This window comes from Phoca vitulina, unplaced genomic scaffold (genome assembly GCF_004348235.1).
Source record: "Phoca vitulina isolate PV1807 unplaced genomic scaffold, GSC_HSeal_1.0 scaffold2, whole genome shotgun sequence".
Lineage (NCBI taxonomy): Eukaryota > Metazoa > Chordata > Mammalia > Carnivora > Phocidae > Phoca > Phoca vitulina.
In genome coordinates, this window is record NW_022589705.1 from 58,970,335 (window position 1) to 59,041,607 (window position 71,273).

At 48.5% G+C, this 71,273-nt stretch overlaps 2 protein-coding genes across 2 annotated transcripts; one reads left to right on the forward strand and one right to left on the reverse strand.

Moving 5' to 3' along the window:
- Positions 1-19,980: 19,980 nt before the first annotated feature.
- DMRTB1 (DMRT like family B with proline rich C-terminal 1) lies at positions 19,981-28,141 on the reverse strand. Its single transcript, XM_032414469.1, has 4 exons — positions 27,562-28,141; positions 25,751-25,956; positions 22,234-22,438; positions 19,981-21,030 (listed from the first exon to the last, which is right to left on the reverse strand). Exons 1-4 carry the CDS (start codon positions 28,139-28,141, stop codon positions 20,942-20,944), a joined length of 1,080 nt encoding a protein of 359 aa, XP_032270360.1. The 3' UTR covers positions 19,981-20,941.
- Positions 28,142-40,523: 12,382 nt separating this feature from the next.
- On the forward strand, positions 40,524-41,527 carry LOC116638478 (phosphate carrier protein, mitochondrial-like). Its single transcript, XM_032414483.1, is given in 2 exon segments — positions 40,524-40,698; positions 40,701-41,527. Coding segments are annotated over 2 exon segments (1,002 nt in total).
- The last annotated feature ends 29,746 nt before the right edge of the window (positions 41,528-71,273 follow it).

Below are 71,273 nucleotides of genomic sequence, written 5' to 3' on the forward strand. Positions count from 1 at the left end.
ATTGCTCCAAAGAAGATTTACAAATGGCCAACAAGCACATGAAAAGATGCTCAACATCATTAGCTGCCAGGGAAATGCAAATCCAAACCACACCGGGATACCACTGCCCACCCACTAGGATGGCTATCGTCAAAAAGTCGGACAATAACAAGGGTCGGCGAGGTTGTGGAGAACTCGGAACCCTCAGACATTGCACGTGGGAATGCAAGAGCACGGCTGCCGTGGAAAACAGTTCGGCAGCTCCTTCAAAAGTGAAACATAGACTTCACATATGACCTAGTCATTCCACTCTCAGGTGGAATAAAAACCCAAGAGAAATGAAAACACATGTCCACACAAAATCTTGTACATGAATGTTCATAGCAGCATGATGCGTGATAGCCAAAGAGTGGAAACAACTCAAATGTTCATCATAAACAAAATGTGGTGTGTCCATACAATGGAATATTATCGAGCAGTGAAAAAATGAGGTATTAATATTGCCGTGAGATGGGCAAACCTTGAGAACATTATGCTAAATGAAATGGAGCTGGTAACAAAAGATCACATATTGTATGATTCCATTTATATGCAATGTCCCAAGTAGGCAAATGTAGAGTGATAGAAAATAGATTCATGTTTGTCCAGGATGGGAGCTTGAGAGGGAATGGGGAGTAACCGCGAATGAGTGTGGGGTTTCTTTTGGGGGCGTTGAAAATGCAAAATTGATTGTAATGATGGTTGCTCAACTGTGAGTATGCTAAAAATCGTTGAATTGTACACTTTAAATGCGTGAATTGTATGGTATGTAAATTATATCTCAATAAAGCCATTATTTTTTTAAAAAGAGAGTCTGTGTGCTAAATTTCTTATAAACCTCTTAATGATGACAAAATCCATGCATTTTAATAAGTGACTGTCTGGGTAGCAGCACCAAATGACTAATTATTATTTTTCCCACTGGCACTGTGTTTCTCACCAGTATGAAACCCTGTCCCTTGCTTGGTCAGCTCAGAGACAGAAAAGAATTAACACGAGGAACACAGAAAACCAGACACACAAGAAAACAAGGCAGTTCTTAATTCTGGAAAATCATAAAAGTACGAGAAAAAGAAAGTAATCAGAGTCCAGTGCTCAGAGGAACTGAGAACAGTTACGCAGCCGTGATAACAGAAATCCAGGATATCTGCTTAATGACACTGTGTGTGCCACAACTCCTGGGAGCCTGGGGAGGAGGGAAGAGCAAAGATCCTCACTGCCCTCCCCAGGAAGCCAACAGCAGTGTCTCCAAGTGAGGAGTCAGGAACGAGCGGTTAACATACTGCACTGAAGTTAGGAAAGTGACCAAGAAGAAACGGCTTCAGGATTCGAATGGAGCTGCCTCTGGAAAGTGGTGCTGGGAGTGGGGCTGGGTGAGAGGGAAAATGTGGGACTGGCGGTTTTTGTTCGAAGTCCATAGTATACTATTTGGTTCTTTGAAACAATGTGTTTGCATTACTTTGAGAAAAATTAAAACGAACGAGCAGTAGGTATAATTAATCCCTCTTGGGGTAGAAGACAATGAAGCTCAGAAGACACTGATGCTTGGCTAAGTATTTGCGTGGCTAAGTGAGGACAGGAGCTGGGTCCCCTACTGCCGGGCAGCTCTCGGGGGCCCATGACTGCAAGTGATGGTCACGGGAAAGATGAGAACGGGAACACATTGAATCTGGGGAGGAGAGTCTGCTTGACCCTCCAATGCCGGAAGGATGGTTGGAACAAAGTTCAATCCATTAATGTTATGGCTGGTGAAGCCAGTTGAGTTCAGAAGAAATGTATTTGCATTTATTTGATCCAAAAGCTTTACTTTCAAAGAGGGGGAAATATGGGACCAGGGGAAATTCTTCTCAATGACCGTGAATTCCCAGGCCACAAAGCGGAGGAGACAATTTCCATAATATTCCACCTTATTCTGTACACGTTTCCAAGCAGCCTTTGATGCTGCAGTTTAGAAAAGCAGCCCAGAGCCCCTTGCTCTAAAACAAATCAGCTGCTCCCCACCCGCCTTCCTCACTGCCCCCTCCACCCCCACCTCGCTGCCTATTTTTGCAGCCTCAGCTCCCACCCACCCAGTTCCACCGCCCCCTCCCAGCCTGCAATCCAGTGGGGGCAGCTCAACACTAGGGGGCGGTGTTTTGGGGGACACCAGGGGTGGGCTCACACAGTTAGCAATGGGAGGCCCCGGGCTGGTGGGAGACTTTCAGGTGAAAGGACACTTGCAGACCAGTGTGAGAGACATCCAAGCTCCCCTAGCCCCAGTTGAAAGTTCAAAGGTCTTAGTGAGGCTGCAGGTCCCCCAGATCAGAGCCTTGGCCTTCTTCCCATCATACGCTCCCCTCCCATTCTTTCAGTTCTGCCTCTTGCTTCCAGACATTTGTTCATGCTGTTCCCTCTGTCTGGAACACTTCCCTGAACTTCCCAGGTCACAATGCATGGTCTGCAGTAGGCGGGCGGCTCCCCCCTAGGCTGGACGGGCAGTGGCTGCTGCCGGAGTGAGCTGGCACAGGGGGGTCTCAGCAGGAGGGGGGAGTCAATTACTGCTCCTGGAATGAAAGAAGAAAGGAGCCGAAGTGTGACTGCTGAGCTTGGAGGCGCGTCCAGCCTGGGGCAGCCTCCACAGAGGTACGAGCACCTTCTCATACAGCGGTCTTTGGTCCCCTGGTTCAGAGCCACTTAGGGCAAGTGCTACAGCGGCAGATCCCCAGCCCTTCTGAGGCCCTCTAAGGTTGGCGGCCACGCTCCAGGGCTGTGTCTAGGCTCAGTGCCCTTCCTCCAGGCAGACTTCTACTGGGCTCATGAGGATCTCTGTGGCCCCTAACCCTGGTCCCTAGGGATTTCTGCCTCCTGGGTGCTCCATGCAAGTAGGGAAGAAACAGAGCCCACCCTGGCCCCCAGGGTCAGAGTGCAGAGCTGTGGGCATTTTCAGGCATTCGCTTCCCTGGGCCTCAGTTTCCACACCAGCGGAGTCAGGGCTCCTGCCCTGATTTCCCAGAGAACGTGAGAGTTGGGCCAGTGTGGAAACATCTCGACAAACTCCAGAGCCCTCTAGAGCCTGGGGGCAGCCTGAGGACGAGGAGGACTGCCGGAGGTCCCCACAGGCAGTGGGTGGGTAGGGGCAGGCACAAGATCACTGCAGTGTGGGGTCGGGGGCACAGGCTGTTCTGGGCCCTCAGCCACCCAAGGGAGTAAGACACCATCACAGACCAAGGGGAAACAGGCCCAGAGAACACTGGCAGGACTGGCACGAAGCCTCTGGCAGATCCGGGAACCGAGCTGGACCTCCTGCCTCCTCGCAAGGACAGGAGAAACCCTACACCATGATAAACTTAAGAATTCTCATTGCAGCTAACAGCCCCTTAGAAATACATAACAAATAAAGACCGCTGAGCACTCTGGCTAGGAGTAGCTGGTTGGCTTGGGTCATGGCGCCCCCTAGTGGCTGTCTCTTCAGCTTTTCCCCACAGGCGCTTTTCCTACTTGAAGTGCTGGGGGCAGTAGACTGGGGGGCCCAGAGACTGCAGGGGGCTGTCCCCAGTGGAGGAAGGGGCCAAAGACCTGGATCCCCCTTGCACTCACTGTAAAACCTTGGACAAGCTCTTGAACACCAATTCATCAGAAGGGACTTTGGAGATTAGTAACTCAGGACTCAGAGAACAGCTTAGGGATGCCAGGCAGGTGTGACATGTGCCCAGGGAGCAGGCGCAGGGGTGCTGGGGAGGGTGCACCATCCTGCATGGGCTGGTCCTGGAGAGAGGGTTTCCAGAGCCAGGGAGACCAGATGAGAAGCCAGAGCCCCCCCTACCCCTGCCCAGGCCCCAGAGTCCTCTGGTCAGCCACCCCCTTCTCCCCCCACCGCTGCCACTGTCCTCCCTCCCCACAGCCTGACTCTCAGCTGCTCCTCTTGCCCCAGACCCCCAGCACCACCGGGACGCTCACTGAGGCTGAGGGCGAGTTGGAGTTCTCATCCCAGCCTCTGGGCTGCCCTAGCCTTGGGGCCTGGGGCCCCTCTCCCAGCTCCGCACCCCTCCACTCATTCAATGCTCACACACCGGAGACCCCCCAGGGGCCGGCCCTGTCCAGGTGCTGGCGACAGACTCTCCTGGAGCTCACAGCAAGCCTTCTCCCATCTATCTCCCTTCTCTCCTACCTCCCAGAGCCCCACCGCAGGCCTTCCCTCCTGCTCCCCCCAGACCCACATCTGATGGCCCTCTTGTGACCACTGGCCGCAGACCCACAGCCCTCCCCATCCTCCACGCCCCATCCCCTGCCCCCTCCATCTGCAGCCTTTCTTCTGCTGTTTTCTCAGCGGCACTAAGAGATGCTCTCAGCTCAGCTTCACACACGCACGGCCCCCCCGCCCTCACCAGCCACTTCCCATTTCTGTCCTGCCTTCAGAGCCCGAGTGTTCTCTCACTAGCCCTTCCTGCCTCACATTCACTCCATCACCCCTTGTTCCCGAGCCCAACAGACATTTTTTCATCCCACTCTCAGCCCATTCACCCAACGAGCTGGCCAGGTTCACCCCACACCATGCCCTGTGCCCTTGGGTCTCTGGGCCTTTGCACCTGCTGTTCCCGCTGCCTATAACACCTCCCTTCCTCACAAACTAATGCCTTCTCGTTCTTCAACACCAAGCCTGAGTGTCACTTCCTTTAGGATCACTTCTGGGATGCCCCAGGCTGGTTTGGGCATCCTCTAAGCACAGCCCATGATCCATGTGACCCGGCCCCTGGATCTCTCAGCCCCGGAGAATTTCTTTTAGTTTCTCAAATATGAAAATTTCTTTAAAAAAAAAATTTATTTATTTATTTGACAGAGAGGGAACACAAGCAGGGGGAGTGGGAGAGGGAGAAGCAGGCTTCCCGCTGAGCTGGGAGCCCGACACAGGGCCCGATCCCAGGACCCCGGGACCATGACCTGAGCCGAAGGCAGACGCTTAACAACCGAGCCACCCAGGCGCCCCTCAAATATGAAAACTTCTTTCCAGCCTCAGAGCCTTTACACGTGCTGCTTATCTGCCAGGACGCATCTGTGTCCACCCTGTCCCCAATTTATGTTGGGAAAACCAGTGTCCCCTCCTGCAGGAAACCTCTGTCTCTTCAAGCTGGCCAGGCGCCTCCCCAGGTCCCAGCGGTCCCAGGCTTCCTCCACCCAGCGCTGATCCCTCTGGGCATTACAGAACACGTACACGTGCGTCTCCTGTAAGAGTAAGCGCTCATCCTTCCTGGGTACTTTCTAAGCACTCTGCATGTATTAATCCTATAGTGTATAGAGTAATCCTCCGTTGTCCCTGCTGCGCAGATGGAGAAAGTGAGGCCTGTGTCCTTCATCCAGGGCCAGAGCCAAGCACGCAGTCTGTACCGGGCAGGGCTTCCCAGACCCAGAGCTCTGCAAGAACAGATGCCTCCAAATCTGGTTTAAATGGAAACCAGCCTCCGAACTGCTCCCCTCCCCACCATCAGCCCTGGATGAAGGCTCTGCACCCCCTTTCATGCTGTTTATTCTTTTGAACAAATTGTGAGTTTTACAAGACAGTCAGGGTCTGTGGAGGCAAACACATGCTTCCACGGCAATAGCTCTCGGACCGGCTGGGCCCCCAGCCCCGCTCCTGCCCGTGCTTTGCCATGCGCTGCAGGCACCCTCCAGCAGGCTCCCACCCTGCTTTTTGGCCTCCAAGGAATGAGGGCCTCCCCATTCTGCAGCAGCTGGACCCTCACGACATCCTAGGACAGGGCACTGCCATGATGTCCGCTCAGGAAGGGAGGAAGCCGAGGCCCCGAGAGGAGAGGCAAGGTGCCCACAGTCACGCGGCTGGTTAGGGGAGGAAGCTGGGAATTCGAACTCAGGTCTCCTGGCTTCATTCCTGCCTACAAGGCCAAGAAAGCAGAGAGGTTTTGTGTGCCTTGTGACTGGCCTGCTGTCCTCCATTCATACTGTCCTGCAAAAGCCTGAAGGCCTAGCAAGCAGGGACATTGTATTCTAGGTCTGGGTCTGCACGCTAGGAAGTCACGCACCTCCCCAGGCCTCAGTTTCCCCTTCGGAAGAACGTCAGATCACACCCCTCTGAATGGTGACTGCCAGTGATAAGGTTCTCCATCTCTCTTTTCTACCAATTTTCGGGTAACTCTCAGAACTGTCCAAAACACTGGAGCTTGTTTAGTCCAATATGCATTTCCCAACTAAAACTTTCTCAAAATAAAGTAATTGAACAAGTGCCCCATAAGTGTGAAACTATGTAAAGATTCAACTATGAGGCAACACCCTCTCTTCTGAGAGATAAACTGGGGGGGAAACTTGCCTTGTTTTCAAGCATATGTGGGAGCTGCCCGTCCTCAGAGGCCTGGAGGAGGACCCTGGCGGCACTAGGCTTCTTTCGGGGGCACTGATCCTAACACACTGTGGAGGACAAAGATGTGCACAGCCTCGTTGCCATGGCATTCAAGGCCTTCCTGCATCTGCTCTCGAACAGCTTCTCTGGCCCACCTCTTACCCCAACCTTGTGTGCCTGTGCTCCAGCCATCCTTCTCTGAGCTGCCCAAGACTTCAGACCCATGGGGACAGTTCCTGGGAGGGGAGGGTTGTAGACCCAGGTAGGCCAGGGCAGGCATCTGAAAGGTAACATTGCCCTGAAATCAGAAAGACAAACAAGAGCCAGACCGGCAAAAACATTCCAGGAAGAGGAAACAGCAGGTGCAAAGGCCCTGGGGCAGGGATGAGCTCGGAGTGTTTACAAAGAGGCCAAACTGCTGGCATGTGGCGGGTGAGAGGAAGAGTGGTAGAAGGTGAAGAGAGAGGTGGGCCAGTAGGGGCCTGGGCAGTGATGTCCTCAGCAGCACTGGCCCACAGCGGAACCCTCACACCCGAGTGCTAGCAGGAGGGAGAGTGTGAGAAGCCTGGGTCGTCATGCAGGAGCATCACGTGGGGGGTAAAACAAATGGGCTACAGAGGCTCACAGCAACATGGATGAGTGTGAGCAATATAATATTCAGTGAAAAAAGTTTGCTCCAAAGACAATAGCCTAAAATAACTTTAAAAAACCAACCATTTAGGAATACACATGGATGTGATGAAATTAAAAAAAAAAAAAAGGAAAGCAAGCAAATGAGGCACTGGGATTCGGGATGCTGGTGACCGCAGGTGGGGGAGGTGAGAGCAGGATTGGGGACCAGATGGCTGGGTGGAGGACTTTTGTCGTGGGTGCTTATCACATTATTAAAAACAAACAAACAAGCAAACCAGAGCAGCTCATGCATGGACCCATGGTGAATTTGTCTCATGGACCAGCCTAGGGAGGAGCCATGTGATCCAGAACCTCAGAGACCAGGCCCGGGGCTTGGGGTTTTACTTGAAGAACAATAGGAGCCCCTGCAGGCTTTGGGGCAGGAGAGTGACTTGATTTGATTCCTATTTTATAAGGACCACCCTGTTTATGGAGAACAGAGTGAGGGGTGGAGAGGAGAGGGAGGCAAACCCACCAGTTAGGAGGCCCCTGCCATTGCCCAGGCAAGGGGCGATGTGGGGGTGCAGGGGGCCAGCAGGGGCTGTTAAAGTGAGGGCTCTGGTTTGCCCCTCAGGCTGGAGATGTGGGCTGCTTACTCTCCCTTTGCGTCTCACAGATGGATCTCCTCTCTTCTCCACACCGCTTTGTGTCCAGAGGGGCTGTGACCCCTGCAGACAGCATCCCCCGGGCTCCCTGTCTCTGGCTTCCCGAGGGAGACCAGATGGCAGGAGGAGCTAGAATCTGGAATATCGCTGCTACCATGAAAGACGCATGGCTACACCTCGTACCAACTACTACTGCATAAGAAGCTCGTACTGAAGGGGTCTCTTTGGATTTGGGAAGTTGTCTACACCTGGGGGCCATTTATTCCTCTTCTGGGGGCCTGGCATGCCTGCCAGCCTGGGATGGGACTGAAGTAAGAGAGGGCTCTGCATTCTGCCCGCCGCCCTGCCACGCAGGCCCAGTGCCCCAGCAGACCCAGCAGAGCGTGAGTGTCTGGGGCAGACTGGGGTGGGGCAGGGTGCGATCGCCCGCATGCGGCACAGAGTCCGCGCAGGCCGCTGAGGTTCTGGAGCCCAGCCGGCTCTCCTCGGCTGGCAGCTCTCCTGTGGTAGGAAAGAAGCCTGGCCAGGCCGTGGGCTCTGGGAGAGGCCAGACCCCACAGCCACGGGACACCCCAGGGCTGTGTGACCTGAGCTGCTGGCCAGATGTCCTCCGGCTGCCTCCACTCCCCTGCCCCCTGTCCTCCCCCCTGCTCTGGGCCCCAGGAGGCCGACCTGTGGGGACTGTATTAAGGGCCTCCTTTGCCCTCTGGCTTCTGGCTGAGCTCAGCGTCCAGGAGCCCTGGCAGGAGACTGGAAGGGGTGGGGGTGGGGAGGTCACAGCCGTTGTTCTCCCAGCTCCCTTCCTCCAAGGTGTCCTTGGGAGAGGTCATTGCTCTGTCATAGCAGATTCTCCACGTGACTGTCTCCTTTCAGGTCCCACTAGCTGCTCTGTCCTCTCACTTCTTCAGCCCTAGGGACACTAAGGAACTCTCTAGTTACTGCACTAACCTACTGTAATTTCCTACTGCCTACCGAATCTTTTTATGAGTTCCCTTATCGACACCCCTCCTTAAATTATCCCAATCTGAGCATGCTGTTTCCTGCTGGGACCCTATAAGATGATAGGTGTACAGGCAGAATTCTATTTAAAAAAATTTTTTTTTTTTAGAGAGAGAGCTGTAGTGAGGGAGAGGGAGAATCTCAAGCAGACTCCCCTCCGAGTGTGGAGCCGGACCCCGACATGGGGCTCGATCCCAAGACCCTGAGATCATGACCTGAGCCAGAATCAAGAGTCAGACACTTAACTGACGGAGCCGCCCTGGCGCCCCATGCAGGCAGAATTCTAAAATGACTGCAAGGGCCCTGCCCCCGGTGTATGGGCACTGTATAATCCCCCTGCTTCAGTCTCTCAAGCGTCACTCCTGTGATCATGTTATGGAAGACCCTATCCTAGCTGACCGGAGAGAGAATCTCCTGCCGGCCTTGAAGAAGAAACTAGCATGCTGAGAGAGACCCATGTGGTTAGGACCGGAGGATGGCCTGTAGGGACTGAGAGTGATTCCCAATCAACAGCCAGCAGGAAGAGGGGAACCCCAGTCCTGCAACTGCCAGCAACCAAATTCTGCCAACAAGCTGGATGAGTCTGGATGAGGACCCTACGCCTCTGATGACCTTGCAGTCCTGGCCGTCCTGCTGATTTCTGCCTGGTGAGACACCGAGCAGAGAACCCAGGTGTGCAGTTACCCAGTTTCTGAACTACAGACACTGTGAGATGAGAAGTGGGTGTTGTTTGAAGCCACTAAGTCCATAGTAATCTGTCACGCACGCAGCAAAAGAAATGAATACCCTGGATTGGATCCGCTGCCCCAAATCGTAAAGCTGGGTGTGAGCAGCCGCACTTCCCCGTTCAGCACACACGCATGCACAAAACTGGGCTGGAACAGGTCCAGAAGGCACAAGCAAATCAAATGGACACATGGCATAGATGCCATGGGACCTGCTGCTGGGATTCTGCCATCCCTTTGGGGGAATTCCCTGTGACCAGATAGCAGAAGAGAAACCACTAGAAGCCCCAGGTTTACAAATGAGTGTGCACTGGAGCGGATGGAGGCACATTACGGCCCCACTCAGGGCTGCCCTGAAAGAGAGTCGTGAAGGGAGGTTCTCCCATGGGTGCCTGACCGCCCCCTTCAGTGCAAGAAGCGATAGCCTGAGGTATGCATTTCCACTGATCCATGGGCAGAGGTTCCTGGGTTAGCCGGCGGCTCGGTGACTTGAAAAGAACAAGATTGGAAAGCTGGGGACCAGGAGATAGGTATGTGGCCCAGCGTCTCAAGATAGACAAGGGGCAAAGACCTTCCTCTCCCATGTAAATGCACACCAGAGGGTAGCCACTGTAGAAGAGGCTTTCGTGAACTAGAAGGACAAGATGACCCACCCTCTGGACGTGAGTGCAGCTCTCTCCCCAGCCAGGCCTGTCCTCGCTCCATGGGCTCGTGAACAAAGTGCCCAACGGCAGCAGGTGTATTAGTCTGAGTGGGCTGCCATAACAGAGTGGGTGGCTTAAACAACGGAATTTCACTCCTCATGGTTCTGGAGGCTGGGAAGTGCAAGGTCAAGGTGCCAGCAGGGTGGGTTTCATTCTGAGGCCTCTTCTCTTGGCTTGGAGGTGGTGCCATCTTACCGTGTGCTTCCATGACCTGTCTTTGTGTGCATGGAAAGGAAGAGAGGGGGAGCTCTCAGGTGTCTCTTCTTATAAAGACACTAATCCTGTGGGATCAGGGCCCCTCCTCTAGAGCGTCATTTAACCGTAATTACCTCAGTAGAGGCCCCATCTCCAAATACAGTCACACGGGCAGGTTGGACCTTCAACATATGAATACCAGCCGGGGTGGAGGCTTCTCACAGGCTCAACAGCATGGACCTCCCCCTACCAAAGCTGATTTGGCTACTGCCACTGTTGAGGGCCCAGTCTGCCTGTAACACAGGCCAGTGCTGCCCAGTTTGGGCACCACTCCCCAGGAAACCATGATGATGGCAAGTTGATCACATAGGAGTGCATCAATTAATCCTCCTGGAATCTGGGTATAGATTTGCCTTCTCTGCTGGATGCTTCTGCCAGTAGAACCATCTGTGGCCATGCAGAATGCTTTCTCCACCACCAGGCTATGCCGCGCTGTATTGCCTCCAACCCAGGAATGCAATAAACGGGGACAGCAGTGTGGCCGCGGGCTTGCACCTAGCAGCTAGCCTGTGGGGACGGCGGGGCAGCCTTCAGAAGGTTTAGTGACAGTGCCAGCCGGAAGCTAGCACCGTGGGAGGTAACAGAGCTGTCCCGTAGGATGGGATGTGTGCCCTAACTAGTGACCAGTGGATGGTGCTGTCTCCCACCAGGAGCATCCCCACTCATGTTTTTATTTCAGTAACAGCCTGCTTGCATGGGATTCGCATGTCACACCATTCACTCGTTTCAAGTGTACAATTCAATGGTTTTTAGCGTCTTCACATTGTGCAACCATCACCAGAGCCCGCTCACGCTTACACCTCCCTAACTCTCTTACAGAACTTTCGTTTCCCATCTCTGCAACACAGCAGATCATGTTGAGCTCTGCCCAGATCCCCTTGGATTTCTTTTTTCCATATTTGGGCCCCTCCTGGGTTCAGCATGTTTTTGCATCCAACAGGTGCATCTGAGGCTCATTTTGAAGAACATCCCTTGGACCCCCAGAACCTGCTTGGCCCACAGGCTCAGACAGCTTGAGGTGCCTGGGCGTGTACATCACCCCCGGGCAGCCCTTAACCAGTGACTGAGAGTTGAGGGGCGTGGAAGTCCAACTCTCTGGCCTCGTGTGCAGATAACTTGGAGGCATGACGTCCACTCCAGAGCTGTCGCACTGAGGCTGAGAGCTGACCTGAAACGGCATCATTCTGGCATTCCCCCCTTCCCTGTCCTGCCCCCTACTCCCCTTTCCTGGCCTCCCTCAAGAGTACTTCTTTCATAAATCACTTCTCCACCAAACCTCACGCTGGAGGTCTGTTTCTGAGAAATCCACACCATGACAGCGGGCTTTGGCTCAGCAGGCTTGGGGGCACTCCTTCCCCGTAGCCCTTCTCAAGGGGCTTCGGCCCGGAAACACAGCCGTGATTCCACTCGATTAGCAGCTGGGCTTCCTCTGAGCCACTCTGAGCTCCTCGAGCCACTGAACTGATAGGCAGAGTCGCCGTGCTGGCCTGGGTGGGTGATCCTGATTACCAACAGGCAAGTGGGCTCTGCTGCACATGGGGAATGGGGCGTCCCCCAGGGAGCCACTGAGGTCGGGGACAGACGCTTCCAGTTGGTGGGAAGCTGCGGCACGCACCAAAGGCAGGATGACGAGGACTCAGGCCCCGGGAGGGTAAAGAACTGGGTCATCCCCCGCCCCCAGTACGGAACTCCCCCCAGCCGTGGTGCTTCCAGAGCATGAGGGGAACATAGAATGGGTGCTAGAAAACAGCAGGAATGACTGACTTCTGCCTCTCGATACGAACAGTCATGGGGACCGCCGCCACCGTCTACACCATATGTTGACGGATTACTTTCCTTCCCCTTCTCTGCCATCTAGCTCACGTCCTAGCTCGGGCTTCAGGTGGGAGCATGACTGCCGGAGAGCACTCACGGCAAGGCAGCAGCTGGGGGCTTCATTTCTCTCCCCCCATTTTTAAGATGAACCTTTCTTGCTCTGAGAGAAGAGCAAAGATCAGGAGTGTGGCACAGGGGACTGCAAGAGTGACTCTCCGTGTGCCCCTCCCCATCCCATTCTCGGCCCTTCTCTGCCCCCTTCTGTGCCCCGGGACCAAACCAGAACACTATGAACAGCATCACCCAGGCTCCTTGGCCCTCCGGCCTCTGGTTGGGTTTGGCCAATGGAAGGCACTAGAAGGAGATCAGAGAGTGGGAGGAGAGCAAGGTAGGGCTGTTTCCACCCGGTTTCCTCTATGGTCTGGGCTACTTTGGGGGGCTGCAGTTCTATTCCTTTGTGACCACAGCCCCTGTATGACAGACCCACCTCCACAGCCTCCAGCCCGCTCAGGGAGCACTATTTGTGAATCTCTTGAACCTTCCAAGTTGACTTCTGTTTCCTACCAGAACCCTCATGGCCAGGATACCTACCGGACAGGCAGTTGGAGAGGTCGCATAGACAAAGGTGACACATGTCCAGAGCCCAGGTTAGCCCTTACCATGTACTAGATGGAGGGTAAGGGATAGACCTGCATGAGCCACTCGAGAGAAAGAGCCCTGAGAAGCAGAAAGGAGAGCCCAGGCCCCACCGGGGAGTGCTGACATGCAGAAGGCAGGCAGAGAAGTGGGGGAAGCGCAACGGATGGAGGTGCAGCAGCCGTGAGACAGGAAGGAGAGAGGAGTGTCCCGGAAGTCTAGACAAATGCGTGAAAATGGGTTAGGAGGTCGAGGGAGCAGAAGACAGAGAACTGACCACTGGATTTGGCCCCAAGGTCATCACTGGGGACCACAATGAGGGAGTTAGATGTCATCCTTACCTGCGATGAACCCAAAGAAGAGGCAAGTGAGTGCCACGAAGTCTTGGAGGGAGACCTGCAGGGCACAGCTGGCCTCAAGGGCAAGCAAGGCCGGACTTGCTCACGAGGCTCTGAGCAGGCTCCTCGGAGGTGCCGATGAGGCCCGAGGGAGGGCTGGCCTCGGCAGAGAACACCGCACCAGCAAGGCCTAGAGGCATTTGGGGAAATTCCTGTGCAATGAGGACTGAAGGCATAGAAGACTCTGGAACAATCAGTTGAGTTGCAGGTTTTGAAGGCCTTGCAGGCCAGCCTGGGGAGCTGGGCCTTGGTCCCGGAGCAGTGGGGAGCCAGAGAAGAGTTTAGGTGGGGGAGTGGTCAGATTGGGGTGTTAGGATGCCCAGATCAGGATCTGAGAGGGAAGCCCCCACCTCATTGTGGGAGCAGCACAAGGCCGGGCCCACTGTCGGTGCCTGATAAGCGCTCACTGACTCTGGGAACAGAACACGGGCTGTTGCGGACGTTGGAGGTGGTGGCTGGCATCACCCCATGACTGATGTGAATATACTGTGGTAGTAAAAAAATTTACTCCAAATTGGAAAAAAAAAATCTAAAAGCCAGATGTTCAAAAGCACTGGCTTAATTACAGACTGACCGTGAAATGGCCAGGGTTTCAAAACCAGGTATGTTTCACACATTTCAGACCGAGGTGTTATCGCTCATTCTTCCCAAGTGGGGCGAAGGGGGGGGCAATTGTTTTGGCAAATGGCTAACGACGTCAGAAGGCAACTCAGTGTTTGCTGGGGAACTGGCTTAGAGCTGGGAATTAATTGCCCATGAATGTGGAAAAACAGCCAAGTCCCCACAGAATGTTCCATGGACCGCGTCTACTACCCAGAAGAAAGAAAGAAAGAAAAAAGATGTTCTGATTCCAATTATAAAAAGAAAAAAGATGAAGAAAAGACACCACCCAGCAGCTAATTACTGACAGGCCCATGCCTGTGCTAGCTCAAATGCAAGAGCTGACATGATAGAATGTTAGCATCTTACTCTCTGCTGTTAATAAAATGTAGCACAAAGGCTCAGAGGAGCTGTACATCTGCTCACAGGATGCTGCCCAGCTTGGGGAACCCTCCCCGGCCTGCCTGCCTGTTGGCTTGCCACGGCTACAGTGGGATCCCTAGCCTGCGCGTGCAGGGCAGGGGGGGGAAGGATGTCCCGGTGTGGGGAGTGGACAGCCCCAGAAGGAGGGAGACGGCGCGGGCTGGAGCCTGCTGGCCAGGATGCCCTCCGCAGATCAGCTGTGTGCGTGTCACCGGCTGAGGGTCTCTGAACGCTGAGGGGTCAGCTGGATGGCCCCACTTGAGAAGAAAATTCCAGCAGGAGAAAAACATGTATAAAATTAACAGTCACAGCAAACGATTGGAAACCACCTCAAAGTCTCATAGCAGGGCACTGGTTAAGTAAAGGACGAGGCATCCCTTCAACGAAATACTACACAGGGGCTAACAAGAACGAGACAGCCAGGAGGCTCTCCAAACTTGAATGCGGAAGTTCACGACTGGGGTCAGGGAGTGAATTAAGGGCTCTGTGAACTTGGCTGGGGAAGAATTACATCTTAATTTTCGCTAACCTCTAACTGTAATTCAGTGTTTCCTTCAATTATGAATTTAGGCCGCAAACCCTGGAAGAATTATCAGTGACTTGGTCACCAGAGAAGTCACCGATTTTCTCATACGGCTTTACAGTTGCTGCAGGTACCTCAGAAATATCAATTACATCACGACTCTGAAACTATTAATAATGATTACACCCACCGCTCGATCTTGTTATTTAATGCATTAGTAAAGAAATGCATGTATTACTAAACCACAAATGTATTTCTCTATTTTGACAAGTATATTAAACATAATTGGTTTCCTCTGTAACCTTATGTGTTTTATTTTATCCATTTAAAACACTACTCTGTGAAGGGGTCAGAGGCTTTCCCAGACTGACAAAGGGGTCCATGGCTCAAAAAAAGCTCAGAAGCCCCGATCTGGTGTTAATGAAAAGAGAAATGTGCAGAACAGCATGGATCATATGCTACCATTTGTGTGGCTTTTTTTTTTTTTTTTAAGCAGATCAATGGAACAGATTAAAAACCTCAGAAATAGACCCACACAAGTAGGCTCAATTGATGTTTGACAAAGGTGTAAAAACAATTCAATGGAGGAAGGACGGTCTTTTCAATATATGGTGCTGGGGCACTGGGACATCCATGGGCCAAAAAAAAAAAAAGGAGACTTCAACCTAAACTTCACACCTTATACAAAAATTAACTCAAATGTAACAGGTAAAAGTGAATCTGAATAAATGGGTGGGCTGTACCAATGTCAATGTTCTAGCTGTGATCTTATACTATAGTTTTGCATCATGTAACCATTGGGGTAAACTGGGTCAAGCGTCCATGAGATTTCTCTGTATTATTTCCGACAAGTGCATGTGAATATATAATTATCTCAAAATTAAAGATTAGTTCAACAAAATAAAGCTTGTACAAACTGTCTCTGGGAGGAGACACACACAGAAAGGGGGACATTGCTGAGGAGAGAAACAAGAGGGGACAAGGGAAGTGGGGGAAAATCTGTTTCTGGCTTATACTAATAAATTGTGTACGATTTCCATGCATTCCTTATATTCACAATTAATTATTTTTAAAGAAAAACAAACAAACATCTCCCGGGGAGAGATGAAGAAATGAGCATGAGAAGAAATTATCCCAGTCAAAGTCAAAACTATTTCCTAGGTTATACTTGAATTGCAAGCATTATTATTGATAAATTTCCCAGCAACCCTGTGAAAGGATTTCAATTAAAATATTAATATGTTATTAATACTCATTTCCTTAAAAACTGACTTCATGCTTCTTTGTTCCAATTTTCAAAATGAAATTACAGGGCTTGGGGGAAAAAAATTTAAATGATTTCATTCCTTGTGTGAGAACTGAGCCGAGTTGCTGTGTGTACGCAGCCTGTCCACATCTTGAAGAGCAGCTGGGCTGGGCAGCACATCCCAGGGGGCTCCACAACCTCCCAAGACTCATACCTCTCCCTTGTGGGGGAGCAAGAGAGCATAAGATGGCTAGGACCTCAGCTCTAGACTCGGGTGGAACTGGGATTTAGCCCCAGCTCTGCCACTTATAGACAGTAGAGCCAAGCACAAGAACCTGACCTCTGTAGGCGTCGATCTTGCCCTCTGCAGACGGGGGTATTATGGTGCCTGCCTGGGGGGTGGGGGTCACTGGGAGAATTCACAGAGAGAATTTGTGGAAAGTGCTCAGTACAGTGCCTGGTACATGGGGAGCACCAGGAAGTCAAGAGCCACAGCTACTGGGCTTTGCAAGTCTTCACCACCGGACACAGTTTTAAAGAAGAGGCTGCTGACAGTCATCCGACGATACAGGTACCACAGACACCCTACGCCGAGGTGGCATCCGAGGTGGTATTCCATGCAAGAGCTCCCTGCGTTCTCAGCACGCCCCTGAACCAATGTTACGGGGGGCAAAGGGAGGCCAGAGAGGATATGGATTGTGCCCAAGAACACACAGCTAGGGACAGGCAAGGAGGAAGAGCAGGGCCTGAAGACCCTGAGCCTTGGCCAATGAGAAGAGGCCATGACTCATCCAGGGTCTCTGAGCAGCTCCCCAGTAAGAGGAACGTAGGCCCAGGTCCACCAAGACTACAGCACCCAGGAGTGGAAGGAGATGTGAGGATCCCCAGAGCTGCAGAGAGAGAGGATCTCGTCCCCTGCCCCGGGCCCCAAGGGGTGTGTTTTGTCTACAAGAAGGTACAGAACACCCCCACTCTCCAGGAAGACTGGAGGGGGGGGTGTCATGGTGGAAGAGCTCTCCAGGAGGGTTTTGGGGACCAAACCTATTAGTGCAGCCTTAGAAGACACACCTCCTTGCTCCACACGAACCCCAAGAACAAGCATTCTGTCAGTCCTGGCTCACACAGTGGTGCTTACGGTGAACCCCAGGCCACGATCGGAGCTCAGGCACCAGCAGGTGCTGACCGCCTTCAGGCCCAGAGATCCCAAGAGCCCTTGCCACACCGGTCACCACGATGCCTACTTTAGCATTGCCTCAGGGGGCCCTGGGTGCTGTGGTCAGAAGGTGGCAGTGGTTTCGAGAGGCCAATGTCCTTAGGCCACTCTCCCTATGCTATGTTAGAACCTGCTCAGAAACTAGGGTGCATTCACCTGGTTTAAAAACAAATCTGAAGATAGTAACTCAGGGAGAAATGGATATTACAAACTCTGTAACTGTGCTCAGGGATGTATGTGGCCCTCTGCACCCCCTTGGTCACTTAGAAGCTATATGACTTTGGGCAAATCCCTATCCCTCTCTTTGCCTCACTTTCCTTCATCAAATAGGGATAATACACCTCTTCCCTGGCTTGTTGTGAGGATTCAGTGAGGGAAGGAGTGTGGTGCTTGGCACACAGTGTAGTCTCAGCAAATGCTCACTCCCTGTTCCTCTGCCCCGTGTGGACTCCCAGCAGACAGAGCACAAACATTAAGGCAAAAGATGCTGCGGTGGGTGGCCAGAGGCAGGGCAACTCAACTCTCCACCCCAAATGCCCAAGGTGACCCTGAGATTCAGCTTTTCGTTCTGTAACAGGCACTCGATAGTACTTGCCTCACCAATGCTGAGCCCACACTGGGAGCTGGGGACACAGGGACAAACGACACCTTGTCTCTGCCTCCAGGAAGCTTGAAGACTTGTGGGAGGAGGGACATCTACTCAGTGGGGTCCGGGTGAGAAAGGGCGACAGAGGGCCTGGACAGGCCCTGCAGAAGCCTCCTAACCCAAGCTGAGGTGGCCTGGAGGAGGCGGCAGCGGAGCTAAGATGAGTAGGCGAAGCTGGAAGGAGTCTAGGTAGAGGACTCCGCATGTGTGAAAGTGCAGAAAGGAGAGAAAGGAGAGGAACAAGCCAAGGGACGGGGGTTGGGGTTGGGACTGGTGTCTGAAGACGGATAGAAGGGCACCTATTTCACAGGCAGGGCAGTGCAAAGATGATTGCTGAGCAGTTGGCAATCACACAGCCCAGCCTAGAGGCTCATCATTTTGATCTCCCCGGGAGATCCCAGGTCTCTGGGGGGCGCTTCAAGCCGGGCGCTGCAGAAAAACTATTCCTTCGGCTCCGCGGGCGTCGGACCTGCGCGCTTCTCTGTGGCCAGTCGCTAGGCAACGGGCCCCGCCCACAGTTGCTGCCCGCGCGCCCCCCTGACGGCGCTCTGATAGTACATCCGGCGTCAGGCAATGCCCGCCAGCTGCCTTCCAGAACATTCTCCCAGCTTATAGCCAAGCCTCAGTCGTCAGGGATGAGTAGTGCTGCTGCTGGCTCCGTTTCTCTCTTCCCATACTTTTCTGCCTGGACCTGGCAGACTCTACTCCTGCAAGACCAGGCTGGGCCAGCCTGTGAGGAGAAGAGGCTGGAGAGGTGGGCAGGCTGACTGTGTTGAAGATGTTGGCCCCAGACCAGTAGGGAGCTATAGAAGGTGTGTGAGCAAGGTAGCAACATGCGCAGATCTGGTGTTTCAGTGCTCATGCCACTGCTGCTGAAGGATAGCCTGGAGGAACAGGGCATTCAGGGAGCACAGACTGGATTGACTGGGAAGGCTACAGAGAGCAGGGGTCCAGTGACCCCTCTGAGGTAAGTAAGCATGGTGAGAACAAGCTGGGGCTATCAGAACTTGGGCTTCACACCAGGGGTAAGGGAGGAAGGCAAGTCTCCAACCCTGCCCCACAGTTGTCTTTTCACCCCATCTGGCAAGTTTCCAGGAAAGATGCTAGTTCCAGAGATTCATCAGATCATAGGCCTGTAGAACTGAGCAATTGTCCCCTCTGTGGAGTCCTGTGGACGTGGACTCCAGCAACAGGACACTGCCCTTCTCAGCAGGCCAGAGCTTCCAATCTCAAACCCCACAGGCTAAATAAACATCCTGTGTCGTTGCATTGGTCTGGAATGTTATGGAGTCCATGTGGTCAGACTCTCATACCTCTCTGTGTGCACTGATCAGAAATACTTTAATGCAGCTTGGTTGAAAAATCTTTCAAAACATGGAGTCTAAAATAAAAGTGTAATGAATAAATAGGGGCACTAATCCAGCCTTACTTGGCCATACTGACAGGCCAGGGTCCAATGAGGTCAGGGGGAATGGGGCCAACTGGAAACCAGGGCTCCTGCGGTCCTCTGAACCTAGGGGCAGGACCAGCACTGTTGTGAGGGGAGGGCTGGGGTGGGAGGAGCTTCAGCCTCAAAACCAGGCTAGTCCAAAATCACATCATCTGGTCCAGACTGAAGCCAATGCTGACCTACAGGCCTTGGCATACTTAGGTCGGCCCCACTGAAAGAATCGTCTGTAAAGCAGTAACTGGAACATTCCTAGGACTGTATCCTGCTCCAGTGCCTTCCAACAGAGCAGGCCCAGGCCCAGCCACCGCACTGACGCTGGGAGAACAGCCAAGCATCACTTCTCAGCGATTGTCCTGCCACCTGTCCTATAAGGGTGCTGGGACACCCCTGCCTATAGGCCAGGCAGGAAGCAGGGCAGCCTGTTTTCTTGACTCCAGTCCTTCCCTGGACAGAGAACAAGACACGGTCTCCCACCCAGAATCCTTCACTCTAGTCCCCTACTCTGTGCAACCCCCTACTGGGAGTGCCTACTTTCACCTTCAAGATGGAGTTGAGACCCCAACTTCTCCAGAAGGTCTTCTCTGCCACCCCCACAGCTGGGTGAGGGAAACTAAAAGAAATCTTTATATTTTGGGTCTGCATCAGATTTGCTCAAAAGGTCTCCACTGCTTAAAAAAAATGGTGATAATACCAATAATGATAGTCAGAAATCTAGTAGCCTGGCCCAAGCCTCTCGCTGGCTAACAGAGGCAAAGGGAGAGGGGAGGTAGGTTAGGGAGGGACCTGCCAGACCCAGACCCGACCCCTTACCCAACATCATCCTCCCACAAGGATTTAAAGAGAGAATAAACCTTCCACGACAATTTCTACTGCTTATTTTATTTCAACAGTCTACTGTCCCCAGAGAAGAAACGGATACAGAGGTGATTTAGAAGCACCATTCTACTCTCCGAGAACAGCATCAGTGCTTATGAACAGCCTACTTTTTAAAGTTGGCAATCACTATAAAAATATCAAATAGTCAAACTTTAATAGATTTTTTTTAACCAGAAATGATGCCTATAGTGGCTTAAACTTTATGGAGGGGAGATGAAGCAGGCTCAGCGGTCAGAATGCTTAGTGAAGCCCCGTGGAGAAGGGGCAAGGGGCAGTGGCCAGGCAGCCCTCGCAGGACAGGGCAGCAGGGAGGGACGCTGCAGAACCGGCTGTCAGCGCCCGGGGCCCCGCTGCCCACACCAGCCACCCAGATGTGCGGGGGCGCTTGGTGTCCGTGCTGCCCCCAGCTGGGACCAGACAGAGGCAGAAGCAGGAGGCTGAACTAGATGGGGCCTCCTGTGCTAGAGCGGGGCCTGAGGAAATCAAAGAGCGCACCTGGGAGTGAGTTTAACAGCCACACAACCCAGACTCGGTTAAATTCATTCCTAAATGTGAGCTTCCACCAGCCTCGCAATCCTCAGAGCCCTGGCCCTCCCCTGCTAACCATCCTCCACGCTCCTGGTCAATCCCACATCTCAGGATTGAGAGAACTTTAGAAATCACCCTCCTCCCTCCTGTCTTAAAATGGAAATTAACTGCCATCTTATACCTACCACTATCCTTCCTCCCTACACATGGCCGAATGCGGACAAGAACATCATTGCTGTTACACCCCCACGCCCCCAGCCCACTGGCCCCAGTGCCCGGGCCTAGTCAGACGGCTCCTGGGAGGGCGGCTGGCTGGGCTCACGGGGTGGCGCCTCGGGCCCCTCCGCGTCCTGGTCCTGGTCCTGGTCGTCTGTGAAGGACAAAGAGGAGGGGCTGGATTTACAAAGAGGGGAATGACCTACTTTCAGAGGTAGACTTTCTGTAAGGCAGTCTCACCATCCCCAGCCCCAGCGGAGAACACCTTTGCCGTTCCTTTGCTAGGTGTCCGGACGCTGGCCACGCAGCCACGGCCCCGTGACACAGACTCCAGCTCACCCTCGAGCTCTGCCTGTCGCCAGCTGGTGGCGAGAAGCAAGCTACCCTGCAGCTCTGAACCTCAGCGTCTTTCTGCCTCACAACATCACGTCAGCAAGGGGATGACAGGAAATAAGAACGAACGCTAACGCCCTCCCCGGGGTCAGGTCCCCAGAATCCCCTCCTGAGGTAGGCACCATCGGTCCACTTTGGCAGAAGGTGAAGCTGAGGCACAAGGAGCGCATGGACTTGCCGCGGGTCCCACAGCCGCTAAGTGCTGGAGTCGGGACACCCAGGCCGTCTGGCTCCGTGGCCCGCGTGCTTCAAGCCACATACAATCTCTCCGGCCTGTGCACCCAGGCGTCTCACACACAGCAAGTGTGCAGTAGGCCTCGCTTCCTTTCCCTGAGGAGCCTCACGGAAGGACTGAAAGGGAAAAAAATCCTAGAACCTTTAAAGCTGCAAGAGCCCTCAAAAGGAAACCGAAAGCATTTTTACATCCGAAACGTGCGTGGACTGTCACAGGAACTCTGCGACAGGTCCCACTTTACAGACGAGAAGACGGGCCTAGCTCCCGGTCTGACTCTCCACAGAGCGGCCCGGGGCAGAGGGCCATCCCTGGCGGCCCCAGCCCAGCTCCAGCTGCTGCTCCTTGCCTGGCCGGAGAGGCCCAGCCGAGCCAGAGAAGCCTGGCCCCTTGGGTCTCCGGCCCGCGCCACCCCCGCCGCACCTCCGCCTGCAGGCGCTGGTAAGGGCAGGGAATTAGCATCGCAGCCGGAGCCAGACGGGTTCTGTGGAAACCCGCGCGCTGCCATCTGCCATTTACATATGCGAGACCCTCTCTGGGTTCCACTGGTTTTCGCACCTGAGACTGAGGACCCCCTCTCTCAGATGCTTGCATATGGAATAAAGGGAGGGGTTTAGGGCAAGAGCTCATCCCGGGGCCCAGTGCGGCCCTTCTCTCACTTCAGATTAGGCCCCCTGCCTCCAGAAAGTCTTCCTGGCTCCCCAGAAGCTGACGGACGGGAGCCCCACTTACCAGCGGTCTCCTTGTCCGTATCAGACGGGACAGCGAGAGAGAAGGAGGCCGGCGGCGGGGGCGGCGGCAGCGGCGGCAGGAAGTGGAGCGCAGACAGGAAGCCCGGCGGGAGGAACTGAGGCTGCGGGGCTGGTGGCGGCGGCGGCGGCGGTGGCGGCGGCGGCGGGTAGTAGCTGGGCTGGAAGTCTCCCACCGGCTCGGGCACCTGCGGGGCACACGCAGCCCACAAGCCAGAAAGGGAGAGGGTTAGCCAGACAGCCTGGGCAAATGGGTCTCAGGCTCCTCAATGGGGGGCTCCCCAAGGGGTAGATTCACCACTGTGGCCCCCACACCTGGGGACAGAGCACTTGGGACAGGGTGTTTGGCCAATACCCCCCAAATGACTGGAGGCAAGAAGAAATTCAGACACATCTCAGGTGAGCCTGGGGAACAGCCACACAGTCACACTGAGACCTTTTGTATATGCACAGATCTGGGACCTCCTTCCACCCTCATGACCCCAGGAGGGAGGTTCTAGTACCCTCCTTGTGATAATGATGGCACACAGAGTCCATGAGGGGCAGCTTCGGGCCCAGTGCCACAGGGCTGGTAAGCAGCGGAGGCAGAACTGGATCCGTCTGTCAGACTCTACCGCTCCGTGCTGGGGAAGGGTCCGAATGCATCCCAACCCCCCGTGGTCCCTTTTCCTGATACAGCTAAGGACTTAGACTCTATAGAGTCGGGGGGCCTTTGGAGGCCCTATTCCAACACCACAGAAGAGCTGGGTGCAGTGCAGCCGTTCCTGAGGCAAGGGCAGCTGGGGACCCCAGCAAAGCGACTCTGGCGGGCAGCCCTCTGTGTGGCTGCCCCTTCTTCCGAACATGGAAGCCACGCTTGTGCCACGGGTCGCTAAGGCTGGAATGGGGGCGTCTGGAGGGAGGACTACACAAGCTTAGCACTGAACAGACAAAGACGTGAAAGCAATAAAAAATCATAATGAATTTCAGATGTAGTTCCTCTTATTTACTTCTGCATCCAGAAACTTCAGAGCACTTTACAAGCTGTGTTCTGGAGAACGCTAGTGTCCTGTAAGATATTTTATGTGCTCTTAAAAGTGTTCTTTGACAAAGGAGTTTGAGAAACCCCACGCACTGCCCCCACATCGGTGAGTCACACATGAGCACATTAAAGCCTTGAGGCAGTCTGCAAAAATCTCTTTAGATTAACCCAGCATTTCCTAACAAGGAAGAGAAGAAAGCCCACCTTCAAGTATCTACTACGTGCCAGGCCCTGTGCCAGGCACTTTCCAGGCATTACAGCTTCTTCAATCCGTCAATGGCCCTATGAGATAGGTACTCGTTCCCCTACTGCCAGAGTGAGAACCTGAGTCAGACCCTCAGAGGTTAGATGGCTTCCCCAGGCCATTTGGCTAGTAAACAGTGGAGGCAGGACTGGATCCCAGGTCTGTCCAGCCCTGAGCTTGTGCTGTTTTATGGGAAGACAACAGAGGAAGTGAAGAAGCAGCAAATGGGACAGGGACACAGGAAGACAAGGCTGAAGACATCTCTGGGGAGTATCTCAGAGCCCAGGCAGGGGGCAGCAGGACAAGGATGAAAGCAATTCATAGGCTCTCGGGTTTGAAACAGTATCAGAAATAAATGCCTGATCCTCTCTCCAGACGTGAAGGGGGTAGGAAGGGGGATTATTAGGGCTTTAATTCCAAGCTGCTCAGCCAAGTCTCTCCCTGGATCACAGCTCCTGCCTGGGGCCTGTGGTGGCAGCTCAGGCCCCGATAAACCAACTGAGATCACACTCTTAACAAAGGCCGTCTGGCAAGCCTGTCAATCAGAGCTCTACCCTGGACGCCAGGCTCCATCCGAGCTTCTGTGTGAGCAGACGGTGGGTGCGTGCTCCACTTGGCCAGAGCCCCCTCTTTGTGTGAAGCCTGGAGGCACTGTGCTCTCCTTGGGCTGCAATGGGGTGGCCAGCACCCACAGAGTTCAGGTGTGGCGGGGGTGCTGGTGAGAGTCAAGGGCCATGTCTGCTCTGTCTCTGCATGACAGACATACCTTGGGAAGGAGAAAGTGAGTGCCAGGGGCCCAGACTTGGGGTGAATGCTGTTACTGACCAGCTACGTAATCTGAATACCAGGCCCTCCCTCCCCAGTTTTGTGACCATAAACGAATACCTAACTTCTCGGAGTCTTCTTCCTCTACTCTATAGTGGGGTAATACAGCGTACCCTGAAGGCTCCCATAAGGGTCAGTAGGCAACCCTGGAAATTATCAAGACCAGTGGTTTTCAAACTCTTTCCCTTGAATCAATGGAAAATGACTTATGTAAAACTTTACAATGTCTAAAACAGACAGAAGAGATCCCGCTGGGGCTGCAGCCGGAGTGGGGACCCAGCGCCCTGTGTGCCTGACCTGTGTGGACACATCTGGGAGGGCATCTCACTGGCTCCGCTCTGCAGCTAAGACTCTCGGCCGGTATGTAAATGTCCAGTGTTCCTCTTTCTTTTCAATCACTTTCCACATTAAACAAGGAAGCCTGCTCTGTCCTCACTCTTTTCTACCCTCCCCGCAAGAGAAACATCTCTCTAACACCCAGGTTAGGCTTTCCGCTCTGAGAGAGGGAGGAAAGGTAATGGTGGTCTACGTTTCCGTGAACGTGAGCTACATTAGAACCGACCTGCCCCACAGGTCCAGCCCAATGGGGCCAAGTCAGGACTAGTTACCCAGGCCTCTGACTATCCTGCAGTCCTGACTGGCCTCAGGGTTGCCAAGAGGTCTGGTCTGGAAGAAGCTGGTAACCAAGGCCACAAAACCTGTTCACCCCGACTTGTACCTCACACAACAGAGATGGCCTGACTACTCAGTATTCAAAATTCCAGGCTTAAAGAGCACAGCAGTTAGTAAAGGACCACTGATCTTACAAAAAGATTAAACCTCATCCATTCTTTCAACAAATATTCCCTGAGGTGACAGGTGTTTGGGGAAGGTTTCCCTATTCTTCATGATTAAGCTTCAATTCCTCCTGAAAGGTGCCTGAAGTCTCAAGTGGCCCATACCTTTGGGCAGGGGACCTACCGTCTGCTCCTGGCTCTGCCCTCAACAGTGTGGTGCCAGGACAGTGAGAGTTCTTTCCTGGTGCCCAGCAAAATGAAGCACACTTCCGGCCCCAGCATGCAGTGAGTCCAGGCTAACGGTCACTCACTCAGTCAGTGATACCGTGCGGCTGTCCCCCAGGCTTTTCCAAGCTATGTCTGCATTCCTTCTTGCCTGATCCTGCAGCTCTGAAAAGCACATGCCACAGCCCAGACAGCCAGGCCAAGCCATTTACACGCAAATGGACCTGCCTACATGTGTGCACTCCGAGAGGTGAGCACTGCACACGGTCAATGTTGTGTCCATCCTGCCAGTGCTCAGGGCCTGGCACAGACTGGCCCATCGGTTCGCTTCCTGGGACTGAGGATCCATAAGAGCAATAGGGCATCTGGGATAAGGAGGAACCGGGAAAGGAATGGAGATGGGACTTACCAAGGCTCCTCCATGGAAGTGGCTGCAGGACACATGCCGGAAGTCCCGCTGCAGGGGGATCCCCGGAGTGGGGGATCCATCCTGGTAGCCCAGTGGGAATGGGCAGTAGGAATGCATGTTGGAGCAGCTGGGGTACAGCTTGGAAGGCTCTCTCTCCAGGTACTCGGACCCCACCACACAATCTGAGCTAATGCTCAGAGAGAGCCCTGAAAAGGTAAGCAATGAAGGAAATGTTAAAAACACACAGAGCTAGAGAAAAGAGCATCACATCACTGTACAAAGGTAGCAGCACAACACTCAAAGCCACTTACAAAGAACTCCCACGTCCATTATGCTTTTGATCCTCCCTGCTTTTTAAGCCCTTCAGCCATGTCCCACTGCTCTTAGAAAAAGTCCTTGGCACAGCCATAAAGCCTCATGAGGGCTGGTTCTTGCCTCCACTCCAGCCTCCTCACACACTATAACCTAGCAGTTTCTCCTTTCTCATCAACCTCAAGGCCTTTGCAGATGCTGTTCCCTCAGTTTAGAAGGCTTTTCCCCCCAACCCCACTGTGCCTCAGTGAGTCCTCAGTACTCAGCTCCTACTCTTCCCTCAACCACAACTAAACCATCAGTTATCAGAACTCTATACATTGATTTGCGTGATTCCTTGATCAGCGCTGTCCCTCCCACAAGGACAAGATCCTTGAAGGCAACAAAAGTGACTTTTCCCCCTTTGGTTCTTCGTCACTAGTGTTGGGCACAGTTAAGTACTCAGTCCCTGTTGAGATGGAACAGAGAAAGGCCCTGTGTCCATGGAAAGGTATCTTCTAGAATTGCTGTTTCAGGTCTGCCTTCCCCCTCTAGTTTCCTGGGGATCTAAATTTTCCTAGAATGTCCCAGAAGGCAGAAATGGCCTTCAGAGAACATCCAGGCCAATCCCCTTAGCATAGAGGGGAGAGACTGCCACAGAAGGAAGGAGCTTGCCTAAGGTGACTGAGCAGTCTCCCGGCCTCCTGTGCTCCTTCTACCACAGTGCCCTAGAGAAAACCAAAAAAAAAAAAAAAAAAAAACAAAAAAAAAAACATGTGTCTGCACCCAAAAAGAGCCTCAAATCTGTATATGACTTGAAACTGTACTTTTAATACTGAAAACCACCAAAACATAAGGAACCATGTAACTTATGCATATGGTGGGAGCGGTGGAAAAAGAGGTAATATCAAGAGACCAACTGTTCTCCAGTGGGGCACAGAGAACTGTCTCATTCCCACTCCTCGCTAAAGGGCGGAAATGGGTGTGCAGGCGCATTGCGCCAGGGCCCTTCCAAAGGAAGTTGGCTGGGAGGAGCCTCCAGCGGCTGGAAAGCGAAGAGTGCGCAGGCGCAGTCATCATTGCGTACGCCCGCCCACAGGGGCGTCTTGAAGACGGCGCCACCAGCCCAAGAAAAGGGCGGGAAGAAGTGCGCAAGTGCAGTAGGGCCCATCTCGCTAGGGCGTCTTCCTGAAGAAGCCACAGCTAAGGGGATTGGGGGCCATTTTCTTTCTCCCAAGAGAGAAAGGCAAGAAGCTAAATGTTAAAAGCCGTCAGAATCACCCATTCCTTTCTAGCTCTCTTTTTACCTTTTTGCAAAATGGCCTCCAACCCAAATCTCTATTTAGAGAACAGTTTTCCACAGCAAGAGTACCTCTGAAAGCATTTACCCACCCCCACCCCAAGGGCCCATCCCGGTACGATCCCGGGTGGCCTGGGCCGCCAGCGTGGGGCACGGGGAGGCTGCAACCCGGAGAGGCATCCCAGGCGGGGCGAGGCCACGCGGGGCCCGGGAATCTTACCGAAGTCGGCGAACGGCGGGCTGGGCACGGGCCGCAGAGGCCTGCGCAGCTCCAAGCGGCCGGAGTAGCCCTTGCCTGCGGCCTCCGCCCCGAACTGGAGCCCCACGGAACTGGGCACGGCTACAGTGGCTCGTTCGCTCAGCCCCACGTGGCCGCGGCCGCCCAGAACTGGCTGGAAGGCACTCGGGCCCGGGCTCGGGCCCCGCGGGGGCCTCTCCGGGAAGCCCGCGGCCACGCGGCACTCCGGGCCTACCTCCCGGTCTCCCGAAACTGCCAGCGGAAACAGCTGGCGGAGGCTTGAGCCCGGGGCGGCGGCCGCAGCCCCAGACAACAGCTCCGGCCGGTGCGCGCCAAGGGCCATCTCCGGCTCCTCCTCGGAAGCCTGCTTCTTGAGCACCTTCTGCGCTGCCATAATCTTCTGGCGCTCGGTGATCAGGGAGCACTTCTCGCAGGTGCACTGCTTCCAGCGGCACTTGCCCGCGTGGCCCTTGACCGGCACCAGGAAACCATGGTTCCGGCACCGCGAGCACTTGGGGGTACGCAGCATCTTGTCGGCCAGCTTGGCAGGGTCTGCCTTCATAGCACAACCACTACCTCTGGAAGCTGCGGAGCGAATGCAGCGAGGACGAGCGGCGTCCCACAAGTCTCTGGTGCTGGGGCTTTTGGATACATTTGTAACAAAGTGGCTCTCAGTAGGTCCCGGGAGCTGCACGGGACCCTTGCATTTTCCCTCCTTTTTTGAAGTGCAGAATTTGAGACTTTGTGTGTCTTGGTTAATTACATGCAAGGGATTGGACTGAATAAATTCTTCATGGAATGCTATTGCATGTATGTCATCTGGGTTATCTGAAGTCTTACCGATTTAATTTTCCAAACTTTCTATTCCCGCCACACCATAGACAGAAGGTATTTTTGTAACTTCAAAAGAGGCGGAGTGATAGTCAACGGTCCACAGATTTAAAGCTCCAGAAGTATGGATCTCTCAAACCCATTCCAGGAGAAAAGCAGCCTAAGAGGCAAACCGTGCTTCTCCTTCCAAAAGTTGCTGCTTCTGCTGAATTTCATTTCTCTCCCCCGCTGAGAAGCAGCGGCTCACAGTGATGCTTCCAGAATAGTCTCAAGAGCTCAGTGCAGTGTGATAGTTGCTCAAGGGTGTGCCCTAATAGCAAGAGTTTTGTTGGTATAGAAATGCCTTTCCGGCAAATGGTGCATTGCTGTTGCTGATGCCTTCCAAAGTAAAGCATACTTTAGACAGGGTATTTTAGCATGAGCTTTTACCATTCTTACTTTGCCATGAATTTAGTTATCCCTGTAAAGCAGCCCAAATTTTGGGTCATCTGAAAACTGGCACAAACTTCATAGTTTTCCAATGCTACTAAATTAATTCATTTTCTTGATAGAAATGTATGACACTCTGAGGTCTTTTTTTTCCAGGTCCAAAAAAATGGGGAAAAAATGGATCACTAACACCTATGTTGAAAAGCTTATAATCATAGGATCAGTTATATTTAAGGAGGTAGTTATACTTAAAACCTGGCTAAAATGTGTGTGTTTTAAACTGACCTCTTTCTGAAATTTTCTGTCTGGTAGCAGAATGGCAGAAGCGAGGCCCGGTGTCCACCTTGATTTTGCGGAGCTCTTGGTTGCGGCTGGCTCCTTTGCGCTTCTCACCAGAGGCCTGACAATAGGGAATGGTTGCAGTTCTGCGGCTGATTAGAAACCCAGAGCTGAACAAAGGTTTGTAAAGCCCTTTTCTGCTTTAAAGAAACATATTCTTCATTTTAATAAGAGGGCAAAAGTATACGCTTCCTGTATTATTTGGCCCTTCAGGGATTTCACTGGTAATTTTACATCCATTTAGAGAGATCTAGGTTTGTCTCTGCTTTGCTCTACACCCTCTATCTTAGTTTTTGATTTTAAATATATGGTCCTGTAGATAAAAGGACAGGAAAGCTCGTTTTCTGACTCTACCAATTCAAAATGTCTAATTTTTTCACTGAACTTCTCATTTGAAAACGGTACTTAAAAATCATAGTTACAATACTGCTGTCAAAAAAATCTGGAGCATAAGCTGCATTGTTTCATGATAAGGTCATATTCTGCATTATCAAATTTAAATTTTAACATCAAATAACATGGGAGGATGAGACAAAAAAAGAAAACTACTCTCATTTACATTTCATGCTTGACCACCCAAGCTCTCTTCATTTTCCTATTAATGATTTAAAGGAAAATCCTATTCAAAGCCAACTATTTGAATTAACATATTTTGGCCTTGTTAACTACAAAATGCTTCCATATTTACTTCATAGCTTTAGGGGCAAAATATACCCAAGGTGATGTGAATTTGCATCATGCTTTGAGAACATTAATAAACAACCATATATCTCTTTAATCAGTAGTCACATTATAAGATGCAAAAACCCCAGGGTTTAAACAGTAAACAAATCTAAGAAAAAAGAAAAAAAGACTAGTTTATTTCTCTCTTCCCTGGAAAGTCTCAATTTGTGTAGGTAAATTCCAACAGAGCTTTATTTATTTCACTCTTGGAAATTCAGGCAAATTGATAGTTTTGTTTTATTTGGTTTGATGACTGATTACTTCTTAGGCTGCTGCTTTTTAAAAGAAATATATACATTTCTTTAAATTGTTATTTCTTTAGATTGTTATATACAATTCTTTAAATTCTTAAAAATGATGGTAAAAGTGAAAAACTGGAAGTCATAAAAGGATGGGAGCCCTTTAGTGGACCCTATAGTAGAACCCTTTTTTTCCCCCATACCTAAACCTTAGGATATTTATGTTTAAGAAAGTCTGCATCCTCTTAAGCAGTGGTTTATAAAATAACAAGTCATAGTTGCTGAGGAATCACCAGTTTGACTAATGAACCACAAAGGGGCTGGTTGGTGGTCATATGTGACTCCCAGCTTCGAGGCTCCTTTTCCCTCGAAGTCCCAGGTTTCCTGTCTTGAATAATGCCTCTTCTTTTCAGTGATATGTTTGCTCTTGGTACTGTTTAATTTATATTCGTTGTAAAGAGTCTTGTATTATACAATGCATGGAGGTATCATTTACAATCATTAAATATTGCATGCATTGTAATGCTTCCTCACTGGGAGTACACAAGAGTAAGGAAGGGCTTTTTTGCCTATAGCTTCTTTCCCCTAACAGTTATAACCCAGATATCTGCTATCTTCCCCTTCTTCAAGTTCTCTCCAGTGAGCAATGAAAACTTTATTGAAGATTTTGTAGGGGATGGAGGAGAGGATTTACATGACACATCCTATAGCAGATGCTTTAAAATCCTGCCTTAGCATTTCTGTTCTCTCAATATCCTCCTCTGCTGTGCCATATCTACTGGAGAGAAACTGGTCTGCCCCCCAGCCCACCCAGCCCCCCCAGCCCCCCAGACTCTCTAGCTTCCCTCTCCTTTCTTGATTTTTTGGGGAGCTCTGTAACAGCTGTGACTATCTTATTTTCCTTTATGTCTAGCAGAAAACAGACATTCGGTAAATATTTGAATGTACAAATGGCTCTTGCCTCCCTCTCCTGCCAATGTCGAAATTTTCTCATCACTAATTGGCACAGTAAATCAGCTTGGCTTCAGCAACTCTCCCCAAACATACAAAACAGAAAGCCCACAGTGAACAGGACCACTCTCCCGACAAGCAGAATTTGGTGACCAACTTTGGTTCCTTGAGCTCACCCCAACCCCTAATGGTTTATTAATAGTAATAATATCAGCCAGCACTTTGTGTTTCTGTATGCAGTAATTCTTCAGTCCTTTGTGTGTATTCATGCATATAATCCTCACAACAGTCCTCTAAGGTAGGTGCTGTTATTTTCACCCCCACTTTACACATGAAGAAACTGAGGCCTAGAGAAGTAATTTGCCCAAGGTTTTCCAGCCATTGAGTGGCAGATCTATGATTCAAAACCAGGTAATCTATCCTCAAAGTCCATATTCTTAACCATATATCTGCTAACTATTTCAGTATTTCTTCTAAGCAAACACAGTGCTCTCCCCAAGAAAGCTTTGGTTGATGAATAGAAATGTTTGTCTTATTATATACCCATTACAGTTGGGGCAAAGGGGGTGAAGCTGATAGCAACCTAGGGAAGCTTCCTTTGATGCCCTGCTTAGTTGCTTTCCGCCACCCACAGCCAATATTTATTGAATGCCAACTATTTGCTAAGTATAAGAGACACAGAAGTAAATAAAAAATCAGGATCCTTACCTTTAGGCATACATTCTAGCTGGCAAACCAGACAGTAAACAAATAATTCCAAATGAAAGCTGGGGAGTCGGGGTGGCAGGGAGAACCAGGATGCTATGGGAACCCATATGAGGGTTCCCTGGATCAAGAGATCGGCTCCCAGGGTGCCTGGGTGACTCAGTTGGTTAAGTGTTCGACTCTTGATCTCAGCTCAGGTCTTGATCTCAGGGTCATGAGTTCAAGCCCCGCGTTGGGCTTGATGCTGGGTGTGGAGCCTACTTTTGGAAGGAAGGAAGGAAGGAAGGGAGGGAGGGAGGGAGGGAGGGAGGGAGGGAGGAAGGAAGGAAGGAAGGAAGGAAGGAAGGAAGGAAGGAAGGAAGGAAGGAAGGAAGGAAGGAAGGAAGGGGACAGGAGGGGAGGAGAGGAGAGGAAAAGGAAAAGCAAAGGAAAAAAAAGAAAAGAAAAACCAGCTCCGTTGAGGGGTTGGTTTCCCTGCTGAGGCTGAAAGGCTGAGTAGGAACCAGTCAGAGACAGGAGCAGGAAAGGGGTGTCTCAGACAGATGGAAGAGCATGTTTGAAGGCCTGCGGTGGGGTTCTAGTACAGTGGAGTCAGGACTGGAGAGAGAGAAGGTATAGAAGTTAAACAGTAGCCAGATCATGGAGGGAGTCCTTGGGGAGAAATTATGGGTGTCACTCTCTAAGATTAAGGAGAAGAAATGACATGGCAGAGGCAGGCCAGAATGGAACCCACATATCCAGACATGTCCCTGACCTTGGTTTTTCTTTCAGAAAGTAGGACAATAAGTAACTAGGACTCACACAGGTATTGCAAGATGAAAAGGAGTTGAGCGTGGTTTTCTTTGGGGTGGCCTTTGCAGGTGGAGCACACACCCATGGCTAGCCACGGCCCTGGACTCACACTGTGCTAGCCACTCGATTCTCCTAAGCCCGCAGCCCTGTTCACTGGTTCATGTGACCCCTCCTAGGAATCTCCTTAGGAATCATAAAACAGAAGTGGGGGAAGACAAAAGAGTGACAGAAAAATAGAACGAGATGAACTCAAACAGGAAAGCAGTTGGAGAGGTTTTGTAGGTATAGACTAGAAGACGCAATCCTGTGGAACAAGCGAAAAGTATACAATCTGGGCAGAGAGGGCGTACTCAAAGTGGTACAGTTAACTGAATTAGACCCAGTAGCACGGACATTTGTTTTGTTTTCACTTGCTAACTTGATGAAAAAAATACTCTTACACACAGAAACTTTCATCTGTAACTGCGACAGGTACTGTCAAATTTCTATAAATTTCAAGAAATGTTTTGTCTTAAAAGATGAGAGGAACATGTCCCTATAAATACATTGTTAATAGGGAATAATAGCCTTAATCTCTCTCTCCTTTAGTAAAATGCAAATTTGTTTTAACACAACATGCATGAATTTAACGCCAATATATGCAAGGCACCGTTCCTTAATAAAATGAGAGTCAAAAAGAAGAAAGGAGCAAAGAAAATTAAATTTAATCTTTCTCTATGTGTATGTTCCTTGTCTAGTTTTTTAAAACAGTAAATTCTTACCCAAAAAACAAAACAAAATAAAACACCCAGAATTTCCCCGACTTCTGCTTCTATGAGAATGGCAAGCAGAGATCAAGAATTGCTCTTTCAAGAGACCTTTTCATTTTATGTCACAGCATCAGTACAAATTCAGTCCATACTGTAAATAAATGGCAAGAAATAATTGCTTTAGAGACAGGCAAACCGGGTGAGAACCTGGCCACTGCTCATTCGCTGTGTGACCTTGGCTAGGTCACACTTAACTTCTTTGCACCTCAGTAGTACAAGCATTAGTAGTATTTGTATAATGTGCTACGAATTCTAAAGTACCCCACATTTATCCCATTTAATGATATTAATATATAATGAATGCATACAGCTTTGCAGGTGGAGGGGTTCAGAACAAGTCTCCCCAAAATGTACTACTTTGGCATGTGAACTATTTTGAGCTGAAAGCAATCAAGACCCTGCAGGCTTAAGAGAAATTTTCTACCCTTCCTTAAATACCTAGAAGAATCTAAATGGAGGGGTTTTGCCAGAATAAGAGTTACTATCAGAGATAAGTTGTATCTGAATGACTTACCTGTATGGCAGGGCAAACATCTAATTATTAATCTCTTCTTCTTATTGCCCTCCTCCCCTTTGAAGCCCCAGGCCTCTACCCCATTCCTTAGCTCAAGATGGCATATATACCTCATTTAACTTTTCCATTATTGAATCCCTCATATACGTAAGGGTTCCCATACATACAAAATTACATTTGTTTTTCTCCTGTTCATCTGTCTCATGTCAATTTACTTCTTCAACCAGCCAGAAGAACCTTTGAAATGTAGGCATGGTCTCATTTAAATCACAGAACAACGTCTGTAAGGGAGGTACTTTTGTTATGTCCATTTGACAGATGATAAAATCAAGGCTTAGAGAAGTTAAGAAATGTCTTCCCCAAGGTGTACAGAAGTGACAGAAACATGTGTGAATAGCTCCCAAGTCTGTTCACTCAACCATTATGCTCTCATTGCCATCATTTAGTTATTTCATTTACTTTATACTCTTTTATAAAATAAGATCTCCGACTCTTGCAGGATTATAATGCATTTACAATGCCCAGCACAGTGTCTGGTATCTGGCACATGGTTAGCATGCATTATATGGTACCAAAGAGGAGGAAGGGCAAGGGAATGGGGAACGAAGAGAAAGAAATAGTATCCCCACCTCCACCCAGGAGATTTGATTCAGCTGCTCAGCCTTTCCGGGTGGCTCCAGGCTCTCCAAGCGTAGATGAAACCCGAGCTGACTAATACCATAGCTTTACCCCCATGTGGCTGTTGAACACTTTGAAGTGTGGTCAGTCCAAATTAAGATGTGCTAAAAATATAAAATACACACCAGATTTCAAAGACATAGTATAAAAAAGAATGTAAAATATCTCACTGATAATTTTATATAGATTACACATTGAAATAATGATATTTTGAGTATATTGAGTTAAATGACATACTGTATTTTAATGTGGTTTTTCACTTTTTCAATGTGGTTACCAGAAAATTTCAAAATGCATGTATGTCCCACATTGTATTTCTACTGGACAGCACTGAAAGAGAGATTTGTCTGTGCAGGCCTTCTTCTACTTCCAAAGAGCAGGTTTTTAACAGTAGCTCCGGTTCAAGCTGTTCCACCACTGTCATGCATAGTAGGCCACTTCGACAGGTCCCTTCCTCATGTTGGTGAGATTACCTTCACTAACTTGAATCTACTCTTTGTCATTTAGGGTCTTTCTAATGGAACCGAAACTCTGTCTCATGCTTTAGAATTGGAAATATTTATCTATTAGATGATGTCAACTAGAAGAGTCTAATAAAACTCTGGATTGCATTTTGAATCTTGAGATACATTGATGTTATTTTTATAGGAATGTTTTCATATTTATCTTGTTAGGTATAAATTACTAGTAAAAAACTCTGCAAACTAGAAAAGAAAGAAGAATGTCATTATATACTAAGGTTACACCATTCCTGAGATACACAGCCCTTTAGATTCTAAGATCACAACCAGAGGGCATGGATCAATTATGTACATGCTGCTTGATAAATGGAGTCCTTTGGACATTTAATATTGTTAAGAACTTGGAAATTTAATAAAAAAATTATTTGATTTACACCCTTCTCCCCTAGAACCCACCCTAGATAAACAATTGCTACCCTGGGAGCACTAATGTTACTTTGCACAAATAATTCCTTAACAAACAAAAAGGCATGAAGATTTGTTATGAACAGTTTTCATCTAAACATCTAGGGATTATTACCTCCCAAAACATTTTTTTAAACATGGTTAGACTTACTTAGTTTAATGAGTTTGGGGATTGTTGCTTTTTCCCCTGCAACTTGCCAGATAAATCAGAAATATTTATTTTCAGAGACAGTTTAAGGAACTCCATAATTCCCAGTCTGTTTAAGCTTTACAGTAAATCTTAGTTGAATGCCTGTCATTGTTTCCAATCTGGTCAAGCAAAAAGAAAAAAGGCATACAATTCATCAGAATAATTAGTTGATTGGGGTTAAATAATTCTAGGAATAAACATCTGACCCCCTGGCACATCATAAACCTCCTGGAGTGAGAAGGATTATAAATTAAATGTACAAGATTTAAAATCATCCAGATACACCCTGAACATTATTGCAGGCATGTGGGACACATTTAGATAAGTTAAAACCAAGTGTGGGTTTAGAGTTTAGCCATCTTTGATCAGTGGTTTACTAAAGCCTTACTGCTTTGGTGTGAGGAGCGAAGAGAGGAATAGTGGCAACAGTGCCCCCTACTGCCCAATAGCCACCTCCCTTCCCTGAAACAAGTTTCAGGGATATTTCAGACATCTGGTACCCCAGGAGATAATGAAACTCTCCCAAGTATAAGGAGGTCAGGAAGGAAAAAAAAACCTAACATTCATTGAGGGCCTACATTGTTGCAAGCACTGTGTTGTCATTTAATTTAATGATAATATGAAGTTTATCACAAATTCAGGAAAGAATAGGATGAGGTTTATAGATAAAGAAACTGAGGTTCAAGAAAGTTAGATGACATTTACAGGATGTGTAGCTAGAAATGGAGCGAGCCAGGATTTGGACCCAGGTATGCCTGGCTCCCAAGCCAGAGATTCTTACACTGTAGCATGCTAGCAGTGGCTGGAGGCCTTGGGCACAATTGGGACTCAGAAAAGTGTCATGACCAGCCATCCTGATTTGCCTGGGACTGAGAGGGTTCTGGGGTCGCTGGACTTTCAGTGCTACACACGGGAAAGTGGGGGGCAAACCGGGACAAGCTGGCTGCCCTAGCTAGAATTCAACTGAGGAAAGCACCAGGCTAGGAGGGGCAGTTTGGAAAAGGAGGGAGGCTGCCCAGTTGTGCCTGTCCTGTTCCTCTCTGTGGCCCAGGCTGCTATGCCACAGGTGAGCCATCTCTGTCCTACGTATTTGATGCTGTGACATGTCCTGGGGCACTGTCAAAGAAGTTCACATTCCTGCCAGTTCTGGGTTCTTCAGTTCCCATCCTAAATCATCAGTCAGTGGGAATTTAGTGAACTGAATAAATCATTCACTCAAGTGGAGGGGAAAGAGCAGAGACTGGGCCATCACAGAAACATGAATGCTGTGAGGATTAATGAGGGCCAGAAAAGGCAGAGGTGAATAACAAAATTGACATTCATGGAATGCTTATTAACGTACAGGGCGCTGGGCCAGGTAGTTTGTGCACATTATCCCGTCTTTTAACAACTATAAAGGTAGTTATAATTAACCCCCATTACAGATTTTAAAAATAAATAAATGAAGCTCAGGAAGAGGCTAAATAACTTGGCTCAGGTCATGCAGCTAGGAAAAAAAAGTGAAAAAATTTGGTACTGAAGATCCCTAAATTGTTTCCTTCAACTTGTACATTTTCTTTAGCAATATTTTCATGGTACAGAACAAGTATTTCCTACAAACGAGATAAACTGATTTAACCTCTGTTTTCATAAAGTAGCCAGTGACGCATGCTACATGTTAGCAAAAACATCCAAGTTATGGGGCGCCTGGGTGTCTCCGTCAGTTAAGCGTCTGCCTTTGGCTCAGGTCATGGTCCCAGGGTCCTGGGATCGAGCCCCGTTTCAGGCTCCCTGATCAACGGGCAGCCTGCTTCTCCCTCTCCCTCTGCCCCTCCTGTTTGTGCTCTCTCTCTCTCTCTCTTGCTCTATTTCAAATAAATAAAATCTTTAAAACAAAACAAACCAAAACCTCCAAGTTATACCTTTAGGAAATAGAGGCCTAAGTAAATGGTACCTGCTATTATTACTCTAGCCTTTCCTTACTCCTTATTTTAAGCTCTATTTTTGATAGAGTTCAGCATTTCCCAAAATATGCTCCATGGAAGACTATGTCTGTGACATATGAATAGGTACCATATAAAAAAGGGGTTCTAAGATCTAGCAAAATTATGAAACCCTACATTAGCAAAGTTAAAGTTCCATACTATGGAACTTCTCACTCTGTAATATGTTCATGGGCCCAGTGAAGCTCCACGAGGAAGCTCTAGTGTTCTCAACCTGTTATTCATTATTGGCCCTCCATCTCTAGAAGCCTTTTTAGACATTCCCCTAATCACCCCTTTCCATCCACCTGCCCCCCCAAACTAACTACTAAGGAATAAGACTTTGGCGAGTAGGTTGAGTTTTGGGGGGGTCACAAACCATTGCAATGAGGGGTTTTTGACCCCTATGAACTAATTTTTGCCCCCCTTGGGGATGATATTGCTTCACTTGAGAATGTAGACTCTGGTATGAAATGCTCCTCAAACGTGTTTGACCAACCACTGACCTTTTTCAAGTGGACCAATATTCCCAGGAACAGCCTCTGGGAATCCTGATTTATTCACCATGAGATAGTTTAACACTGTTGTTTTCTTATGACTCAAGGAGAGACTCTTCTCTTTCATGCTGAAATTCCTGATGTTAAAAGATATACTGAGACATATTAAAAGTTTTAAGAGTTTATCAGCACCAACCAAATGGGAAGTAGTTAGAAGCCTCTGATGACAGGAACTAGGGGAAAGACTTTTATAGAGAAGATGCCAAAGCAGACCAAAGAAATGATTTGCTTGGCTGTTGCTTAAGTGGTTGCCTTATTTGGAAAAGCCTAGTTGGTCATTTGTGATTGGCTGTCCTTAGTTTTCAATTTCTTAACACTGACGGATTTGCAGGCTTAGGTTTTGGTTTCCTTACATAGACTGCTAAAGCATTAAAGCCACCTTAGTCTATTTGCCTTGTTTCATTAGTTTAACACTGGTATAAGACTACAATAAGAACAGGAGTTCAATAAGACTTGTTGATTGAGAAAACCTGTATCTGCCTCTGCTCTCCTGATGGCCATCATCCTTACTTTGTGATTAGAATTTTATACCACCAATTAAAAAAATGCTATAACATACATAAAGTGTCTAATGTTCACTAATCTTAAGTGTACAGCTTGATGAATTTGCAGAGTTGTATACACACCTACTTCCAGATAAAATATTTGATCAGAGAAACTTTAAAAAAAGAAATCTTTGACCTCCCATCATCCACATACTGTGGTTTTCAAACTTTAATGAAGTTTAATGAAGAATCCACCTAAGGGAGCTTATTAAAATTGCATATTCCTATCCTCAGAGATTCTCATTCAGAGGGTCTGGGGTGTGATCTTAGATTTTAAATAAAGCATTCCAGGTGATCCTGATGCAGGAGGTGTATGGATCACATTTCTGAGAAATGCTGGCCTCCCTACAGCATAAAGGTCAAAGTGCTGAACAAGGTGTTAAGGCTTTGCCTAATTTGACCCAATTCTATTTTTCCAGACTCAACCCTGGCTAGTTTCCACCATGTTGAATTACTCATCTCTCCTCAATAGTTCATGTATTCATGTTTCCCCTAACCTGGACTTACCTTTCCATCTACTCTATGTGACTGATGGACTCCTACTCATCCTTCAAGACCTAGCTACGTTGTCATCTCCTCTGAGAGGTCTTCTCAACCTCATGAGGCAGTATTAGTTGCTCCCCCATTGTTCATACAGAATTTTATTCAGACCCCTATTATACTACTTACCACACAATGCTGATTTCTAAATCTCCTTGTTTAGAAATAAGTAGGAATATGTCTGCACACGGCAGGGCACAAAGTGGGTGAATGAATGAATGTGTGCTACTGATTTACACATGGAGTCACTTAGCTCTCATTTCCCAGGCCAATGAGACTGCAGTCTCCCTCAGGGAAGTGAGGGGTTTTGACTCACTTTTGTGATCTCCAAAATTATGCCAGGGACTCAGTAGTCAATGAAAAAATACCTAATGAATGAAAATAATCAACAGACTCTCTGTCCCCCCAGTTTAGTGAGTACGTCCATGCTTCCTAGGCCCTCACTGCAACTCTTGGCAGTGGAGGAGAAACAGGAGTGGAGTGTGAGTGCTGGGGTTAGGTGTGGTCCGTAGCTAACAGATGAGAGTGTTGGGCTAGAAGCCGCGGGACTGGCCTCCAACACCAGGTTCCTGGTTCTCTCTACCCGTTCCCTCCACAGAACACTCCGTTGTCATGGAGACGGCCATTGTCCTAAGTGGGCACAGTTAGGTGAGGACTCCAGAAAGGCCCCTCAGGAAGGCAACAGTCCATGGCGACTCTTGGCCCCCTCGTCCAACTCCTTATCTATTTGCTCGCCTATTCCTGTGTGTACTCCTGTTTGTACTTGTTGATTTATTTCTTTAGCGTCTTTGTAGAGGACTAGGCAGCTGAGCTAGACAGAAGCCACCTGGGCAGGCAAAGCCCTACCTACGGCTCAAGGTGAGACCTAGGGACCACTGCCCATTGGCTGAAGAGGGCTGACAGGAGGCGCTGGAGGTGTGAGGGCCAAAGGTGTGAGGGAGGGATGGAGGGCGGTCCTGGGCGTGAAGGGCAGGGGGTACTCCTCCTCGACCTCCCGGGAGCGGGCCTCAGCGGGCCGGTAGCGCCTGCGCAGGCGCGCATCGAGCTCGGGCAGAAGCCCTGCGGACACCGGCTGCGCCTGGGGCTCACCCCGACCGTTGGGTTCGCGGGCGCGCGGGGGAAGCTCACGACGCACGTGCACCTGTCCTGCGGCCCCTGCGAGGGAAGAGCTCGGGCGCGGGGAGTGTGGGGCTGGACGCGGCGCGGTCATGCGTGATGCTGGCGGTTACCGGGCCCGGCAGGCGAGAAGCGCGGGCCCCCTCCCGGGGCAGGCCGTGGGCAGCGGCGGCGGCGGCGGCGGAGGAGGAGCAGAGCTACGAGTATGGCTCCACGAGGTGCCTGCTGCTGTGCGGCCCAGGCGGCATGCTGAGCTGCGGGCTGACGCACACGGCCACGTGCCCCTGGACCTGGTCAAGTGCCGCATGCGGGTGGACCCCGGCAAGTACAGGGGCATCGTCAGCGGCTTCGGCGTGACGGTGCGCGACGACGGGCTGCGCGGCCTGGCCCGAGGCTGGGCCCCGACCCTCCTGGGCTACTCCCTGCAGGGCCTGTGCAAGTTCGGCCTCTACGAGGTCTTCAGGATCCGCTACACGGAGCTCCTGGGCCCGGAGAAGGCGTACGAGCGGAGAACCAGCCTGTACCTGGGCGCGTCGGGCAGCGCCGAGCTCTTCGCCGACGTGGCGCTGGCACCCGTGGAGGCGGTGAAGGTGCGCAGCCAGACGCAGCCCGGCTCCGCCCGCACGCTGCGCGCCGCCGCCCCGCGGCTGTACGGCGAGGAGGGCGCAGGGGCCTTCGACAGGGGCGTGGCGCCGCTGTGGCTGCGGCAGGTCCCCTACACCGTGATGAAGCTCGCCTGCTTCGAGCGCACCGTGGAGGCCCTCTACGAGTACGTCGTCCCCCAGCCCCAGCGCCAGCGCACCAAGGCCGAGCAGCTGGCCGTCACCTCCGTGGCCGGCTCCATCGCCGGCATCTTCTGCGCCGTCGTGTCCCACCCGGCCGACTCCGTCGTGTCCGTTTTGAACAAGGAGAAGGGCAGTACGGCCTTCGGAGTGCTCCACAGACGGGGCTTTGCGGGCGTGTGGAAGGGCCTGTTCGCCCGCATCATCATGATCGGCACCCTCACTGCGCTGCAGTGGTTCATCTACGACTCGGTCAAGGTCTATTTCAAGCTGCCTCGCGCTCCCGTCGCCCAAGCGCCCCCAACCGAGAAGCAGGAGTAGACGTGGATTTGTCAGCTCCTGGGGCCATCCTTGGCCCAAGTGTCCAGGCAGTGCTAGCGTGTAAAATGTTTTGTTTTCTGGCTTTGGAGAGGTGACGATATGTAGTCCGAGTTCTCCTTAAATGATTGATTCCTTCCCTTTTGGCAGTCCAAGAGGATTGCAGCCGTTTCAATTAGGAGTCCAAACCATTATCTTTGGGGAGTTGGCACGGCAGCTTTAACTCCGTAGCTTTCCAGCAACTGTAAAGAGAAAATTCTTAACGGGAAGTAATATTAGGTAATTTAGGGTTTCTAGATTGTTTCTTCTCTGATTCACCATTCGGTGGAGATTTACTGAATAGCCTACTAATGAGGTTTGAAGGTCAGCACAACTATATGGGGCAGGGAACAAAGTAAAATTCTGCTACAAGGTATTCACCTCAGTAGAAATCGTGCACCTATTGAATAGATGAAGGACTCATTCCATGTTTCCTGTTCATGTCCATCACAAGTAAAAATTATTAAAAGTTAAATTGTGGCTTCTATTGCCTGATAACTTAGAAAGTATTCCCTGTTTTCAAAGAGACATGACATGAGAAGATCTGCATTTTCTCATTTTGCTTTGTCCAATTCTCTTCCTGATGTTGCTGATTAGAACATAGCTCCCTCCAGGAAGTGCTACAATTGGATCAATGTGGAAAGCCAAAATGAGATGAAGGGCAGGCTCTGGGAATAAATATGTAAAGAAAAGCCTCTGTTCTCTAAAAATTTCTTTTGTACAACTCAGCTTTCAACAGCCATACATCCAAAGAAGATCATACCACCCTGACATTTAAAAACATACACATGAAACCCTGCAATTCCGATTTTTTGTTGAATATTAAAGAGTGGTTTTGGTGACTTTGGAAGGAAAATCTCACTTTTAATGTCACAAATGCCATTTATTTAATTTGGTACATGTTTCCATGATCTTTATGATGGTTGAGGTTCATAAAATTTACTGAAGTTATAAGGCACATTTTCAGTTTTCTGTAGCCTTCACATCTCTCATTGGGGAAATTATAAAATTAGTGAAACTGTGAATTAGAGATGTTTGTAAAATGTAAGTAGGAAATAAACTTCAATGTGATATTTGCTGTAATTTGCACACAGTGTTACATGATTGCCTTAACTTGTATTAAAGACTGCAGACTTAAAATATGTTGGTATTTTAATTATGTAATAGTAAACTGTTCAGTGGTTAACAGAAGTTAAAATGTCTAAATTTAAGTAAGTATATTTGAACTGTCTTGATTGGATAATAAAGAACTTGGAGGAAAAATCAGAACTTGTGAATGAGCTAGAATCAAATTTATATTTAGTGCTTCTATTTTGTATGTTATTGGGGAGGATACTATGTATTATTAAGACACTAACTTTCCCGGGCCCCTGGGTAGCTCAGTCGTTAAGCGTCTGCCTTCGGCTCAGGTCATGATCCCGGGGTCCTGGGATCCAGCTCCGCTTTGGGCTCCCTGCTCAGCAGGAAGCCTGCTTCTCCCTCTCCCACTCCTCCTGCTTGTGTTCCCTCTCCCGCTCTCTCTCTGTCAAATAAATAAATAAAATCTTTAAAAAAAAGACACTTTCCTTAAGCAGTTAGTGTTCAGGTTTTTGAAAAAAGAAGTTCTCAATGAAGGAGAATGATAAATTTCAAGGGACTAAATTGTGCGGATTCTTTCTTGGAAAATTTTAAGACATATATTTCTGTCTAGTGTTGCCTTGTAAAATGTTTGTAGGAAGTTTCTTCGGTCAACAATTTATTAAAGTTCTTTATATCTGTACTATAATTTAGGGGGGTTGCTGCAAAATCTTTGTGGAGTTTCAGGATACCACTTGTTCTGCTCTGTGGTATTTCTTGATTGTTCTGTTGAGAACACCAGATAATTTCTGCAATATACAGTGTATGCTTAGAGAATTATAATCTAAGGAGAACTCTTTGGCATGATTCTGACTATCATGGACATGGTCAAGGAAATTTATTTAGTTTGGGTCAGCAGTTTTCCTCTTCAGTTCCTAGATTTCTATTCATCTTTTTTTGTTGCTAGTTTACAAATGTCTGACTAAGTAAGGGCCACGGTAGCTAACGATAAAGAACAAAAATTAATTCAAGTAAGGTTAATAAATAAATGAAGGTTAATAAACAAATACATTTAAGTAAGGTTAATAAATAAAAGTTAATTAAGTAATTTAATGACTCTTTTACGTTCAAAGTCATTGGGGATTTTTTTTCCTAGTTACTATTCCTTTGGTACAACTTAAACTTCTATTCAGTGTTTTACTTTGTAATTACCGCTCTGTGAAATTATGCAAATCTCTTAGAATTAGAAAAGCCATAGTATATGTCTGGTATTGTGAGACTTTTTTTTTTTAAGATTCACTTATTTACCTGAGAGAGTGAGCAAGCGAGCATGTGCATGCACGCAAATGGAGGTAGGAAGGGGGTAGGAAGCGGCAGAGGGAGAGGGAGAGAATCTCAAGCAGACTCCCCACTGAGAGCCCAGTCCGACGAAGAGGGGCTCAGTCCCCTGACCCTGAGACCACGACCTGAGCCAAAACCAAGAGTCAGACGCTCAACTGGCTGAGCCACTCACGTGCCTTGGTATTGTGAGACAATTTATATGCATTTTCTCATAATCTCAATACTTGAAGTAGTACATTTTATATATAAAGAAACTGGGACTCAGGAGCTAGGTAACTTTCTCAACATCGTATAGCTAATAAGTGATACAGTCTGAATCAGAGTCCACATTTTCTTCACTACTCAAGCTCAGCACCTTGACATAACCAATAATTATCTTTTTCATAAACTGCTTTTTATAGTACCTCAAAAATATTTTTTTTACATTTCTATTTGTAAAAAAGGATTTCATTTGTATATACTATAAAGCTTTCCTAATTTTACACTAATGGAAAGTTTGTAACGTGTTTTAGTTGTGAAAAACCTATGGCATAATTGCTTAGAAGTAATCAAACTGCTAAATATTTAAATACATTTAATTTAATATTTAAATCATTTTCCACATCAGGTCAGTGCCTCGGTCCTAACTTGAAAGGACTGATGGTCATAAAAAGGGTGTCTAAATTTTTTTTTTTTTTTTGGTAATTTGTGGTACTGCAGTTTCAAGGCTTTATTTTATCACATTTTTTAATTCTTTCCTCTAATCTTTAGTTCCTACAGCTAAAAAAGCTGGCTTAGGCTATTTATCTTTTCCCCCAGGTGGTGATCAAAGTAGCTTTTTCAAGTATATGAAATTAATTTCATGATAGGGAGCTGTAATCTCATCCATTGATCTGTTCTTTGAGAAGTGAATAAAGAGAGTAGGTAAAATCTTGAAAAACAACGGCCATATTTACATGTTAAACCACACTGATAAAGATTGGAAAGAATCAAGGTATTAATGTTACGAGTATTTATCCTTGCTGTATAAATGTGTCTTTAGAAAGTATTTCTTTTGAGCCTTTCAGAAGTCAGAAGATCACATTTTGATAGGCAGCCATTCAAGTATGGTATGCTTGTTGTATGTGCTCTTAAAGATCTTTTTTTTTAAAAAAATCATGAGCAAAGAACTGTTTGAAAGGGAGTTTATTTATCTATCTATCTATCTAGTCATTTATTTATTTAAAGTAGGCTCCATGCCCGGTGTGGAGCCCAATGCAGGACTTAAACTCACGACCCTGAGATCAAGACCTGAGCTGAGATCAAGAGTTGGACGGTTCCCCGACTGAGCCACCCAGGCACCCCTGAAAGGGAATTTAAATTTTATTATTATTTAGAAGGCTTCGTCTTGCTTTTTCTTTTTTATTTTTTTTAAGAATTTTTAAAAAGTTTATTATTTAGAGAGAGAATGAGCGTGAGCAGGGGGAGGAACAGAGGGAGAAGGACAAGCAGACTCTGCACTGAGCATGAAGCCTGACTGAGGGCTCAATCTCACAACCCCGAGATCATGACCTGAGCCACAGTCAAAAGTCGGTTGCTCAACTGGCTGAGCCCCCCTGGGCACCACTGTCTTGCTTTTTCTGAATGCTGTATTTGAGTGGGTGGATAAGTAGAGTTCTAACAATGTAATTATAACTAAGATTTGTGTGTATATGTGTCCATGTATTTTGAGACCTTCAGTGATAGAGTATCCAAAATTTCAGAGGCAATTTGGTAGTTCTGCCCATGCCCAGCCTATAACACTGTTGATCAACATCTGTCATATGCCAAGTGTTGTGCTAGGCAGAAGGGTTTTTGTGATGAGCATAATACATGGTTCCTGCCATTGTGGAGCTTACAGTCTAGTAGAAAAAATAATTTACAGTTCTGCAAAGTGCTACGAAGAAGTACAGGGTGTTTGTAAGATTGTACATCTGATATTTGAGATGAGACCTAGAGGATAAATAGGAGTTAGACTGGCAAAGAGATGGTACATGGCCGTGGACACAGTATGCACACCTGCCCTGAAGAAAGAGAAAACCTGATGGTTTTAAGGAACTGAAAGAAGTTCATTTTGAATGGAGCCTTCCAGTTGTGTGTGGGGGGGGTGTTATGAAATGAAGTAGGAAAGGTAAACAGGAAGAGGGTCATTCCCAGCTTTGTAGCTCATGTTTAAAAATATGGGCTCCTTAGAGTGTTCTTACAACCACTAGAAAACCCATAAGGGCTATAAGCACGGAATGACCTTCAGGTTGCTGTGTGGAAAGAAATGGAGTAGAGGGAGAAGAGATCAGTTAAAATGTTGCTGTAATCCAGGTGAGAGAGAATTTAGGGAAGCCTGGACTAGGATGATGACAATGGGGATGTTAAAATATCATGAGAAGCCAAAAAGTGGAAACAACCCAAATGTCCATTGATGGATAAACAGATGGATAAATTGTGATATATCCATACAATGGAATATTATTCAACCATAAAAAGGGAAAAAGTACTGATATATGCTACAATGTGAATGAACTTCAAAGACCTTATGCTAACCGAAAAAAGCCAGACACAAAAGGTCACGTGTTATATGATTTCTTTTCTATAATACATCAAAATAGGCAAATCCATAGAGACAGAAAGCAGATGAGTGGTTACCATGGGTTGGGGTGAAGAGAATGGGAAGTGATCATTTAATGGATATGGAATATTTTCCTGGGGCGATAAAAAGTTTTGAAAGCAGGCAGAGGCAGTGGTTGAACAACCTTGTGAATACACTAAGTGGCACTTAATTGTATACTTTGAGGTGATTAATTGTGTGTTAAATTAATTTCACCTCAATAAAGATATCATGAGATGCTTTATTCATAGTAGCCCCAAAGTGGAAATAACCCAAATGTCCATCAGCTGATGAATGGATTAAAAATGTTGCATATCGGGACACCTGGGTGGCTCAGTCAGTTAGTGTCTGCCTTCAGCTCAGGTCATGATCCCAGGGTCCTGGGATGGAGCCCCGCATCAGGCTCCTTGCTCAGCAGGGCGTCTGCCTCTCCCTCTCCCTCTGCCTGCCGCTGCCCCTGCTTGTGCGCTCTCTCATTCTCTGACAAATAAATAAATAAAATCTTTTAAAAAAAGTTGCATATCCATACAATGAAATATTTTCACCATAAAAAGGAATAAAATACTATTTGACATAATAAAATACATGCTACAACATGGATGAAACTTGAAATCATTTTTCTAAGTGAAAGAAGCCAGACACAGCCAAATATTGTGTGATTTCATTTATATGAAATGTCCAGAAGAGGCAAACTCATAGAAAATAGATCAGTGGTTGCCAGGGGCTGGTGTGGGGTTGGAGGGATGGGAGGGAGGAATGGGGAATGATGGCTAATGTGTAAGGGGGAGTTTCTTTTTGATACGATGGAAGTGTTGTGGAATTAGTGGTGATGGTCGCACAATTTTGTGAATATACTAAAAACACTTTAAACAGGTGAATTTCATGGTATGTGAATTATATGTCAATAAAGCTGTTATAAAAAATGTCTTGAGACTATTAAATACACCTCAGATATCTTTTTCTTCTTCAAGATACAGCCCTTACTTCTGTCTTTCTCAATCAAGTTAAGACTACGGCTGCAAGGATGGTCACTAGACTTACTGTGGTGATCATTTCGCAGTGTATACAAATATCGAATCATTATGTTGTACACCGGAAACTAATACGATGTTATATGTCAATTATACTTCAAACAATAAGAAACCTAGGGTAAAAAAAAAAAACAAAACAAAACCACAAAGACTACAGCTGCAAAAGTAAACTGCTAGCCGGTGTCATTGTCAGATTAAATTCCATATGAGTGAGTAGGGAAAAATCCACCTTGTTGTTAAGGCTGGAAAGAGCCTCTAAGGAATGAATGATATCTTCATCTCTTAGTGACGCAGAGATCATTCATTTTGGAGAATCACTTCACAATGTGAGTTGAGCCGCCAACAATTTTGCCCTTTATTGTAAGAAAGAAAGAGAAGCAGATAGCTTTTGAGAAAAGCAGACATGTGTGTATGGAGCAAGAAAATCTCAGTTAACCAAAATATTCAAGAATTGGTGGTTTTATTTAATTAACTGCAAGGTAACCAAAAATCCTTTTTTATCTTCAATTCTTGATGAACTTTTGTCTATATGTCTGAATACTTCTTTTTTATAATATGCCGATATGATGAATGATTCAGGGATTTGGAAAGCCTCGTGTCTATCAGTTATGAAAATCAGTGCTTATTGTCTAGCCATAGAAGGTATAAGGCTTTTGGGTAAATGTACACTGACCCTATACATAAGTGGATATGGATGTGACTATGTGTGTGTTTAATCCTCAGTGTTACTTTGAAATCTTGTCATTTGCTTCTTTGCTAAAGCACAGGGAAGGGGAAAATCTGGCTTACTTTAAGATTACTTAGTGAGTGTCTACTATATGATACCACCTCTATTATGCTAGGTACTTTCACATATTATCTTAGTGTATCCTGGTTATCTTTGTGTTCTATTAGGTTATTTCAAAACCTAGTGATTTCATGTGTAAACTATATGTTGTCCTGGGAGTTATGACAGTGCTCCAAAATGGTAGGCTATATCTAAGGAAATGATATTCCTAAGTTATTATGTGTTTAATATATGTCAGTATGTCTATCTCTCCAGCCACAAAGACATAAAACATGTTTTTGGAAGATACTAGTAAAATTTGGTATTCTGGAAAAAGATTCTGTGGGTTGAAAGCGTTCTGCCCCTTCGCAAGGCTGGTAATTCACATACGTGTAATTGTTAGTCTTCAGACATGAATCAGAGCTGCTGACAGGACGATTGTCCATTTGTAAGAGGGTGGACGGAAACCTGGCAAAGAGCCCCAGTCCTTTCATCTCCATTAACGTCCGCGCTCGGGCCCGTAGTTACATCTTACTCCCAGACATGAGGATTTGTTGCGGCAGTCATTGTCTTAGACCTCAATGTCTCCCCCGACCCTTATCAAAAATATAAAGCTTTTTGGTTGTGCTAAATCAGTACCATTCACTTGATCCGTCTGTTGTGTTTGGAAACTTTTGTTCTCTTAGATCATCACCTGTGTCTGATAACTGTTGTTACTAATATTTATAGCAACAATTCACTGGGCCAGGTATTGTGCTAACTACTTTACATCCAATGTATCATGTATTTATAACCATCTTGTGGGGTTGGTACTTGTATAAGTTAGGATTTTTTTTTGGGAGGGGGCTGCAAGCAACACAAAACCCAATACACAACAAGTTAAACAATAAAAGACATTTATTGTTAATGAGGAATCTAGAGATAGGTAAACCGAGTTTGGTTCAATAGATGAGCATTGCTCCAAGGACCTAAGCTCTTTCGGTCCTTCCACCCCGCCATTTTTAATGTGTCAGCGATGTTCCCCTGTTTTGAAGGTACAGCTGCGGTAACGCCCAACGTCATGTCTCGGCAACAGCATCCAGATGAAGAAGCAAGAGGGAAAAAGCAGAGGGGCTTTCTCTTTATTTGTCTCTCTTATCAGAGAGGAAAATCTTTCTCAGAAACTTCTGCCAGATTTCCCCTTTGGCCTCAGTGGCCAGAATTAGGTCACTTGCTTTCCTGTGGACCCTGCAAACCCATCACTAGTTACAGCATGAGACGACTTAGGTCAGTGCGATGCATCCGCTGGGATTAGGGCCACTGCGAGCCAAACAAATGCGGGATTTGTTGTTGTCGCTGCTGTCAGCAAGGAAGAAGAGTGAATTAGCTATTGGGCAAGCAGGCCCTGCCCTTATAGCCTCCCCTATTTCACAGATGAGGAAACGGAGGCTCAGAGAGATTAAGTGAGATAAAACCATAGTGACAAAACCAGGATTCAAACCAGGGCTATCTGTCCCCACAGCAGTTTGCTGTCACATTACTTGCTTTAGCCTGGAACTTGCTATGAGGCAGAGCTACTATAGATCATATCAAAAGAGATTTATTACTGAAAGTGTCAGAAAAACTGCTTTCTAACAGTGACTAAATCATAATGAAGTCTCAAAGCCAGGAATCTTTGGACAATGGCAATCCACGGATAACGAGATATGATTAGGTATAAATTTTGCTGTCGTGCCCTGAAAAAGAGAAAGTAGGTGAGAAAACACACACAAAGAAACATCTAAAAAGAAAGCAAATGTTTATAATCCTGTTTTGCAGGCATCCTCAGTCTTTTCATTCTGCGATTTTCCCCCTATTGACTTTCCAGAACTGGCCGATTTCTTTCAAATGCTGTATACCAGAAGAATCCAAAGGATTCATCAGATGAACAAATTTCAAAGTGCCACTACCAATTTTTTTCTTTAAGAAATGCATCAAGCATCTGATTCGCTGCTGATAAATTCTCTGTAAGTAGCATTATAATTAAGCACACACAAAACCATTTTGTGTTTCCAAGAATACAGCTGGGCTGGCACTGAATTGGCGATAGGGCATGGGCACCGAGCAGGAGGGTTCCATTGCATCTCAAATACCATGTACCTTCTTTGTGTGGGGACCAAGCCGTCTCCGCCCCACCCCGCCCCAACACCCTCTGAATCTCGGGCCATTGCCCATTCACCCCGTGTCCCTCACTGAGCTGGTTTATTGGGCACCTTCGCTGGGTCTTGAGACAGGCTGTCCTCCTTCCAAGCGCTGGTCAGAAAAAATGCCAGGAAACCAAAGTGGTGCACCTCTCCCAGCACGACTCCCTTCCACCTGCAGACTGGTAGACCCGGCCCTTGGAAATGAGACAATGGTATGCAGCAAAACTGGGGAAAGAGAGAGGCCGTGAGGGGGTGGGGGTGGCAGGAGAGGGCTGAGTGAGGAGACCAGGCTCCCAAACCTGGCTTCACCAGTGCTGGCCCATGTGGCTTTGGCAAGTTACCTTACCTCCGGCTCCCCAAGCCTAGGTTTCCTCCTGGGTGAAATGGGGAACCACAGCACCTACCTTGAAGACTGTGAGAATTCACAATAATTTATGTAAAACACATGGTATAAAATAAGAGCTCACTATATTATTATATTATATTATATTATGACTACCAGCTCCTTAGTAAACACTGAAGTCTGTTAGCATAGAGAAATGTAGCCTGTGTAGTTATTGTTCTTACGGTTGTTCTTGGATATATACAAGATACATTTGCTTTAATTTTTAATGCATCATAAAGTACATAACCCTTTGTGGGAAATGCAGCGTATAGGAAAATGAAAAGCGAGTAGCCTGGGGGTGTTGTGTGTACAAAAGCCAACAGGCGCAACCCCATCTCTCCCTGGCTTCTGTGCAAACAGTTTCCTTTACAAATGTGTTTTTGGTATGCAAATCACTCTATGCAGATTTCTGTGTGCAAAATACAACATAGAAAAATGGCCCTCTTGCCAAGGAAATAGGAGATGTTGGCTGCCATCAAATGAATTAGCAGCAAATTTTAGATTTTTTTTCCTACTGCTCTTTCTAACAATGTATGGGGTGAGTGTATTTTTGGCACATTAAACTGAACTATTTTGGCTTTCGATTGTGTGTTCTTGTGATAAAAGTGTGCTTATTGAAGCCTGTAACAACTTTTTGAAGCCATAATAATGTTTGGTGGTATTTAATTTAGCATTTCACAACAACGTGCCACCTCCAATTAGTAAAGGTGCTTGTTCAAAAGTCACAGATGGCCCTCCCAGCTCAGGTTAGGCTGCTGGTCTCCGTAACTTCCTACTTTTCTGTGAAGATTTGTGCTTATTAACAGATTCAAGTTTATGTTTTGGAAACGTTTTCCTCATAATTAATGTATGTCTTAGGAAGTGAAAGGAATACATTTAATATTAAAATCATCCTTTTCTAAGGATGGGAGGATGGGAAGATGGGACGCTAGCTCTTATTTCGCAAGGCAATATTTTACCATCCAGGCAGGTAATAATACATCTTTTTGCTGGTGTTCCTTACGATTTTTAGTCTTTTCCTCTTGGCTCCTCTTGGGAGGAAAAACTTTGTCAGAGGTCACTTGTAACAAAGGGTGTTTTGTTTTTCTCAATCACGCTTAGGGGAAACAGCACCTGTCAGTCAGTGGCCCACCATGCTTACCCTCTCTCCTCGTCTTCCCTTTCTCTTCCACCCACGCCTTTTTGCTAGTTTTGGATGTTTCGTATTTGCCAAATGGGACACTCACTAATTTTACAAAAACAAAGCTTAAATTGGAGACATTTTTCTATTTTTTTTTTAAGATTTTATTTATTTATTTGACAGAGAGAGACACAGCGAGAGAGGGAACACAAGCAGGGGGAGTGGGAGAGGGAGAAGCAGGCTTCCCGCCGAGCAGGGAGCCTGATGTGGGGCTCGTTCCCAGGACCCTGGGACCATGACCTGATGCTTAATGACTGAGCCACCCAGGTGTCCCTGGAGGCATTTTTCAAAACAAAGTACCTCATCTGACAAGTTAGCTTTCTTCTATTGGAATCGGGAATGGCTGCAAAAGAGGGAGGAGAATAATAGCATCACTCACTCATTTACTCATTTACGCACGCATGCATTCATTCATTCACCATCATGCTTAGCGCGGGTCAGGCATTACCGGAGGCACAGGAACACAAACCGGAAACTAGTCACAACATTGCGGGGTTCACTGTCCATCAGGGAAAGCAGATGTAGAAACAAACTCACACTGATGTCCCAACAGAAGTATGTACATTGTACAAAGGTGGGATCATTAGCTCCATCACGCCTGTAGTGAGGAAAGATTTTGGAGGAGTTACATCTATGAGATGTTTTGAAGAAACAAACATCTTGGTATCTCCAGGTGGGTAGGGGTGTGTGGGGGGAGAGAGCACCTGAGGCAGAGGGAATAGTAAGTACAAAGGCACAGGGGCTTGAACCAGGAGAGAGGGTGGGGAGGTTTTTCACTGGACAAATTTCTTTGGCCTAAGAACAGAGAACGGGAGAGGGATGGGAAATATTCTCAGTATCTCATGTGTTTGCTTCCCCTTTTGTATTTCTACTCCATGTTAGGTCACCTTATAGCTTGTCCAAACTATTGTCATAGCTTGTAACTGATCTTGTTGCCCTCAGCCTCGTCCCCTACTGACGTAAGAATACTTCAAAAGCCCCTGCAGTGTTCATCCTCGCCCCTGCGCACACACACACAAACACACACACACACACACCCCACTGTGGGATAAAGTCTGAGCACCTTACCCAGAGCATTTGAGGCTTGTCATGAGTCGACCCCACTCCCTTCCACGCCACTAGCATTGATCGCTTCCTGCTCCACAGGCCCCAAGCCTGGCCTGCCAACTTCCAGCTCCCTCCTTTGCCCATGTCAGTCCCACTGACGAGGCTGTCCGTCCCTCACTGATCTTCACTTCAGTCCTTTAAGATTTAGCTCGGGCGCCCTTTATCGGTGTGGGATTGGCTCCATCACCCTGTCCGCCAGCGTGGTGTCAGGGACTAAACAAAGGCTTTGGGGTCCCAAGATGTGGGCTTCAATCTTGGCTTTGGCTTTAGACAAGCTTCTGAGACTCAGTTTCCCCAGCCGTAGAAGATGACCGCCTACCTTATACTGTTGTTCTCGGATTATTAACAGAGAATGTTTATTAAGTGCCTGACACGCAGCCAGTCCTTGGACATTCGAGCTATTATTATTGTTATACTAATTTAACCTCTTTGTGAAATTCAGGCCCTAGTAACCACCTTTCTAATTTGCTATGAGGATTATACAAACTGATGAGTAGGAAACTCCTGTAAACTGAAAAGCCTTTTAGGTAAATTATTATTGGTATCTCTACTAACATATTCATCATTTTTTTCATTCATCCATCCACTTATTCATTTAAGATTTATTAAAAATTCCCAATATTTGGTACATCCTGAGCCCAGCATGGGGGATATCAAGATGAATTTGAAATGCTCCCAAAGAGCCTCATGGGAGAATTAGACAGAGAGGCAGTCAAGTCTAAAACCAGGTGGGGAACCCTGTGACCAAGGTAGGTCCTGCAGCATATGGGAAGGCTTAGGGATGACTTCTAGAACCGTAGCCCCTGTGCTTAGGTCTGGAAGGATGTGGTGAGGGGGAGAAGGGTGTGGAGGGAGCTGGGTGGGTTGAGGGGTGGAGGGAACTGGGAGCTGGGTCAGCTTGCCCGGGAGGGTGTGAGACTGCTTAGGGTGTCGGGGATCTGCAGTGGGGGCTAAGGAGCTGGGTCTGGGGCTATGGGTTAGAGAGGAGAGTGGGGTGAGGCGGGGTGGAAATTGTGGCAGGACCAGAGGCCAAACAGGCAACCCTGGCCTGGGGTGAAGGTTCTCCATGCTTGTGTGCAGGGGTGGTACAAAGGGTTCCATGGTCCCAGCCAGGCTGAAAGTTCCTTGAAGGCAGAGATCAGAATCAGTCCCTCTTATTCCGCCACGTTTCTCAGGGCCCGGCCTGTGGGCCATAGTGCTGAGCAGTGAGTCTGAAGGGCGGACCATGATGGGAAGTTCTAAAGGGCAGCAAGGACTGCCACCACAGCCACCAGCCCAGCTGTGCCCCCTGAGTCCCCAAATCCTCCTTCCTGGCACTGAGTGGTGGGGTGGTATGTTTTTGCCAAGGAGTTACAACATCCATAATGTCATAATGCAAGTTAACAGGAAAATAGGGTTTGTGTGACAGACTTTCACTTTGAGTCAATTTTGCTGAAATGCATATAGTTACAAACTGAAGGCCAGTCTGCCAAAAGGCTTTCAAGTTGCAGGGAATGATTCCCTGTAACCGTGATTCCCTTTAAAGTCTGCGGGACAAGGCCAACAGCCATGTAGGTGTTAAAATAAACACTAACTTGTTGATCGCAAAATGGGCTATAGGGTACTGTTTATAAATTGGTAGAAGTTGCAGGGTAATGACCTTTTTTCCCTTCCATATGTGGAAAAATAAGCACAGAACAGAAACACCCTTTATCCAAATAGGAGGAACCCAGTCAGGTCTGGTACTATGTTACTACCACCCTCTGAAGAAACGTTTTGAAAATAAACACTTGAAAGTCTGCCCGGATTGTTGTAATCTTATTAATCTAACAAAGAGACTCAGTAACTGCCTCAGCCAGGGGGGTCTGTGTTTACCATGTAATTTGCAACAAGCTGATAAACACACCCCTGCCCCACTTGCAGAAAAGTCTCCCATTCCCTGCAAGGAAGGGTTGGCAGAAGAAATAGTAATAAAGGATTAGAGACCCAAAAACCATGGTTTAGGTCCTGGGTAAATGTTTGTCATCTCCCTTACCAGCGCCCACCCCCCCGGCCTTCCAGCCCCCTGCCATCTTCAAGTTCAGAGGTATGGTGTGTCATTTCTCCTGGCCTTGCCTTCCTAGGGGCTCCGTCATGATGCTTCTGGCCCTTCTGGGCAAGTCTACCAAGTTCTTCCTATGAGGGATATCTGCCCTGGGGTCTTGCTGGTCAACTCCGGAGCCATTCTGGATTCTGCGATGGATTTTTAGGGCTGTCTTCTCTCCCTAGTCTGAGGGAGGTCCAGGGGACTGTGCGCCCTCCCCCTGGTCTCTAGCGGGCGGTGGTATTTGACAGTACCATGGAGCATGACTCCTCTAAGAGTTCTCGGTTGCAAACCACAGGACGACCTCTGGCTAACTCAGCAGAAAAGGAATTTATTGCAAGAGCAGGGGCAGGAGCCGAGGAGATTAGGCAGCCAGGGCTATGCCAAGTTACCACAGGGACAGTCCAGCCGCCCCAGCATATGGACCCAACCATCCCTTCCTCATGGCTACCAGCTCTTCAAATCATCCCCAGGTGTGGTCCAGCGCCTCTATCTCACTCGCTCGGGATGAAAACCCCAGGAGGGGCGCGTGTGTTTGGCTGCCCCAGGCCCACCTTCCTGCCTCGTCCAGGCAAAGTAAGCCCTGCCTCCCACCAGGACCCACACAAGACGAGATTTGAATGTTGGGTAGTTAAAAGAGGAAAAATGTCCACTTCACTCATCCCGATAATAAGAGCTAACATTTACAGAGCACTGCGCCATGCACTGAAAGGGATGAACTCATGCAGTCCTCACCACAAGCCTGTGAGACGGGGCTTCATTTTACAGATGAGAAACTGAGGCACAAGAAACTGAGCAGCATGGTCAAGGTCACGCAGTTAGGAAGTGATAGAACTGTGAGTCAAGCTTCACCATCGGGGTTTAGACGGAGGTCAGTTATTACCTGCAGAGGCTCTGGAAGCCACAGGTAAACCACACATGAGCCTTTCTCATATTAGCCAGCTCCCCCGCTTTCCACCACTAGCCTTCTCTCCTTCTTTCTGCCCTGTTTTGCTTTGCTTCCAGGCCCGCCCCATCCACTGTCCATGTGGAGTCTCGCCCCGGCCCTCTCTCTCCCCCACATCTGTCTGTGCAGCACCCCTCCTGGCTCCAAAGAGTCTGTAGCCCAAATTGGAAATGCACCAGGATGCAAAATGCCCGGATTCATTCTAGATGATAAATCCCTCCACTATATTTTAAAAACTGTTTGTCCTTAGGAGCATCTGTTCCAGGATCTGAATCATGAAAATAAAGGAGTATATTAACATTTACAAATCTAATGTTTCTAAGGGTTTTTTTTTTTAATGTCTTATCAATCTGTGATTATAACACGGATAGCAATAAAATTTGACATTTAGGGATTTCTGGGTTTTTTAATTGGCATGTTTGGAATCTTGGTACATGGAAGGCCCCTAATCAATATTTGCTGCATTAAGGAATGAGAACCAGTGGCTGTCACTCTGGTAATTAGAGCCTTTCTTGAAAGATTGACATTTTTTTTGTGTGAGCCTGTTACAAACAAAGCCTCATTTTCAGTCTTAAAGTATCCTAATTTTTTAGTCCTTTATTGATTTCCCTGTTTCTTACCTCCTTTTGATGACTGATTACCTCCATTTGCACTGTTGGAAAGGGCTTTTTGTTTTTGGAAGTAATTTTCGTTCTCCGCCCCCCACGACACACACACAGCATGAGAGAATTCTTCGTGTTCCACGCCATTACTGAAATCTAAACACTGCGATTTTGATTCTGAATCTATCAGGCAGGACCGTGTGTCAGTTTGTCTTCTTCTGCATGGCCCATATCCCACTGTGATTTATCAGCAAGACATAATAATTATCCATAATTGTAGTGGGCATGACAGTCAGATAAAGTCTGAACGTTAAACCTGTCCTTCTAAAAACAAAATATATACAATGCACTATGTCTTTGGCGGGCCCAAGTTGTAGTTAAAGGTACCCAACAAGCTCCTTAAAAACTCTGAGTAGTTTCTAAAATGATAATGGGCCAATCCTTTAAAAATAAATGTGTTTTGAATTAAAAAAGTAATTTAAGATTTAAGACTCCAGGAGTGCGGCACCTGGCTGGCTCAGTCAGTAGAGCAGGCGACTCTAGATCTCGGGTTGTAAGTTCAAGTCCCACATTGGGTGTAGAGATTACTTAAAAATGCAGTCTTAGAGAGAGAGAGACTCCAGGAGTGATACAAAAAGGAAGGGAAAGACCTCAAGACGCCTTTTCCTAAATCAGAATGATTGAATTTGTTTCCACCAGCTTGATCCTTTCCTGAAGGCGGTGAACCAGAGTGCATCCGGTCACCCTCAAACATCTCATCCATCTCCTGCCACAAAAATGAATCAACGTTCCATCCAGACCCTTATCCTACTTCCCCTCAGCCAGAGCACCTGCCAGGCTGCATTAGAAATGCCAGCACAGATGGACGTCCACGCACTCCGGGCCTGGGGGGAGGCCGGGAGGAGAGCAGGAGCCCCCACCGCCTCTCCTCCTAGACACGTCGGGCTCACACTCCCTCCGGCGGGGACGTGTCCTCTCCCGTTGTCAGCAACAGAGCTGCCAGACAGATGTGTGCGTGGTCAGCGGACGGAGAGGCTGCCACGGTGGGAAGCTGCCGGGGCGTGTGATGCAGGGGGCAGGTGCTGGTCCCTCAGCGGCCCCCAGACAGGCCTTGCTGCCGGTTGCTTAGGGGGCTCGTCTCTCCCAAGGGTCTAAATACCATAAAAGCCATTTCCTTAAAACTTCTCTAAGGTTGCTGCTCACACTGTAAGTTCCTTGAGGGCAGCCGCCTGGCCCGTCAGGGTGAGTTTTTAGCATGTGGTACATCTGCGGAAATGGCCAGGGCCCCAGAGCAGCCATCTTTTTTCTGCCTGGACAGGCGGCTGAGAGTCTCCTGAGGTCCCTGGGCCTCCTTGTGGGGCAGACGGATCTGGAGGCAGATTCCAGCACAGCCACCAGGGCAAGCTTCCTCAGCAAATGTGGGCCTCCCTCTCTTCCCCAGGAAAGGGGGGATCGTAATACCCACCCCCACGGATTGTCGTGAGGCTCACAGGTGCGTAAGCACAGCGCCTGGCATGGCGCCCGGCATCTCTAGCTGCCCTTTCACCAGACTTATATGTGGTCAAGATCTTTGAGATGGCCACCCACGTGGCGTTTAAGAGATTGTCCCGAGGTCCGAAACAGTGATGAGCCACGAGGGACTCCCAAGCGCACAAGACTCTCCTTCCACTGAGCTCCCCCACAGTACTTAGACCCCCACCTCAGCCCGGGCACGTGGGCCAAAATTCCCCGTGGGTTTCCTTAGCTCGTCTGTGACAGGGCTTGCCAACTCCCCTACAAGGGCTTCTCTCGAAGGCACTTGCCTCTCCCCCTGCGGGTACTCCTTTCGTAGCTGGCCTTAACGACTTCAAAGAGCCAGAAGGGACCAGACTGACCATCTGGCTGCCAGATGGGGTAACGGAGGGCCATGGCAGAGTTGTGGCTGATAGCCCCGGACTCCTGGTCCAGTGCTCCTTCTGTTCCCCATGCTGCCCCGGGCCGGCGCGTCCTGAGGTGGATTTGCCAGGGAGACACTGTTCAGATGCGCCGCTCCAGCTGCCCCGGCGACACAGCCAGCCTAGCGCCGGCAGGAAGGTGGGCGGCAGAAGCTGTGCTCGGAGCAGCTGTTTTGGGGTCTGGCCGCTGTTGACTGGGGAGCCTCCTAGAAAGTCGGACACGAGTCATCCTGGCATACTGTCTAGAGACTGACGTGACTTTCTCCTGTGGCTATCTTCAGATCCTGCACGGTTTATGCCCCAGGAGTGCACCCTGGCCCCTCCTCTCCTTGCCAGGCCCAGACTCCACCCACATACATGGCCCCCGTCCTTCCCCCACCCTGCTGGCAAACCCACCCCAAGGACAATCCTGCAGCTCCCCTCCTCTGTGCCTACCCAGGCCGGCTTCTCAGCACTGCTGGGCTGTTCCCAACTGTCATTCTCCCTGTTCCAGCCCACCCGCAGCTCAGCCCCTTGCTCCTCTCCTGAGCCCCCTGCCTACTCGCCACCATCCCCTGGCTCCAGCTCTCTCTCAGGGGAATCTCAGCCTCCATGTTCTCTAAGCTCCGGCACCACCGACCGATCCCCACTCCCCCTGCTCCTTGTACCTGGGAGTCACCCCTATTCCGCTCTCCCTTCCCTCAGGTTGTCCATCTCGCTTCCTGACAGGCTGGCTACCTTCTCTCACTTCCCATGGTCACTATCATCTTGCCCCCAGCCTGGCCCCCTCATTCAGTCCTTCCCCAACACTGAATAGGTTAGCTGTCCAAGTCAGATTCCCTCCCCATCTGTGACTCTCAGGGCTCCCCTGGCCTCCTGGGAGGGGTCTACCCCCGAATTTGGCAATACATTCATGGCGCCCTGTGATCTGGTGTCTGTCAGTCACTCTAGCCACGTCCTTCCCCTCTACCTTTCCTACTTCCTGGGCCTTCTCCATGCAGGTCCCCTGCCTGCAGCCCTACCTCCCCTCCCAGCCCCCTTCTTAGTTGGCTGACTCCTTGCCATCCTTCCAGACTCGACTCCTTTGCATCACCACCTCCTGGGGCAAGCCCCAGCCTCTGGGGTTAGGCTACAGCCCCCGATCACCCCTCTGTCCAGCCTGGATCACAGGCTGCTGCTGTCTGTTTATACATGTGTCTGCCACAAAGCTGGAGTGTTCTTCCCAGGCAGGGGGCATTATCCATTCGCCTCTGGGCCCCCCAGCCTGGCACAAGGTGGGTGGTTGGGTAACTGACTTGTGATGGGGCTCAGGTGGGAATGTGAATACGCAAAGCCCATGCCTCTGGTCTGGCCAGAGAGAATAACGTGTCCTGTTTATGTGGAAGGACCACATCTCCAACTTCACCTTCACCCTCTCTCAGCTCTGATGCCCAGAACGGGGCTACAGGGCCACACAGTCCCAGCTTCCAATACTGACTCGACCACTTACTAGTCCGGGGACCTTGGACAACCTCTCTGAGCCTTAGCATTCCCATGCATAAAATGGGGATGCTAATGCTTGCCTCATAAGGTTCTGATAAAAAATGAAATGAGGAGATGCAAATAAGGGCCTGGTAGAGGGTCTGCACATAGTAGACACTTAAAAGTGAGCGTTACTCTCCCAGTGGTTCTTTTTAGTAAACATGTATTAAATTAAGTACGATAAGCTTGAATCCACTAGGATGTACTATTGCATGGAGGGAGCATTGGGAGAGGAACAAAAAGGCACCAGTTCTACCTATGTCACCAAACCAATATCCTCGTTGGTTTAAAAGTTGGGGGGGGGGGTGGATTGGTTAAAATGGGAACTAGATTCCCTCCCAGCCCATAGATTGTCAGATCCTAAGATCTTTTGATTCTACAATTTCATGAACTACCATATGAAGCCTGAGGCCCTACTGTGGTTTTTAGGGCAAATGCATCCAGAAATTCTACTGAAGGGCAAACAACCAGCATTGGTAGGCCAAGTCAGTCGGCAAGTCCCTACCTGCAAACATTTCCATCCACATGAGAAGGTGACTTTCCTTCTGAAGGGTTCAGAGGCAATAATGCTCAAAACAGCCACTTTGTGAATCTCAACAATGCTCAGCATTCCAGCAATCACTGTGAATGGCTGGCAGGAGCTTATGTCTGCAAAATGCAGCCTTCTAGATGAAATTTGCAGAGAAATAGAGGCTTTAGACATTACAGTGTTTTCAAATATCATTATTACTGTTCTATAAATATCCCACACCCACTGTGTATCAGGTGCCACATGGGAAATATTGGATTCAGTTGGAGATTTTCTTAAAAGACTCATAACAGTACCATATGCCAGTCATCTTGGATAATATTTACGTACATGCCGCAGAAGCAAAGATTAGCTGTGTCAATACGTATAGAAAAACCCTACAAAAGAGAGTCTGTGGGGTGTGTATTATCACGCTTATGATCAAAAGCATTTGCCTAATTTGTTCTCTTCTTTAAGAGCTGTTTCACCCATAAACAACAGAAAGGTTGGAGGAGTGAAGAATTAATACAACAATAATCCAGGGGAAATTATCGGAGATCCCTGGGGTCTCCTACTACCAGTGATTCAGAACCTCTGCAGCTAAACCGAGCAGTTCCAGAGTTGTGAACAGCAATTAACCCTTCCATTTGCTTTTAACTCCTGGGATTCAAACATGGTCCGTTCCTTTTCAATGGTCCTTGCCAGCAGACCAAAGGGGAAATTGCTTGGAGGCAAAAAAGTTTTTGCATAGGTGACATGCAAGAGGAAAAGCTACTCCTACTAATATGATTCCCAGTGCAAATTTGCACAAAAGCACTGTGCAACCAGTCAGCTACTTTAGTAGGTAGGTGCTATGGACTGAATTGTGGGCCCCCCTCTTCATATGTTAGAGCTCTAACTCCCAGTGTGATGGAATTTGGAGATGGAGCCTTTGGGACGTAATTAGGTTTCAATGAGGCCATGAGGGAGGGGCCCCATGATGGGATCAGCTCCCTCTTGAGAAGCAACAGCAGAGAGCTTGCTTCCTCTCTCTCTGTGCCACGGGAGAACAGAGTGAGAAGGGGTCCTCTACAAGCCAGGAAGAGTGCGCTCACCAGAGCTTGACCCTGTTGGCACCCTGCTCTTGGACTTCAGTCTCCAGAACCGCAAGAGAATAAATTGTTGTTTAAGGCCCCAGTCTGTGGTATTTTGTCATGGCAGCCCAAGCCAACTACTACATTGGGGTTCCTACACACTGAACTTTCATCTTAGACAGTGATGAGATCAAAATTCAGGGTTGCTTTAAGCAAAGGGACACACTAAAGCGGCCATGTAGGCGGGGAGGGGGGTTACTGCCTTTGCCAGGCGGGTGAGGGCAGGTGTCTCTGGCTCCTGGTTCTTCAGAGCTGGTTATTGACTAAGAGAAAGTGTGACTATCTGTTCGGGAATCAGTCCCAAGCTAAATATATTAGATTGTTTCATTATTTGGAGAACAGAGCAGTAGTAAACAGCCTAATGCCAGCAAATGGTTTGAAATTGAGAAACACTATTATGGAAACCAGGCGGGTGGAGGGCAGGGAGAGGAAAAAACTTAGTTTACTGTGAATTGCATTTCCCTTTACTGCACAGTTTTATTTTTAATTGCAAAGTGTCTGGTTGAGCAGTTATTACTGGAATTTATTTTTGTAATAAAAGCTCTTTGTTAAATCACAGTTTTATTAACAGTGACATGAACTGGATTTTGCTGTAATAAATAAGATGCTGAAGTGCTTTTAAAATTGGGAAAAACAAAACCAAACCTCTGCAGCCCACCCCAAATCTTACTATGAGTGTGAGGCAGAAAAAAAAAAAACCAGTGACCTAATTGTATTATCTGAGAATTCTTGGGCTACTTGTGTTGAGCGTGCTGCGGGCTTGGCTGGCTTCCGGAGCCTGGTGTTCGGGAGTCGGCTCGCCCTCAAATGGCTGTGTGACCTAGGGCAAGTCCCTTCCCCTCTCTGGGCCTTGGCTTCCTCCTCTGTTCAAAAGAAAAATAAACACACAAGGAGGCTGGATCCTTCTACTTCTGACATTCTCCTCAGGAATTTGAGCCCACTCAATAGCAGGCAGCTCTGAAAGATGAATTCCCAGACCTGGCAGAAAATGAAGGGTTAGGGACAAAATTGAAACATAAGAACCATTCACTCACCCAGGTGTGGAAACGCCAGTTTGTCACCATTATTATCTTGTCCTTCACCTCATGCTGGCGGCTGGTGGGGGGTTGGCAGGAAGGGTGTCCAAAGCCATGTGGGGGAAGCTCCAGGTCATGGGAGGAAGGGCTCAGGCCAAGGCCTGCAGGGAAGCCGGCACAAGAGTGACCTGGGGGAGCAGGCGGTTCAGAGGTGCGCCTTGGGCTGCTTACTTGGGGGCTAGACGAGGATTCTGTGCTCCTGGCAGGGCTGGGCAGGTGTCCGGCGGAGCCCACAGCACCACGTGCGGGCTCCTCCATCCCAGCCGGAGCCCGCTCATGGCAGTCACGGAGGCCGGCCCCAGGAAGCAGACAGGAGAGGCTCCAGCAGCCCTCCCACCCAGCGGGGCTGGTGAATGCCGGGCTTTGGTGGGGCTACATTAGTTTGCTCGAGCTACCATCACAAGGTACCACAGGCTGGGTGACTTAAACAACGGAACCTCATTTTCTCATAGTTCTAGAGGCTAGAAGTCCAAGATCCGGGTGTTGGCAGGGCTCATTTCTTCGGAGGCTCCTCTCTTTGGCTTGTACATGCTCATTTTCTCCTTCTGTCTTTACATGGTCTTCCCGCAGCCTGTGTCCCAATATCTTCTTCTAAGGTGGATTAGGGCTCACCCTAATCACTTCATTTTAATTTAATCACTTCTTTAAAGACCTTCTCTCTGAATACAGTCACATTCTGAGGTGCTGGGAGTTAGGACATCCACATGGGAACTTGGAGCGGACACCATTCCGCCCGTGACAGGAAGCTCTGGATGCTTTATTTTCATAGGGACCCTGTATTGGTTTCCTAGGGCCACCATAACAAATTACCACAGACTGAGTGCCTTAGCATAACCTAAGTTGATTTTCTCAGTTCTGGAGGCCAGAAGTTTGAAATCAAGGCGTCGGCAGGGCAGGGCCATATTGTCTCTCCAAAGGCTCTAGGAGAGGTTCTTTCTTGTCCCAGCTCTGGTGTTTTCTGGCAAAGCTTGGCATTCCTCAGCTTTTAGAACCATCTCTGTGGTCTCTGCCTCCACTTCACATGGCGCTCTCCTCCCCAGGTGTGTCCGTATCTAAACTTCCCCTTTCCTTAGAAGGTGCACCCCGATCTAGTATGACCACCCTTAACTTGATTCTACCTGCAAGACTCTCTTCCCACATTAGGTCACATTCACAGGTATTGGGAGTTAGACCTTGAACATATCTTCTGGGGAGACAAAATCCAACCCCTAACAGACCTCTTCTCCTTATGCCCCTGCCCTCCTGGCCTCAGTGCTGCTCAGGTATCATTATTTGGCTGAAAGATACAGAAAGAGCACTGACTGACCTCCCTTATTCAATACTTTTTCAAATGACAAACATCTTTTTCTTTTCCTGGTCCCTTTTCTCTCCCTCTCTCCCTCTCTTTATCTCTTTTCTTTTTCCTTCCCCCTCCCCCTCTCTTGTTTTGTCCTGTTTTTGTCTCTGCTCTGCCCCTGTCTCTCCCTGTCCCCACTCCCCTCTTGGTGTCCCACCTTGCTTAGGTACCTGCTGAGAAGACATCATCTTTTACTCAGACATGATGACCAGGAAGAATGTTTCTCAGTTGTTATAAAAATCCTGAGTGTCTGCTTTGTTCCGGTGAGCACACAAAGGCTTTCCTCTCCAGGTTGTCATGGATTGGGGCTGCTTTTTTCAAGTGTTTTATAATAATTATTTGGCTTTTCACCCTTCTGCATTCTCTCTGGAATTAATAAAGTTAAAAAAAATTTTTAAAAAGGCTGGTTGTTTCCTTCTACTAAGGAAGCCCCAAACTGAGACGAGTCAGTTAATTCAGCATGAGTCCACTCTGTGTCCAGTGGAGGAGACAATTGCTGGTCCCTTGTTAATAGGAGCCCACCATGGGCCAGCTGCAGAGCACGTCTGCTCCCACCCTCTGGACCTCTGTCCACACCGCAGAGGCCTGAGCTCACCTAGATGCCATTTGGGACTATGACCAGCAGGGGGCGCCCCAGGACTGACGACTTCTTTGGACGGGCCCACAAGGATCACCCAGAAATCCTGTCCTTCACACACTCAAGATGAGTGTCCCTGCTCTTCCTCTTCTTCCCGAAGCCCAGATGGTCAGATATCTTCAGTAAATCATGTTCAGATGAGCCCTTCTGCACCTGACACTCTTCACCAGGCCCAGCCCTTTGGAACAAGTCTTTCTCACCGGGAGAAGCTTTTCCAAGAGGACTGGTCAGTCCCATTCATCGAGGAAGGCAGACAGATAATTGTAGGGTGAAGGCTGGGGGCGGGAGGTTGCTGATTGGACAAGGTTCCTAGGGGCCCCTACTATGATTCACCAGAGCCATTTCTCGAAGCCTACTCAACCTGTTCCTTCATTAGGCCCCCTCACTCTCTGGGATCTGGGGTGTCAGAATCTTGGGACCCTACTCCCACAACACCCACACTGGGTAGGTTTGGCTCTGACCCAAGGCCAAGGGTTTGGGTCAGGTTCATCCTGAAGTCAGTTCCAGGGGTAGCCCAGAACTGCCCTGGGTGGCAGGGGGTACTGTGGGGCCGGAGGAGGTGTTCTTTAGTTACTGTAGGGTGAGAGCAGGCAGCCTGGCTCAGGAGTGTGCAGTGTGTTGTGCAGACAAGCCTCAAGCAAGCAGAGTTCAGTGCTGCAGTTAAGTACCACATACAACAAAGTTAATCCCACACCTACGTAAGGACACATGTGATGGCACTTGTGCAGCATGATAATTGGACAGAAATAGAAAATGGGTTGTGTAAAGGACTGTAATTAATCCTGCTTTTGCTCAGCAAACCTTTTCACAGCTTCCTGTACTCTGCTAGTGCTCTGCTGCCTAAAGTAGAGGTGATGGTTTCTCTTGACACCAGTTTCATGTCCATCCTACCCACCCGGACAGAGACATCGATTTTTGGAATCATCCTTCTCTTACTTGTAGTCCTCGTGGTTTAGATGGTGCCATCCCCACACCCAACCTCAGGAGTGAATATGTGACCCAGACATGCCCAATCAGAATACTACATGCACCTGTGCCCCAGTGACTAGTTTAGGAATGGGCATGCAACCCAGTCACAGTCAATGAAACTCAACCCTTAGACTTTGGTTAGATCTGTGGGGAAGAAAGAAATCTCTCTTTCTGCTGGCCTTCATGTGGAGAAAGTGAGGTCAACCCATGTTATCCTAGTTGAGTGGGGGAAAAAAAGCAGAGAGACCAGGTCCTATTGACATCATTTGATCTCCTGGATCCAGCCATGCCTGAAGCCACCATGAACTTTTATGTTATGAAAGCCAGTAAATTCAATTTTTTGTTTAAGTCAGTTTGACTTAGGTTTATGCCACTTACAAGTAAAAATATCTCACAGTAGAGAAATTTAAGGCCAAAGGAAGATAGGTGGGGAATGAGAGGGAACCAATCAGATAGGAGGGCCTGAACTTGGACAGGTACTAGGGAGAGAGAGAAGTGGACAGATTCAAGAAGAACTTAACAGACATCATCAGTGGGACTCCCTGAATGAATGGATTTGTTGGGAGAGGGAGAGAGTGGAGTGAGGATGAGACTGGGGGCCAGCGTCATGCTATTGTTACAAACAAAATCAAAAGGAGTCCAGCCTTGAAAATTTCCTGGGGGGACAAAACCAGTTTAGTCATACAAGCAAAGCTTCATTTAGTTTATTTTGCAAGGCTAACTTGACCTGGGTCATTTCTTGCTTATGCCTCTGAAAATCACAAGCAAAACTTGTTTTCCAAGAATGATATGAAGTAACCACTGACCAATTTCCTATCACTTAAGAAAATTCTAATATTATAACCAATTGCTGTGAAGAATAAACAGTGAGGGCTTTCTCGCTAAGATAAGCTGTTTTATAACGACATACCCTTGAGCCTTATTCCATGTTTTGGTTTGAGTGCTCCTAGTTTGCAAACTGTCTTTTTTGATGTGTGCACAATAATTCTTTACTAATTACTACTTCAGTGATTCTTTGGTTTTATGTTGGCTGTTTCTGAAACTTTGACATCATTCACAAGGCAGAGAGTATGAGGAGGAGGGGTCCATGGAAAGTCACCAGCTTCCACTTTGCAATGTGTGGCTCAGGTGCCCGTGGGCAGCCACATGGGCTGCTGGCCGTGGGGATCTGAGTAGGCACTGTGGTAGGTCAGCAGAGGGGAGCATCTGGAAGCCTCGAGAGTGGAGACGTTGCCGGGGAGAGGAGACAGGAGGAATGTATCCTCAGCACTAACCTACGCCTGGTGTGTGATGGGAGCTCAGTGACTACTTGCTAGATGAACGAGTGAAGGACAAAGGAAAAAGCAGCAGGGCTGGTGGACTACAGATATGAATTTGGTCCAACTTCTTACCAAAAAAAAAAAAAAAAATCAGATTGGGACATTAGGACACCAGGTTGGCTTGTTCCTTGGGATGGGCACTTTGTCTGGCACCTCCCAGAGGGCCCATCTCCTCCAGTTCCGGGGCCAGATTCCGCCCCCCACCCTCCTCTCTCCCTTATGCCATCTCCAGTCATAGCCAGAAAGAGCTGGCAAGGAAACAGGCCACTTGCTTTCATTTTCCTTTGCAAGAGCTTGGTCGTCCTTTAACGTCGGTGCCCCTCCGCACCTGGCCCTGGCCCCTCCCCTCTGTCCTCCTCTCCCCACTCCCCGGCAACTTCTCCCTCTCCAGACACGTCCCTTTGCTGACCACCACGGGGCATACTCAGACCCAGACGGCCAGCAGCCCACGGGACAGCTGCCTGGCTGCCCACGGGCACCCAAACCACACATTTGCAAGGTGGTTGCTGGTGTCTTTCCGGGTACCCCCTCCTCCTCCTTGTACTCTCTGTCTTGGTGAATAGCATGACCCTGGCCCCTGGCTCATCTTCACTCCTCTCTTTGTCCTCCAACCCCACCAACCACCATTTAATTACTCACTGAGCCCACTTTGCTCCTCCTCAATTACTCTGCCCACTTTGCTCCTCCTCAATCCCTCTCTGACTTCAGAGCCTTGAATCTGGCTGGTCAGCCTTCATTCTTTATCCTTCCTCCTCTACCCCCTGGTGATACAACAGGGGGCAGCCAGGAGCCAGCCTCGCCCACATCTGTCCCTGGACCACAGGGTTGTCGCTGTCATCCACCAAAGTTGCCCAGGCTCCAGGCACTGTCCAGCCCAAAGGCAGTTAAGTGAGCTCCTGAACACGGTGGGTATTTGGGGCGCTGGGACGGAAGCTGTAGGTGGAGATCAGGTGGTGGGGCCAACAGTCTCCTTCAGACTGCTGGGATTTTTGAAATTATGGTATAATAATACTTTTAAAATATCAATTTCCAAGTGTTTATTTCTAGTATGTAGAAATACAGTTGATTCCCATACATTGGCCTTGTATCCTGCAAACTTGTTAAACTCCCTTATTACTTCTAGTAGCTTTTTTAGGAGGTGTAAGATTTTCTACATAAACGATCATGTCATCCGTGAATAAAGAAGTTTTACTTCCTCCTTTTCAATCTGTCAGCATTTTATTTCTTTTTCTTTCCCTATCATACTGGTTAATACCTCCAGGATAATATTGAACAAAAGTGATAGAGAGGTCATCCTTGCCTCGTTCCTGATCTTAGAAGGTATTCCACTTTCTAAGAAGTCACTCAGACTTTTAGCATCACGTATGGTATCAGCTGAATGTTTTTTGTGGATGCCTTTCATATCAGGTTGAGAACATTTCCGTCTGTCCTTAGCTTGCTGAGAGCATGAGAGGAGACTAGATTTTGTCAAAACATTTTTCTTGGGACGCCTGGGTGGCTCAGTCGGTTGGGCGTCTGCCTTCAGCTCAGGTCATGATCCCAGGGTACTGGGATCGAGTCCCACATCGGGCTCCCCGCTCCGCAGGGACCCTGCTTCTCCCTCTGCCTCTGCCTCTCTCTCTCTCTGTCTCTCATGAATAAATAAATAAAATCTTAAAAAAAAAAAAAAAACATTTTTCTTGTATTAAGATGATCATATGTTTTTCTTTTTCAATCTGTTAAGATATTAAACTCTCCTTACATTCCTGGGATCGACTCCACTTAGTCATGATGTTAACATCTTTTTATATATTGTTTGATTGTTAAGAATTTTGCAACCATGGCTGGTGGGGAACATGAATGGTTCCCTGTTGTACGTGAGGGACATTGTGTCCCCTGCTCCCTGTGGGTGGCTCTTTCCCTAGACTTGGGTTGTCCCTACACCACATGCCCTGGTCAGTTCTCAGCTGAAGGCACGAGCAAAACAGATCTCCAGAGCTTTCTCTCTGGGCACCTCTTCTCTGGTGCCAGTGGACCTTAGTGTCGCAGCTCTCTAGACTTTGTCTCCTCAACTCGGGAGGACGGCTCCACCTGGATTCCCCTAACTGTACCACGGCCTGAGCCTGCTCTCCAGGCAGGAAGCTGAGGGACCGAAGGCTCACTCCTCAGGGCAGTTCCTCGCTCAGGGATCCAATGTCCTGTGCTATCTGTTGTTCGATGTCTGAAATCCACTGTTTCGTATATTCTATCCAGCGTTTGTCTAGTGTTTCAGATGGAAGGGTAAATCTGGTTCTTGCTATTTCATCTCGGATGGACGCAAAGTTCCTCTTTTTAGGTGAGAACTGTTTTTAGGTAGTCCAGATTCTCTGTTTTTCTTACTCAGCATTTTAACATAAGCATGTTCATGGGATCATAAACTTTCCACAGATGTCACTGTGAGGGATGCAAAATCTCCCGTCAAGTAGAAAGAGGTGTGACCCTCCCCACAGCAGGCACTCTGCCTTCCCTCCTCAGACTTCGCCCATCACTCTGACGCACTTCCTAACAGAACACGTTCTGTGCCACGAACTTCAATGAGGTGGTGATTAAGGACTGCCGAAGAAGCGCTTTTCAATTTAAAACTATTTTTTTTTCCTGAATGGAGCAGGTGTCTGGAAGTCACAGTTACAGGAATGAAAGGATCACATTATTCACAATTTTCCTGTAATTAAACACATCCACTTTCTGAATGAGGCCCTGTGCCCAAAATAATAATAACTGGGACTCCCATTTGGGGACCTCTCACTTCCTCCACACCAGGCAACTTCTTGGGCACCAGAGCTGGGCTGTGGTTTGCTCCAGAGGCTGGTGAACCCCAAGAATGCCTCTCCAGGAGCCCAGAGCAGGCCAAGGCCTGTTGTTAGCCGAACTCTAACTCCACCTTTGTTCCCTCTGGTGCCGGTGGAGACCTGGGGGAGAAGACAAAGAGAGCACATTATGAGGGGGTTGATAAGATAAACTTAGCAGCAAGGGGCGCCTGGGTGGCTCAGTTGGTTAAGCGACTGCCTTCGGCTCAGGTCATGATCCTGGAGTCCCGGGATCGAGTCCCACATCGGGCTCCCTGCTCGGCAGGGAGTCTGCTTCTCCCTCTGACCCTCCCCCCTCTCATGTGCTCTCTCTCTCCTCTCATCCTCTCTCAAATAAATAAATAAAATTTAAAAAAAAAAAAAAAAAAAAAAGATAAACTTAGCAGCAAGGCAATGCTTAATTACTACCATTTATTAAGACTCAGTGCTCCATATTTTAATCCTCACAAAAAGCCTGTGAGGGACAGATTGGGAAATTACAGCTCAGAGAAGTGAACTAACTTGCTCGAGGTCACACAGCTGAGTTGGTGGTGTTCCTGGACGGTTTAACTCCAAAATCATTTCTTTGAACCACTATGATTTGTTTAGCTAATAGAATCCTCCCCACACCCCTGAATTCCCATCCGCCCTTCTCCCCCACAAGAAGTCCAGGGGAACTTAGGTGACTGGGATGGCCTGAGAAGTACTGAGCCCCAAGAAATCCTGACTGTGAGTGGCCTGAGTAGGTCCTCTGCCCTGTGCAGGTCTCTCCTGCCCCTATGCCCACAACCTGCCCCCAAGCTCCAGAGCTCTTCTCCTCCCCTGAGCTCTAAAAGAACCAGAAGATTCTTTAGTGAAGTCTGTCAACTGTCAGTTGACAATTGTCCCAGTGTGGTGTAGTCTCTTTTGGAATTCTCTGGGTATCAGTCTTCCAACTTTACTGATGAGGAAACAAAGCCCAGTGGATAAGGGATAATTTGTCCAAAGAAAGCTAAAGGAAACAAAACAAAGTTTGAACGGAGGCCTGGGGAGGATCCTGTCATACCCTGCTGAAAGATGACCCACCGGTGGCCAAACTTTGTATTTATCGAGAGCCTTCACGTCCCTCATCTCCTGTGTGAACCTATACATACTTACTGAGTGGAAAACAGAAGGCGCTCTGTCTCTCCTGGGGGGAGGAGGCATGTGGAGGATCAGACAGATCACAGATATTACACTCTTAATCCAAGGCCGGCCTGACCACACAAATTGATTCTG

Coding starts and splice junctions, on each gene's coding strand:
- DMRTB1 (XM_032414469.1), bottom strand. CDS start 28,141: ATGAAGGCAGACCCTGCCAAGCTGGCCGACAAGATGCTGCGTACCCCC. Junction 22,439..25,750: donor ACTTCCATGGAGGAGCCTTG/GTAAGTCCCATC, acceptor TGTGCCCCGCAG/GTGCCCGAGCCGGTGGGAGA. Junction 21,031..22,233: donor TACGGACAAGGAGACCGCTG/GTAAGTGGGGCT, acceptor TGTCCTTCACAG/ACGACCAGGACCAGGACCAG.